This window comes from Podarcis vaucheri, assembly GCF_965113315.1.
Source record: "Podarcis vaucheri genome assembly, chromosome: 3".
Classification (NCBI taxonomy): domain Eukaryota; kingdom Metazoa; phylum Chordata; class Lepidosauria; order Squamata; family Lacertidae; genus Podarcis; species Podarcis vaucheri.
Genome location: NC_138761.1, coordinates 55,432,819 through 55,504,907, shown reverse-complemented (window position 1 = coordinate 55,504,907; position 72,089 = coordinate 55,432,819). Strand labels below are relative to the sequence as shown.

Here is a 72,089-nt window from a genome sequence, read left to right as displayed (position 1 = left end):
ATGAAAGTACAAAACAGCACCACATTTTTAAAAAGGTCCTCTGTTTACCAGAGGAAGCTGCAGTCTCTAAAAGAGATTACATTTCCATCAGAACCTGGAGGGGCTAAATCAATTCAGTTTGTTAAAAACTGATCCAATGATTAAATCAGAATTATGCCCCACCTGCTGAACCTGAACTGAACTAGAATAAACACTGGTAAGCCCCCATGTTTGTTTCTTTTAAAAATCTGGTTTACATCCCTTGAAATGAAACAGTAGCCATTAATCAATTCAAGTGAATTCCCAAGCAAGTAATAATCATCTGAGGGCTTCATCCTAGGAGCTAAGCAAAATAGTGTGGGATAAGTGCATGGATTGCCTGGTAGCTTTTCTTTTAGCAGAAAAGTTTTCCTCCACAAGAAGAACGATAGCAGAGGCAGGTGTGTGTGATTCACATTGTGGAATTCACATTGGACAACCAGTGCAGGGAGAAAAATTTAAAAACTCAACTTGCCTTCTTTTTGCAAAAGAAAATGACATAAAGAGATTTTTGTTTAGTCATCATTAGGTCCTAAATGTAAATGTGAAACCTGCTACTTGTTGATCTGTTATTGTTCAGTTCAGGTTAAAATAGAGGAAGAATGTTTAAAATTAGAAGAGTGAAGTTTGAGCCTCGCAGGGGAACAAACAGATCATTATAATAAATTTAAGGGATTTTAGGGAATTTTTAAAAACCCGCATCTATTAAAAACTGTTCATGAGTCAAGTAGCCGGGCCAAAAAATGGCTGGCTCAGGAAAAAACAGCCAAGAGCAGTCAGCATAACTAATAAAAGTAAGGAGGGACCTGCTCAAAGCAAAAAGAAATAAAAATAAATCCCTTCTCTCAGAAAGAAGGCAAAGAGACAGCTTGTGTTCCAAAAGGCCCAGAACAAGCAAATATCTGCCAGCAAAACTGGAGCTAAACAATAAGGTAAAATTAAGTGAAGAGGTGTGCTCCAACACCCCTTAGCCATTTAGAGTTTATCTTAGGCGCAAACAATTAAAACATGCTTTTAATGATTGTCTTGTACCAGCCCAGAGCCTGAATCTAGTAGTTGCAGCTGAACAACCACACACTCCTGATCTGCCAGATTCTTCCAGGCCACCCCCTGACCCACTAAATTCTGCCTCGACTCCCCCTCAGACCCACCAGGTTTGTTCTTGCTAATCCTATTGGTCCCAACACTTAGGCAACCCAGCACTGCCATTCACTTTGTGGAAGAGCCCTCCTAGCTACATTTTCATAAATCTTTATACTGGCTACAAAAGGGATGGATAATAATAATAATAATAATTTATTATTTATACCCCGCCCATCTGGCTGGGCCTCCCCAGCCACTCTGGGCGGCTTCCATAAAAACCAAAAATACAATAAAATATCACACGTTAAAAACTTCCCTGAACAGGGCTGCCTTAAGATGTCTCCTGAATGTCAGGTAGTTGTTTATCGCCTTGACATCTGCTGGAAGGGTGTTCCACAGGGCGGGCGCCACTACCGAGAAGGCCCTCTGCCTGGTTCCCTGTAGCTTTGCTTCTCGCAATGAGGGAACCGCCAGAAGGCCCTCGGCGCTGGACCTCAGCGTCCGGGCAGAATGATGGGGGTGGAGACGCTCCTTCAGGTATACTGGACCGAGGCCGTTTAGGGCTTTAAAGGTCAGCACCAACACTTTGAATTGTGCTCGGAAACGTACTGGGAGCCAATGCAGGTCTTTCAAGACCGGTGTTATATGGTCTCGGCGGCCGCTCCCAGTCACCAGTCTAGCTGCCGCATTCTGGATTAGTTGTAGTTTCCGAGTCACCTTCAAAGGTAGCCCCACGTAGAGTGCATTGCAGTAGTCCAAGCGGGAGATAACCAGAGCATGCACCACTCTCGCGAGACAGTCCGCAGGCAGATAGGGTCTCAGCCTACGTACCAGATGGAGCTGGTAAACAGCTGCCCTGGACACAGATTTGACCTGTGCCTCCATGGACAGCTGTGAGTCCAAAATGACTCCCAGGCTGCGCACCTGGTCCTTCAGGGGCACAGTTACCCCATTCAGGACCAGGGAATCCTCCACACCTGCCCGCCTTCTGTCCCCCAAGAACAGTACTTCTGTCTTGTCAGGATTCAACCTCAATCTGTTAGCCGCCATCCATCCTCCAACCGCCTCCAGACACTCACACAGGACCTTCACCGCCTTCACTGGTTCTGATTTAAAAGAGAGGTAGAGCTGGGTATCATCCGCATACTGATGAACACCCAGCCCAAACCTCCTGATGATCTCTCCCAGCGGCCGCATGTAGATGTTGAAAAGCATGGGGGAGAGGACAGAACCCTGAGGCACCCCACAAGTGAGAGCCCAGGGGTCTGAACACTCATCCCCCACCACCACTTTCTGAACACGGCCCAGGAGGAAGGAGCGGAACCACTGTATAACAGTGCCCCCAGCTCCCAGCCCCTCAAGACGGTCCAGAAGGATGCTATGGTCGATGGTATCGAACGCCGCTGAGAGATCCAGCAGAACTAGGAAACAGCTCTCACCTTTGTCCCTAGCCCGCCGGAGATCATCAACCAGTGCGACCAAGGCAGTTTCAGTCCCATGATGAGGCCTGAATCCCGACTGGAAGGGATCCAAATGGTCCGCTTCTTCCAGGCGTGCCTGGAGTTGTTCGGCAACCGCTCGCTCAATCACCTTGCCCAGGAATGGAAGATTTGAGACTGGGCGATAGTTGGCCATCGTGGCCGCATCTAGAGATGGTTTTTTAAGAAGCGGTTTAATAACCGCCTCTTTCAGCGGGTCTGGGAAGGCCCCCTCACGGAGGGAAGCATTCACCACCCCACGAAGCCCATCGCCCAGCCCTTCCCGGCTTGCTTTTATTAGCCAGGATGGGCAAGGATCCAGGAGACAGGTGGTTGGTTTCACTCGTCCAAGCAGCCTGTCCACATCCTCGGAGGCAACAGATTGGAATTGATCCCACTCAACTTGACCAGACAGAACTCTTGCACTCTCCCGCCCCGGCCCTGCTCCCACGGTGGAGTCTACTTCTTCCCGAATCTGAGCGGTTTTATCTGCAAAAAACTTTGCAAAATCATTGCAGGAGAACATGTGGCCCGTACTGGGCCCCGATGTTGCAGGTGGTTCCGCTAAATTGTGAACCACCTGAAAAAGTCTCCTGCTGCTGTTTTCTGCAGATGCAATAGAGGCGGTGAAGAAATTCTTCTTCGCCGTCGCTATCGCCACTTGGTAGGCTCGACGTTGAGCTCTAACCTGTGTCCGGTCAGATTCGGAATGAGTTCTCCGCCACCGGCGCTCTAGCCGTCTCAACGATTGTTTCATTGCCCTCAGATCCGTGGAAAACCACGGGGCTGTCCGGGCTCCATGCAATCGGAGAGGGCGCTTCGGAGCCAAACAGTCAATAGCCCTGGTTAACTCCACATTCCAGCGGGCCACCAGGGAATCAGCTGAAAGGCCATCAACATGGGATAAAGCATCCCCTACCACTCTCTGGAAACCATTTGGATCCATTAAGTGGCGGGGGCGGACCATCCGAATTGGTCCCACCTCCCTGCAGAGGGGATGGGTCGCAGAGAAGTCCAGTTGCACCAGGAAGTGATCTGACCATGGCACTTCTTTCGTTTCGCTTTTACTTAGTGTCAGATCACCAACATCCATAGAGGTAAACACCAGGTCCAAGGCATGTCCACGGCTATGGGTTGGGCCAGACTTATTCAGGGACAGCCCCATGGAGGCCATGCTTTCCACGAAGTCCCGAGCGGCCCCTTGTAAGGTCGTGTCGGCATGGATGTTAAAATCCCCTAGGACGACCAAGCTAGGTGTCTCCAGGAGAACATCCGCCACGACCTGAAGCAGCTCGGGCAGGGAATCCTTGGCGCAGCGGGGAGGTCGGTACACCAAAAGGAATCCTGTACTGCCCCTATTGCCCAACTTCCAGAACATGCACTCAGAAAACTGGGTCTTCCCAATAGGACGCCCGGTGCAAACTAATGACTTCCTAAAAATCACTGCAACCCCCCCTCCCCGCCCACATGACCTGGGTTGCTGTGCGTAAGAGAAACCTGGTGGACAAGCAGCGGCAAGAACAGGCCCATCTGCTTCATCCAACCAAGTCTCTGTTACACATGCCAGGTCAAATCCTCCATCCATGATCAAGTCATGGATGGCAGTGGTCTTCTGAATCATTGACCTGGCATTGCACAGCAGCACCTTCAGGCCATGTGGGTATCCCTTGCTGATTCTAGTATCCGTCCGGACAGGACCAGACCCGGAGGCAGGGATAGTCCTCAGACAACGACTAAACCTGCCTCCTCTGTAATGACATGGTCTGGTCTTAGCGTAACTCCTCCTCCTACCCGTGATCACTGAGATCGGTTGTCCCAGTGCATCCCCCCCTGTGGAACATGCCCCAGCCATTTTGTGGGCTGGGGCCCACTCCCCGGCAGCCCTGACCCCTCCCCCTAAAAACAAAATAACACCTTAAACAAACAAACAAAACCAATACAACAATACAAACAAAAAATATAAAAATTACAAAAACATCAAAATAAAAAATAATAATTCCCCAAGCCCAACCAAACATCAATCCCACCCCCACCCCCCACATACAAAAAATCCAGAAAAAATTTTTTATAAAACATTTTAAAAACACTCTGTGCCTCTCCGGCAATAACAACTGTCCTAGTGAGGCCTGTCAGGCCCCGCCCTGGGCCCGGATGGTAAGTGGCAGGGAGGAGCAGGGCCCTCAAGCACTCACTCAGGGAGCCTTCCTGGGCAGCAGGCCAGGAAGAAATTTGGAAGAAATTTCATGCTGTAGCAAACTGCCAGAGCCATTTCTGCCATGCCAACTTTGCTCAGACCTTGGCCACATGCCCGCCAGCATGTATGGCTGCGATGGGAACTGTTCCAGGTCCATTGCCCAAGGCCCAAAACATCTTGGAATTTGGCCAGCTTTGCAGTTTTTCAAAGCAAGAGCTGCCCTGGACCCAGCAGAGAGTTGTGGTGATTGAGGAACTTTTTGAAAAGAGAATTCTGTGTAGCCCCCATGTGGAAGAAAGCATAATTTTTTTCAGAACACCACTTAAAACTCTAGGCAGGTGCTTATGATTATAGGATTTGGTTTAAGCACTTGCCTTTGGGAAATCCTGCTCTGTTCTGAAGACAGGGGGTGGATAACAGGCATTACTTAATTTCTAAAAAGAGAAGCACCAGAGCTCAAGCATTAACCTTTCATTCCAGATACGTGGAAGCTACTTTTTAGTACTACAGTATTGCTGACGGAAATGTAAACTGGTCATTCTTTCTTCTTGCTTGAGCACATGAGCTTTTCTTTGCAATATTCAAGGTGTAATGTGAGCCAGACCCTGTCAGTTTTTATATCTTGCTGGAAGTCCAATATCACTCAAAACATTTAGGACCACCTGCCAATGGACTGTCTATCCCCCCCGCCTAAAAAAACCACTTAACCCCACCATTTTAAACATCGAACTAGAAAAAAGACAACCTGTCAATTACTTCACATGATGGACACAATGCAGGGGTGCACAGAGAAATACAGTGGTGCCCCGCAAGACGAACGCCTCGCAAGACGAAAAACCCGCTAGACGAAAGGGTTTTGCGGTTTTTGATCTGCTTCGCAAGACAAATTTCCCTATGGGCTTGCTTCGCAAGACAAAAATGTCTTGCAAGTTTGTTTCCTTTTTCTTAACACCGTTAATACAGTTGCGACTTGACTTCAAGGAGCAACTCATAGAACGCGGTGTGGTAGCCTTTTTTGAGGTTTTTGGTGATTTTTGAAGCTTTTCCAAAACTTTTCCGACACCGTGCTTCGCAAGACGAAAAATTCGCTAGACGAAAAAACTCGCGGAACGAATTAATTTCGTCTTGCGAGGCACCACTGTAAAGAGAAAAGCTGACAGTCCCCACTTTTAGATTTGTCTCCACCCACTGCCGGCTTCAGCCCCACCCACCATGGGCCCCCCAGCATATCACCCCCCAAGGGAATATGGTCTTTGGTGAAGAAAAAAGTTTCTCACCTCTGAGGTAATGTATAAAGTATCTTAACTCACTGGATTGCTGCTATATAACTTCAACAATTTTCCGTGCCACGACCACGCAAAATATGGCTAGGGAACAGCATTGCAAAATTCAGAGAAGCACAACTGTTGAAGGATGGCTGTTTTTCAGTTCATGCATTATTTTGTAAAAGACACTATTGTATAATTGCAAACCGAATCACATTTCTCCCCCAGCCTTTATCTAAAGGACAACACAAGGCAAAATTCAGCAGAGATTTCAAGCAGAAAATTCAGGTTTGGCTTCTGTCGGCATGGTGGTCAGAGTTATAAATTTCAAATGCAAATAAGAAAACTATTCAAGGAGGGGGGGGTTAGATTTGAACAACACAGCAGCTTAACCCCAGTCCTCAGATCAGTGACCAGCATTAGCTGAGACAAACATGCCTAATTTTGAACGCAGTAAGAGCAAAAGGAGTCACTTGATAATTGCAAAATGATTAGATAACAGAACTTCTGGTCTACACAGCAGACATTTGTCTTGTTTAAAATGCACAAAATATTTTTTCTCCATTCTCAGAGCTTTGGAGGAAGAAATCAATGAAAAGGGGTTTGATACTATGCAAAGGTAGGCATGCATTTGCACACTGGCTGAAGAATCCCTAAATCTGCACAAGATTAGGCTGGCAGTGGGACGAATCTTCCATCTGTCACATGCCGTTTGTTTTTCTCCAGATGTGGACTCTCCCCACACCCATCCACTGTAGTTACTGTTGTCTGTTGTGGCCAAACGTAGAAATAAACTTTGCCAAACCAATTCAGTTTGCCTGAGACCTTGAATCCTACATTCCTGCTTGCATGTCTTGCTTCTCCTCCCCTGTATTAACCTACAGATTTCCTCAGTTTGTCCAACCAGCCTTTGCAGGCTGTGTTATAGAAGAGCAGCCAGAATGTGCTTCTCTTGTTTACCAAGCCTCTGATGAGGCCAATCTGAGGCCTGGGAGGCCTTCCTTTTTGCGGATTCTAATATGGTTTTGCTTCTTGCAGCTCGGTTATAACATATAAGCAAATTTAAGGGAGTCCTGCCCTCGACTGCCAGGGATCTGTCCCACATTAGATGCTCAGATCACATTACTCCCCTTGAGAAGGGAGGACAGGGCCTGATTATGGAGAGCAGTCTTATATATTTATTTATGCCTCTTGACATTGTGTGGTCTTTCCTTGAGTATCGCTTCATCCCTTTACAGAAGTGAGCTCTTTCCGTGGGGCATAAAAACAGCTGTTTGCATGCTATATAAGGCAACAACTGACAAAGGTGCGAGGACATAGGAAGATTTGTCATTTTATTAGTCTCAGCCTTGCTTGCTAGGATCGGGCCACTATTGCATCTAGGGACACATCAAATGAGCAGAAGCGGATTTAGGGCAGCACAACCAGTTCCACTGCACCACACAACAAGCCTAGGAGGCGCTGCAGGGCATCACAACTATGGCATAGTGAATTGAGCAGAACAGAAGGCAAGAGACAGGGACGGGGTGCTGAATTTTGTTCTCACACAGGGCTCCTGGAATCTGAAAGAAAAGACCAAAGTCCACCCCTGAAAAGATCAAGGTTGAATTATTCTATTTCAACTTCCCTAGCTACCCTTTCTAAAAATATTTTGTTTTTTAAATATAATTTGACTGCCGTGAACTGGTTTAGAAGCCTTCCCTTTTCCTCAAGCCAATACGTTCCAGGCAAATGATTGTTGTGAAGATTTTAAAGCACCACTAACTTGGCCTTTTAAAGCTTACTACACAGATATGTAAGATCCTAAAAGACCAGAGGGGGTGGGGAGGCTGCTTGCAGCATTGTCAGAACAGAGCTCAAAACTTGGGGGAATCTAATTATTACTATGCAAAACAACCACCATTTTTTATGCAAACCACCACTAATTATTATGCAAAACAACCACCATTTCCTTCTAAACCCTGTGATGTGGGCAGGCAGGACCAGGTGGGAGCTTCTGCTGGTGTTCAAAATTGGGGTTCAAAATCGGGGCACTGGGTTCAAAACCAAAACCCGCAGCACTAGCAGGAATGAGGCTTGACCCTTTTCCAGCTGCCTATGGAGGACTACAATAGTCCTCATATTATCTTCCTTAGTTTAAGAGAGGGAGAAAGAATAATAGTGGCCTGTGTGTTAGGTTGGCCTGAAGATTTCCCTCTGTTCCGACCTTTCCTGCCTGCCAAGATGGAGTTGGGGGCCCAGCGATCATGGAATTCAAACGTAGTCATGCGAGGGGATATACCTGCCTGTGTAAGTGGGGCCAGAAAGAGATGGGGGGGGAAACGTGATTCAGTTCACAAGTAAAGGTGACTCTACCGGATTTGCACTTTCAGAAGCAGTGTGCAAACCGAAGCGAGGCCACCTTTCGAAATTTGCATGTCTCTGAATTTTGCAATGCCCTACGCTTTTCCTGTCAAGTGCAAAAATGCAAATGCTAGGGTAAAGCATGTGTGAAATGGATATAATGACAATAGCATACAAAAATACATTATTTTATAGGAGATGTTGCTTTGCAAGGACGTGCATATTAGACAAAATTGCACACAAATATGTCTAAGTTAGAAGAGAAATGCATGAGAAGACATTTCTAACCAGCAGAATGTGATATGGTCTCTTTCAGAAGGCTTGTGCCAAACTTCGTAGTCAAGTTAGAAGGCTGCCTTTCTGGGGAAAGATGAGGCAATATCAAACAATATCCCCTGGTGTGAGAAATGATATGTTCTAAGTGCTAGCCAGTTAAGAATTAAGCACCAGGTATCAGCTGCATCTTGTTGCCTTTGTTGCTAGACACCCATCATAAGCCTCTTTTCGCTTGTGTTTCCCTGCAAAGTGCCAATCTCAGCAAATTTATTTCCATTGCTCTGCCATATGACATAGTTACAGTAAAAGCAATAGCCATAATCTCAAGCAATAAAGCATTCAGCAACCAGCAAGGGATTGGTGCAGCTGACAGCCCACAGGAAAAAGTTATTTTCATAATTAATTCTAACGAGTTTGCTCAAGTGTTTTGTGACGGGTATTAGTGCCCTCTTCTGGGCACAATCAGAAGCGTTTAATGTCAAGCCCTGCTCATTTACACAGCTCAAAGTGTAGAGGAGCAAGATGTAAACTCTATCTATTCCTGGAGCAAGAAGCAAACTCTATCCATCCTTTGGAATTTGAAGATGAAACCTTTTGAATTTAAAGCCACAAAAGATCACAGAACTGGAAGGCAACTCTGCTCATATGGCCATTGGCTTATATTGAGGCATAGTTTGATCATCCTGGCTTGGCAAACGAGGTTAGAATTGCACAGTTCAGGGGGTGGGAGAAACAGGAACTATATAGGATGCAGGACTGTTTGGAGAAAAGCAGACTACTTAGATGGCACATTCCAGGATAAATGGATAGGCTGGTTTCAGAAAGCTCAAGTTCATTCATTTGTTGAGAAATGGAACCCCCAGATAACTCACCTATTGCTAAAATATCTGTCTGGAAGGTATTAGAGGAGCAAAGGATATAGTACTCAGCAAGTTCTGATTTAATGACTGGAACCTTAATGGATTGAAATTGGCACATGAGGCAGTTCTAGGATTTCAGATTTTGGAAGGAACTGGCTGAGCATGTGGGACAAGTTACCTTTTAGATCAACCTCATCAAGCACTCAAGAGGCAAAGCTTAAACTAGTGCATAGGAGGTATTGCACCCTCCCCTCCAGCTACAACACATCACTTGTCGTCATTGTGCAGCAGGGAGTTCTTAATACTCCTTTGGTGGAAGAACCCAGCACTCAAGGAGTTTTGGCAGGTGGTCTTTTTGGCACTGTCACTGAGATAACGCCAGAGCCGATTGGTTTAGAGCCTGCATTGGCCAAACGTTCTGTGTTTCAGGAGTGTTGTGGGGACGTCTTACATGAGGAACTTATTATCTCCCTTTTGGTACCTATCCATATGGAAACTGCCCAATTTTGGGAAGGGCAAAGAGGATTTGTCCATGTCTGTCTAGTACAATAGAATTTGGCAAATGGTTTTGGCCAAAAAGCTCATCCAGCAATGTAAAGCTAGCCTGGGAAGAAATAAAAGGAGACGTATTTATAGCTTTGTGGTACCCCTTATAGCATCTGTGAACTCAGGTTGCGATTGTTTTAAACTGTTTTTAATGATGTATTTTGCTTGGTTGTAACCTGCCCTTGGACCTTTTGGTGAAGGGTAGGCAATAAGTCTGCTGATGATGATAATGTTTTGCAAAAATGTGTGCATTTGGCAAAAGTGGACACAACACTGTGTATATTAGAAGGTTGCACTAAAATGTTGGTGAATTTTGTTGTGGAAATGTCAAGAACTGAAGAGTGGATAAATGAGAAACAGATTCACCAACCCCTAGTCCTTGCATATACCAAATAAGACAGTTGCTTTGCCTGACCATCCTGGGGTCCCTCATCACTCCTCCATGCTCATCCCCTCCATCACCCTCCCCCCACAATCTTGCTTGTTTCCCTTGCAAGAGTGGACAAGGAATCTTGCCCTCCCCACCCCTTTAGCCTATTTGTGTTGGCCTCTGCTATCCTGTCAAGATCTTTTGGAAGCTTTTCTGGAGCCTTACTTGGTACCTTTCCCCCCATGTGTTGGCTCCTGTCTGCTTTTATTCTAGGTCCATCACTCACTGACACTCTGCTAAGAATCGGCTGTGAATTGCCTTTGTGGGCTTTCCGTTCAGGACCTGTGAGATGTTGCAAAGGTGAAGTTTAGAGCTGTAATCTATAGCCGTCCAACCTAGTGACCCTCTGAAACTGCAGCAGAAGCAACGCATCATGGACCGCACTCTGCGGTGGTGATTGACTCTGTCCTGCAACCATTTACTGCAGATCAGAACATGCTACAATTGCCAGTTCCAATAAATTGCATCCAGGACTGAGAGGAACTTTGGCTAGCCCTGCCAGCTACAGTTAAAAACCCATGGAATTATTTATGGCTACTCAGCAATGAATGTTGCTGCCACGTATATCTATGATGGGAATGTTTTTCAAACCCTTTCGCTCCTAAGCATTCCAAACTTTCTCAGCTACTACGCTGGTGTGTGTGTGTGTGTGTGTGTGTGTGTGTGTGTGTGTGTGTGTGTGTAGGGGGCAGAGGGGATGTTTTCCCTTATAGCTGTCTGTGTGTGGCTCCCTTTGAAATCCTGTGCATCCATTTTTCTAGAAGCATCTTTTTTTAAAAAAACACACACACAAAGTAATCAAAAGTTCTCTGATGTAAATAAAAATGCTTAAACAATGCTCTGATGCTCATCAAATGAAACATAACACACACGTGCCTTGTAATCTTGTTCTCATGGAACTTTAAATACATTACGCTACAGGCATTTGTTTCAATTTCATGCTCCGAAACACTGTGACAAAACACTGCAGCCTCCTGGGTAAGAAGTTTTTAAAAAGGTAAAGGTACCCCCTGCCTGTACGGGCCAGTCTTGACAGACTCTAGGGTTGTGCGCTCATCTCACTCTAGAGGCCGGGAGCCAGCGCTGTCCGCAGACACTTCCGGGTCACGTGGCCAGCGTGACGAAGCTGCTCTGGCGAGCCTGCACCAGCGCAGCACACGGAAACGCCGTTTACCTTCCCGCTATAAAGCGGTACCTATTTATCTACTTGCACTTTTAAGGGTGCTTTTGAACTGCTAGGTGGGCAGGAGCTGGGACCGAAAGACGGGAGCTCACCCTGCTGCGGGGATTTGAACCGCCGACCATACGATCGGCAAGTCCTAGGCACTGTGGTTTTACCCACAGCGCCACCCGCGTCCAAGAAGTTTTATCTTCTTCCATAAACAGAATGATTCCTACCATAGAGCTTTTTTGTGAGCTGACTTCCCCATCTGCCCCATCTACTTCAGTGCTCCTTGAAGAGCTCCATCCTTGCCATACTCAAAAGGTGACATACAAAGTTTGTAAAAGTAAAGGACCCCTGGACGGTTAAGTTCAGTCAAAGGCAACTATGGGGTAGCGGTGCTCAACTCGCTTCCAGAGCAAGAAAGCTGGTGTTTGTCCACAGACAGCTTTCCAGGTCATGTGGCCAGCATGACTAAACCTCTTCTGGTGCAAAGGAACACTGTGACAGAAACCAGAGCGCATGGAAATGTCGTTTACCTTCCCACTGCAGCGGTACCTATTTATCTACTTTCACTGGTGTGCTTTCGAACTGCTAGGATGGCAGAAGCTGGGACAGAGCAAAGGGAGCTCACCCCATCGTGAGGATTTGAACTGCCAACCTTCTGAGTGGCAAGCCCAAGAGGCTCAGTGGTTTAGACCACAGCGCCACCCACATCCCATACAAAGTTTGTACCCCTGGTAGAACAGGGGTCGCAACCTGCAGCCCTGGAGCGACACGCAACCCTTAACCTAATCTTATTTGGGAGGAGGAAACAGGAAATGTGGATGGCTGAAAAAAGAGAGAAAAGAAGATGCTCCCCCCACGTGTAACTTTGGCCCCATCCAGTGGCAACATGAGACACTCAACTAGGGTTGCCAGGTCAGGAGCATCCCAGACCCTGAGATTTCAGAGCTCAAACCTGAGACCTAGGGGTGGCCCCTGGTGATGTCATGGGTGGTGGACCCTGGTGACGTCATGGGAGCAGGCCCTGATGATTTTTCCAAACATGCCTCTTCTCACCGCTGAGCCCAGGAGACAGAGGTTAATTGGCAGAGGGGAAGAGAGCAGCCCCTACCCTAAGAGTCTATGTAACAATTTGCAGCTGGCTCCTGCCAGATTGCAAACTGCACACATTGTCATCACACACACACACACACACACACACACACACACACACCTTGTACACCTGGTGAGTCAAGTGGGATAAAGTCCAGTAGCATGCAATGCTTATAACTGCATAACCTAACTGCAGAGGAAGCAAATCTCTCTGGCAGATGAGACTGCCAGTTGCTGGGAGATGAGAAGCTGTTGCTGCGGGCTTGTCAATGGCCGCTTGCTAAATTACCTGTGAGGGTGTAAGGTTGCACCCAAGTGAGCAGCCAATCAAGCTCTAGCCCAGTGGGGCCGATGGTGCTTCCCTCCAATGCACCTACCCCACTTTCAGACTGTGTATAACCCATCAATGTATGAAACTGAAGCTGCGTTAATGATTCTCGGTATGTCTTCTTTACAGCTATCACAATTGCTTGACTGGCAAAGATGGCATCTAGCAAGACAGATGGTTAAATGCAAAAGTATATAGGGATTCTTCCTATTCTTTGGCCTAGAGGAGCATTGCCAAATCTCTGAAGATTGTGCAGGAATTTATTATGGAGGCAGAATTCTAAATGCTAGCCTTTGTTTTGCAGAACCAACCCTAAAGCCCAGCCACCAATGAGTTTCCCAGATTCAAATGACTTCCCCCGGGGTGGTTTTTTACTGGAGAACAAGTAGGAGTCTCGTGACATGAACTTCTGAAATTTGCACAGATGTTACTAATGTAAAATGGATAGCTCCGTAACTCCCCCTACTCCCCTCCCCAGAGGTTTCCAGAATAGCAACAGGGGTGTGGTCGCTGACACCACACCGTCTGGAAAGCTTGCAGTAAGAGCTAAAGTATCTCTTTTCTTCTTTCTTTTGTTGCTTTCTCCAAGTAGATATAGCAGATGAGGCCAGGCTCCCTCTTCAAAAGATTAGACATTAATGCCTCCAATAAATAACCCTCGAATCCTTTCTGCATTTCTTCCCCCACCCTCCCTCTCTCTCTAGTTTCCCAATCACGGCTGTTCCAACCGGCTCCAGATGAGGACTCCTGGGGCTACCCTGACTTCCGATGGGAGACGAAAGTGTGCAGCCACAAGGGCTTCCCGATCACCTGGAAGCATTCTTGAGCATTTGCTGTGATTTGTTTGCAAGGAGATTACACAATTCCGGCCATGAAATGAGCATAAGGACATAGGAAGAGCCTGCTGGATCAGGCCAATGGCCCATCTCGTCCAGCATCCTATTCTCACAATGGCCAGTCAGATGCCTGTGGGAAACCCGCAAGCGGGACCCAAGAACCAGTGCACTTTCCCCTCCTGTGGTTTCCAGCAACTAGTATTCAGTAGCATTGCTGCCTGCAACTGCGGAGACAGAGCAGAGCCATCGTGGCTAGTAGCTGGCGATAGCCATCTCCACCATGAATTCCTCTAACCTTCTTTCAAAGCCATCTAGGTTGGTGGCACAGCTCTCCCAGCTCTCCCACACTGAAAGGAATGCATCACATATTGAGACAAATCTTCCCATTTTGACATCTAAGCTCCCACCTCGTGTGAATGCAATCTTCTTGGAGATTTTTAAACGGTGGCAACATAAGGTAGGGTGTTTCTAAGAAGAAGAAGAAGAAGAAGAAGAGTTTGGATTTGATATCCCGCCTTTCACTCCCTTTAAGGAGTCTCAAAGCGGCTAACATTCTCCTTTCCCTTCCTCCCCCACAACAAACACTCTGTGAGGTGAGTGGGGCTGACAGACTTCAGAGAAGTGTGACTGGCCCAAGGTCATCCAGCAGCTGCATGTGGAGGAGCGGGGAAGCGAACCCAGTTCCCCAGATTACGAAACTACCGCTCTCAACCACTACACCACACTGGCTCTCTAAGGGCTGAATTTGCTAAATCACTCTTTGGAAGATGGTACAGCAACAAACCTTGCTAAACCTGAGCTGCTTGTTCCTTGCAAGACCTAAGTCCATTTGCACATTTTTCTTGTTTAGTCGTTTAGTCGTATCCGACTCTTCGTGACCCCATGGACCAGAGCACGCCAGGTACTCCTGTCTTCCACTGCCTCCCGCAGTTTGGTCAAACTCATGCTGGTAGCTTCGAGAACACTGTCCAACCATCTCGTCCTCTGTTGTCCCCTTCTCCTTGTGCCCTCCATCTTTCCCAACATCAGCCCATTAAAACATTTGCACATTAAAACTCCCTAAATCTGGCCTACAAGAGACATCTGAATGTATGGACTTCAAAGCAAAGGGTTAGTCATGTAGGGATGCTGCTAAGGAATCAGGGGCAATTGGCAAGCCCCCAGCTGGCTCCAGCCCACCAGCCGATGGGCTGGTCGAACTCCAGTCCTTGGTGCAGCATGAATCTGCAACCCAGAGCTTCAGAAGCCTCAGAAGCTGGGCACGCAACTCAACAGAGTAAACACACAACAGAAGTGGCAGGGAGAGGCTGTGTAAAACATATTTACAAGCAGTTTATTCAGCATACATCAGGACAAAAGGAAAAACATGTCTTTTTCCTTTCATGTCCAAGCAAGCAGCATAAGCAATAGCTATACACACAAACGGAAGTTCCCAGCAAGCTGTGCTGGAGTGTAAATAGACATGTGACGTACAACAATTCCATACGTCTGTTAAGGTGGAACGGAACATCAATATCCTAACAAGTCCCTCTGCCCATTGCTGCCCCTGGCTATTTTCACTTCCTTCCTGCTGTTCTCAGTTCTGTCCCCCTGTTTTTTTGGCATGCACTAGGGTAGCATACTGTCAGATACACCACAGATCTGAACCTAAGCCAGCACACTAGCTACAATGCCAGCCTATAATTGCCCTTTGCCTTGAACAGAGAATGGCTGTCTGCAGTTCTAATTCCAGTTCAAGCACCCTTTTGAAATAGCAAAACCCTGCTGGGCTGCTGTTTTTTGTTTTTGTTTTTTCATTTACTTTGAAAAAGGCTTCACTTCCTCCAGTACAACTCGTCTGTCGGCTGGGATAATGTGGCCTGCCAGCACACAGACCTTCTGCTGGGTTGGTTTTAAATGAATGCTCCTGATGATTGTCAAGATATCTGCAACCCTGAACAATTCAATATGCTCCATGTTCCCTTGTGCCTTCGAGTCCAGTCAAGCCACACACTCGCCTGGCTGCAGCATGTTTCAGTGGAAAGCAAAGGAATGTTCAGCAGCAGCCCTGGGAATGTACTGTAAACTGGGCTGGGTCCATAAGAGCATAATGTGTTGTTTGTTGCCGAGATACTCTTGAACCCCTTGGAATTAGCCAGATGCACGAAGGCAGTGGTATCAATTCCAGTTAAATGTCAGCTAATAAATTAGCCAATGTGGCTCGCTTTAAAACAAGTCTGTAACCCATCCTGTAGGAGCCTCCGGCTGCTCTGGTAATATCGCTCCTTCAGTCCTCTTCAGAAAAGAACGTCCAAGAACCCTATTCCAATCTCCTCAAACGTGTTCCCTGCATATCTTGCTGCCTTTTCTGGTCTTCCAAAAGATATTCCCAAGCCTTTCCAGGCAACACGGTTTCAGCGCAAGGAGTGTGGTGCAGTTGCATGGAGGGAAAAGCAGGTAGGGCACCAGGTGAGGGCTGCTTAAATGGCCATGGGGCAGACCCTAGGGACGCCTCCCCTCTCTGTCCCAGCCTGCACCCCTATTTGCCAATCTGGGATGCAGGCTAGGATCCAGCCTCTGATAGGTGGTGTGGGTTTATGGGGCTATGAGGACACTACCCCCTCGCTGGGGCCTTGGAGGAGCCTCTGCCAGGGAAACCCTGGTTTAGGAGAATCATACGCTATATCAGTGTTTATGCTGTAAGGGCTTATCCACACTTCTGCTTGTCCCACCGCTTTCCCCCAGGGAAACCCATTGTTTACCACTGAAGTTTACCAGCAATCAGTTTTTCCACCGATTGACGTTTATTCCGATTCAACAGTAAGGAACAGGTTTTCCTAGGGAAAGCAGCGGGGCTAATGGAAAACCACTTGGACCCATGCCTTTTAGGCACAGGACAAGCAGAAGTGTGGCCGAGTCCACACAAATTGTTGCACTTAATATGGACTTAAGTCATAGCTAACTTACCTTATTGATTTCAGGGGGACCTAACTGAAACTGAATCTGAATCTAGCCCATTGTTTTTCAATACCTGAAAGTTTCATTTATTCATAATTCTGCCTCTCCCATTTTCCCCTTGGCTATTAATGATATTGGTGAAGCCTAAAGCAGCCCATCTGCTTGTTTTACAACATAGCCCCAAAGACACTGTTGGAATGTGAAACTGATGCCCAAACCACTTTTCCATCAGATTTCAATTCTTTTGGCGTCCACAAAACAAGCAGATATATTGGCTGTGATCACCTGTGTTCTTATTTTAGATCTGCTTTGTATTGCTCTGGAGTCTTAAGCTTTGCTTTTAGAATACCGTGGAATAGCTGAAGTTGTCCATACCTGGACGCAATATGAATCACTATAGGAAGCACATGAGAAATGGACTGTATCAGAGATGGCCCAGATATTAAATGAGGGACAAACACCTCACTTACCTGTGGTGATTGCCAGGCTATGAGTAAAGCAAGACTCTGGAGATTAAGATAGCCTTGCAGAAAAAGAAAAGATGCAAAAACCATTGACATGAAGTAGCTCACAGAGATATTGTAATATTGCTATAGGATTGGGAGTTAATCTGGATGCCACCTTTAGAGTCTGTTCCAAGTTGGTGTTTCTATACCTGGAACAAAAGGCTGCTCAAGTAATCAAACCAGTCTCTTTGTTAAACCAGTAGTTCTGGTGAACTCTACCAAGTACCGTATTTTTTGCTCTATAAGACTCACTTTTTCCCTCCTAAAAAGTAACGGGAAATGTGTGTGCATCTTATGGAGCAAATGCAGGCTGCGCAGCTATCCCAGAAGCCAGAACAGCAAGAGGGATAGTTGTGCAGTGAAAGCAGCAATCCCTTTTGCTGTTCTGGCTTCTTAGATTCAGAATATTTTTTTCTTGTTTTCCTCCTCCAAAAACCAGGTGCGTCTTGTGGTCTGGTGTGTCTTATAGAGCGAAAAATACGGTATATCTTTGCAGGACTAAAGTGTGCAGGTGATTGGCAGCCACAGATACTACTAGCTAGAGGTGCTTCCAGAAGGTGGGCTAATGGAAGCAGGCCTCCCACCCACTCCCATGGCTGGAGGCAATGTCATCAGTCAGTGTAAGAAAACAACGGAGCAGGAACAATTTCATCCTGAACTGGGCTGTGAAGAGAAAGATGCTTGCCTTGCTATCTGTGCTGAATTCAAAGCTATGGCTTTGGAGGCGGGAGCTAGAAACCTAATGCGGGAGCTAGAACTGATGGAGTGTTAGTGCTCTGAGCCCTTCCACCTATGGCTGAGCATGTATATATCAGTCAATAAAATCATGTATCACAAACAGACCACCACCTCCAGTGATCTTCATTCTGAGGAGACCCAACCCGAGCTGTGTGCCAGCAGCACTGAAATCTCTCACCACTTGGAGAATGAAGTACAGGTAACAATGTTTCTAAAATTCCACCTGATCCATTTAAACTTAGATGATAGTGATTAAAGGAATTCGGTGAATTCATGGAGGAGACAGCTATTCATAGCCACTGATCACGATCAGTGCTGGATTTATGTATAAGCTAAACAAGCTATAGCTTGGGGCCCCACGGGGGGGGGAGGCAAAAATTTCACTATTACAGTGGTACCTCTGGTTACAAACTTAATTCATTCCGGAGGTTCGTTCTTAAGCTGAAACCGTTCTAATAATACAGTGGTACCTCGGGTTAAGTACTTAATTCATTCCGGAGGTCTGTTCTTGACCTGAAACTGTTCTTAACCTGAAGCACCACTTTAGCTAATGGGGCCTCCTGCTGCCGCCACGTCGCCACTGCATGATTTCTGTTCTTATCCTGAAGCAAAGTTCTTAACCCAAGGTACTATTTCTGGGTTAGCTGAGTCTGTAACCTGAAGTGTATGTAGCCCGAAGTACCACTGTATACTTCTTAATTGTATTTCAGTTCAACAATTACTTTGATAAAATACATATTTTGTTATGTGCAAATGGCTTTGGATACCTATCAGGTCCATAAATTACCATATAGCATATATTCAACACAAAAAACAAGGACAATTTGTTGTTGACAAAGGACAGCTGGACATATAGAGGACCCCATTACCTACAGTAGCTTAGGGTCTCATCAAACCTAAATCTGGGCCGGATCACAATGGTTATATTGTCCCTACCAAGAGCATCAGACGCCCCAGGGTAGCAATTGCTGGGGATCAGAAGTTGAGAGTGCTGCAGTGCTGTGGATGTGAGAGAAGTCTGCTCTGAGCAGACAAATGAGATTGGATGACAAGTTTATATTGCACTGTGAAATCAAGGTAGCAAGAGTGGCTGCAGTCCTAACCCCACTTCCCTTGGAGTTGGCATCTGTCTGTCTCAAGAGACAATCAAGTGTGCTTCCGGGGATGAAGTCAAACCACTGGGGGATCACAGTGCCTGCTGTGGCTGCAGAGACCGGCAACTCAACACTGCTGCCTCCAGCATTGTTTTTGCTGTGTTAGCAGCACCAGAATGACCTCTCCATGGTGCAAACCTGGGCAGTGTATATGGAGGTCCTGGGCTGCCCAAACAACATGACCCTCCCTCTTGGCCTCCCTGTTGTGGTCCAAAGGAAAGAAGAGCAAAACATTTGGCACCAGCTTGGCTGCAAGAGTTGCTGGAAGGATGCATATAAGAGGCCATCCAACTGTCTTGGAGTAAGCCCCACTGAATTCAGTGAGATTTACATCTGACTAGACATGGTTAGATTTTAGCCAAATATGGCTTTGTGATGGGTCATTAGCCACTTCATTGACTTTGTCTTAAAGGTGTCACAAAGCTCTTTGCTGTTTTTGCTGTAAAAACGAATAGTAAATTATTAACTTTAAAAGGGAAGGTGCAGGGAAGGTAACTGATTTGGAAATATCCATTGATAACTGAGTTATGCATGCCTGTTGTATGCTATGTAAAAAAAATACATCTTAAAATGTATATTTCCACATCAGCAGATGCCAAAATGGAACACAAACTCATTCAAAATAAACCAATTGCAACAGAACAAAAAATATTAGACGGAAGTGTGAATGAATATCAGGGCAGAGTGAGGTGCACACCCTTACATTGCACTCATCTCCTGCTTGTGGGCTTCCCATAAGCATCTGGTTGGCCACAAATGGAACAAAATGTTAGACTAGATGGGTCTTTGGTATGATCCAGAAAGGCTCTTCTTATGTTCTCAAGTTCTCATGTACAAGGGTCTTGTATTTCTTATAATGGAAATCCGCTTCCAAAACTAACAATTCTGTTTCCAAGTGACACATGTCCCAGACTGACCTTTCAGAATAAACAGCAGATCAGACAGTGAACTTCCCAGTGCTTTTCCAGTTATTAATGTAAGTCTCTTTATGTCATGCTACATAGCCAAAAAGAGCAAGGAGTTAAAGAGCAAGGGAGCCTGTCTTCAGTTGGAAGCCAGAAATTACTTCACATTCTTGGGAGTCAACTCATCACCAGATGCACATAAGAGTCAATCCATGTGTAAAAACAAGCACACACACACACAAATTCCAGATTAATGAGCATACATACAGTTAAAACAGCCAGTCAACCCAAGGGTTCCTGCAGGGCCTAGCCAGCTACTCCATGCTTAGCAAAGCCATCTTACCTGTTCACCAAAAATTGAATTTATGTCATTCCAACTCAACATTGTCTCCAATATATTCCACCCCTTAACATGCACCCAAACCACAGTAATTTTGTAACATATTACAGAGTAAAAAAAAAAAGAATCAGCAGTTTTGAAAGATGATTGCATGACAGTGGTGCATATAAATAATGTACCCAATTAGGTGTTCCTTGCAACCAATATCAAATTTAATAAAAGGTGCTTACCACTTGTACACATGTCTGGTGTTAGAGGAAAAAAAGAGTATACCTAGCTAGGGTACAGATTTCTGGCATATCAGAGATGCTTATAGGTTGGGAAGAATATTTTTGTTGACACTGATCATGAATAGTAGCTAAATATGAACATGCTTTCCATAAATGAGCGTCACATTTAAATCAGGTCTCATACTTCCTTCAGTACCAATGAAGAATAAAGGAGGAGCAGTATGGTCTGCATTCAGTAAAAAGAGACATAACAAATCATGACTGTACAGTGGGAATCCCCACTGTATAATATTACTGATGCTTTAAAAGTGCAGCTAATTATACCAGAGGGAAGTTACCCCTATAATGGTGAAATCCCCCTTATGATGTTCCCAGATTGTGCTCTTTCTTCTAGAGTGGTTGCAATTTCAGCTTGGTCTCAGGGGAACTAGGATATGTTTTATTTTACTTTTTTTTTAAAGCTACAATTCCTTATCTGGTGATACCAAACATTCAAGTAATGCAACCAGTTTAATCAAATAAATTCATCATACAGCAAAAATAATAATGACACAATTCCTTATTTGGAGATGCCAAATGATCCAGTGATGTAAACATTTTTGTCCAACTAATTCTTTCCTAAATATGCCCCCCCCCCCGCCGCTTATTAGTCCTCCCCTGCAAGGACCCCAGCTTCAGTGTCCCTGTTATCCTGGCAAACACTTGGGAAACAGGCATGTAAAGAGCAAACATAGGGTGCATTCCTCCCTCTCCTTCCTGTAGGTCCAATCATGACCAACTCTGGGGTTGCGGCGCTCATCTCGCTTTATTGGCCAAGGGAGCTGGCGTACAGCTTCCAGGTCATGTGGCCAGCACGACTAAGCCGCTTCTGGTGAACCAGAGCAGCGCACGGAAACGCCGTTTACCTTTCCGCCAGAGCAGTACCTATTTATCTACTTGCACTTTGACATGCTTTCAAACTGCTAGGTTGGCAGGAGCAGGGACCGAACAACGGGAGCTCACCCCGTCACGGGGATTTGAACCGTCGACCTTCTGATCGGCAAGTCCTAGGCTCTGTGGTTTAACCCACAGTGCCAACCATGTCCCTGTAGACTTAATAGGCTGAGCCTAATTTCCACCATGTCATATGACATCATGCTGGGACAGGGAAAACTGTGGCTCTAAAGGAACAATGGCTGTTTGGGAATCAGCGCCAAATAGAAAAGGGTCAATTCCTTTTATATTTGGCCCCAAATACTAGGATTGGTTCCAGCGATTGAAGCTCCCAAGCAGGGCTTGCCATCAGTGCTGGATTTAAGAGTGATAGAAGCAAAGACACTGATTACAGTGGCAGCAATGTGATTCTCCCAGAGTGAGAGCAATAGGGCAGATGGCAGGGAGGCCAGAAATGGTGGAGTCAGATCCAATAATAGATGGAGCCAACCAGTGCTTTTTTCTAAAAAAATAATAATGTTTAGGGGTACTCTCATTTTGACTCAAGAAAATTACCGGGAAAGGAAATGAAGCTGCCATCGGAGGTGGTAACAACGAAACTGACCAATCACCATGCTGGATTCCAACTCCTACTTCACACATTAAACGCTCGCTTCTGCCTGAGACTCAGGAAACACCGTGACAGGAAATGAGGCCGCCATTGGGGGTAGCAGCGGAACTGACAATTCACCGTGTATTCAATGGAACTTACAATTCACCGTGCTAGAGAAGAAGCTTTTTTATAATAAAAAAATTGTTTCTTCTCCCATTAGATTCACAAAATGTTTAGGGGTATGTGTACCCCTGCACACACACCGAAAAAAAAAGCACCGTAGCCAACTATTTCTAGTTTTGTCCCCATTAGTCTATTTCCCCAAGAGCAAAACTTAAGCAAAGGATGATGATTCTGATAGCAGGAGCCACCTGCTGGGCTGGTTGCAATTTAAATGGCAGGTATGTGGGGCAGACACAGAATGGTAGGGCAATGCCCTGTTTGCCCTAACAGACTAACTTCCAATGCTCTGGGGGCATGTCCTAGAGTGTACACCCTCCATTCATGCAGTTCATTGCTGGACCTTTCTCTTGCCCATTTGGATCCTACTGGAAGGGTGCAGCCAAGTAGCAACAGGATTGCTGATTTTTCAGTTGACCTCTGTAACACGCCCTGGGCCTTGAACTACAGTTGGGCATTGGGAAACCAGCAGGTGATTGTGTTTCTATCACATCTACAGTGTTATATAAGGAAATAATAATAATAATATCTCTGTTAGCAGAAGAAGATTTGGAATGCAGACCAAGGAAGAAGATGCCAAGAAAATGTCCAGTGGTGGAGAAATCTCCTAGATATGTTCTTCATAATCATTTAAGCAACTAACTACAATTTCTGGTCAGTTGTCAAATATTTGTGGAAAGTTCACCACCTCTATGGCTAATGCTTCCAAGTTCCTTGGCAGAAACAAGCCATCTGACCATTCTCTCCCTCCCAGGAAATTCAGAGATTGACACAGATGGCAAAGAATACAAAAAGAAAAGAAAAGAAAAAAAGTGCAAGTTAGTAAGAGTTGGACACTTTCCTTTAGAAATTAAAGTTCACGAAAGAAATTGGATGATAGATATCTTATGGTCTACAAACCATGTAAAATGGAGTCTTCATGCTTCAGCTGGTTTGATCTTAATAAAGGCAATAGGAATGATGATCCTACTTGAATGCAGTTTATACCATCTTAAATGATCTGTGGTTTGTCACTTGAAATATTAAAATGGTGCCACCTATTCCCATCTATGAGTTGTGGATATGTTATTGTATACCCATTAGGTTGAGCTGAGAATGCAAGACAAACCTTTTAAAAGAAAGTGATAGTGCTCACTCTGAAATTCCTTTATTAGTGGGTGTGCTGTTATCTTTCCAAGCATATTGCTCCACATACCCCAATCTCCAAGCAGTGAAAGGTTATGTGATTCGAGTGCATATACTGGTTTCCTTTGAATGGGGTCACTAGGGGCTTACAGGGACTGTGGTTTAAGGAGGGGTGTGGGTGGGTGGGTGGGTTGAGCATAAAATGGGGGTTGACATCTTTAACTCCAAAAGCTGAAACTCTTCATATTATTTCCAGGGGGAACCCCCAACACCATAACATTGGATTCTCACATAGAGAACTTAAGTACTGTACTCCTTATGCACTCAGATTTTTCACAATGACCACACAACACTGTCATCCTCAAAATGCTAGCCTATACTTTTTTCAAAATTTAATCCATACTTTTCCGTAATGTGTATAATCCAATAAATAAAAATAAGCTAGTATATATCTGCAGTCACCATTAGTGTGCAAGCTTGGTAGCAGGATTTTTTATTTTTAATTCTTAGTGAGCAGTTTGTCATTTTGGTGAGTAGTTTCTATTGCCACACCCATCCTTCCATTGGCTCCTCACCTGAGCACAAGATTCCAATTTTATTCCCAGAGCCCCCCACAAAAAAACCCTACCTATTTCCACATGGAAGACACACTGTATATACCAAACAAAAGACACCTGTTGACTGCATGCTGAAGGAACATCTGAATTCTCAGGATGTCAAAACCTGGCACAAATTTTGATGCTTGTCTGGGGACACCTGGACATGCACAGAAAGTGTCATTGTCATGTTGCAAGGACCCATTGTTCAAGATTTCTAGCTATGTCCAAACCTCAAATATGGATTGGCTATGCAACTGATTCTCTCTCTCTCTCTCTCTCTCTCTCTCTCTCTCTCTCCAGCCCTTTTAAGAAAGTCTATGGAGGTTTCCATCTGCCATAATACATGGATGAGAAGAACACAAAGTCTCTGCCTGTTCTTTGCTCTAACAATGTAAACATCTGCAACTTGATCCAAAATCAGAATTAGAGAATGGAAAGTAGATTTCTTCTTCAAGAGAAACACCTCATTGCTCTCACTGTTTGATGAGAGAGCTCTTCAAAAAGGATGGGGCTTCATCAAGACACAAAAGATGACTTAATCTAAAACAGAACAGATGCACTCTCTCTTTTGCATTTAGCGTAAATACGGTATAATGATTTATGTCTTTATCCTGGCAAAAAAACCTGCCTGTGTGTAGGCAGGAAGGAGAGCACTATGATGTATTCACAGGATGTATATAGATAACAGAAGGCCCAAGATCTCGAGTTTTTCATGTATTTATTTGTTGTACATGGCTCCCTGTGTCTCCTGTGTTTTTGTTTTGTTAGGTTTTTTAAATCATTTTTTTAACGTGAATTTCAGCCAACAGCACAAAGCTCAACTTTTTATTCAGGGTAGTTCATTAGGACCGAGCAAATATTTTGCCACACTTGAGATTTTCCACCACTGCCTGTCATTTTTTCACAGGACAGTCTGGGGAAATATTGGTTTTGTGTACGGCGGGGGTGGGGAGCCTTGAGCTCTTGGGTCAAAGAAAATCCTCCAGTCCTTTCTATCCACTCCTCAGGACCAGTGGACGTTGGTCCATTAGGGCAAGCCTACCTCAGTCCACCCATTACAGTACTACCTGCCAGCTTCCTCCTCCTTAGTCTCACTGTTGGTTTATAGATCTCACAAGGGGCAAAATGAGAATGCATTGGCTCTGTTTGCCATTGGCTCTGACTCCCCCTACTGGTGGGCTCTCAGCCCTCCACCCCACCAGTGTCTGGGACCACCCTCTGCTGGCCACACCCCTCCCCAGCCCTGCTCTGAGCCTTCCACAAGTGCTGTTGCCTGGTTGAAATGTGTCACTGAACTGTGATGGCGCATCTTGCTTGCCGGGAGTAAGATATTTGGTGGGGGTGTAAAAACCTCTGGATTTTTCGTGGCTGGGATATGTCTTGCTCTTAACAGTGACAACAACCGTAAACCACCCTCCACCCTAAGGTCCCAGGGCGGTTTACAACAATCAAAAATGTATTTATTTAAACCTTTTCTCCAAGTCCATAGTTCTCCTCCCCATTTTACCCTCACTGCAACCCTGTTAGATAGTGATTGACTGACCCAAGGAGATTCATGGCTGAATGGGAATTTGAACCCTGGTCTCCCAGGTTCTAGTCCGACCCTCCACAACCACTACATCACACTGGCTCTCTTTGCTTAATAATCTAGCATTATTAATAAATGTTACATTTAAAACAAATTGCCACAAAAATAGGGTGGGTTCTAAAAATGCACAGCTCAGGTGCCCAAGACTCTTAGATTTGCGCATAAAGAGGTATGCGCAAAGGTAAGAGTCACATTCATCGTCCTGCCCACTTGGGCCTTTGATCACAACCACCACTGGCATGCGCCCACAAAAGCTTCCCCATGATGAAGTGTGCCATTCCTTGAAAATTCATGGGAATTCTGTACAGTACTCAGTTCTCATTGACAAGTGCCAAAAGTCATATGCTTTGTGCTGGGGGAGGCCCTGCGGTGCCCAAATAGCTGCTCTCTTCCACTGTCTGTCCCTGTAGCATTGTGGGAAGAGCCTGGTGGAGCCAGTCTTTCAGCAGAGCAGAAAGTGCCATTATTTCACTCTCTTCGGTAGCATGTTGAAATAACTGCTGTCGTGTAATATTGTGTTAAATGTTATATCGCACTCCTCCCACCCTGAAAAGAGATCTGTACTATTCAAGAGCGGAGTGAGCAGAATATGAGATAACAATAACAGAGATGACAAAAGCTTCTTTTAAAATTCAACCAGAATTTATAACATGTTTATTAAAAGAGATGCAAGCATCACCAAGGTGAAATCACAGCATCAGTATGATGGCGCAAAAACACACAAAGGCATTCCGCCCCCCCCATGGCAGCAGACTATCAACCAAACAGCAGAAGAAATGTATTTTACAGCAGGTACGGGGAACACCACTGCAACAGCACATGCTCCTGAATTAAATTACATGTCCATGCTCCATTTTGTATTTTGTAAGAGGTTAGAACAGCCATTAGGCCTATCCCAGGGGGACATGCACTGCAGACTTCAAACACAGAAAAAAAAGTCTGCGTACAGTTATAGAAGCTGCAACATAAATAAAGCACAGCTAGACATATTGGCAAAAAGCAGGCTTTGGGTCAGTATGCCTTGGGAAAATGGCATTTCAGACCCACCAGTAGAATTTTATTTGTATTTATTGTGTACATTTTTTAAAAGTTGCTTTTCTTATGAGAAAACATATTTAAAACGACTGACAAAACTAGCCAACAGTGCCTAATGAAAAGGATATTCAAGTCTAGCATGCCGTAAGCAACCTTACATGTGCTTGGTGCAAACTATATACCCCACCATATTGCTACATTGGTATCCATATCAATTTAAATTAGAACCACACTTATAATTTAAACTGAATAAAAGTTTTGACTTGGTAAGTGTTGCGGTTTTTAACAAACTGGTTTGTCAAGGGTGCTGAGGGTTGCTGGGAGACTCCTGTTCCCCTCACAGAAGGACAGTTCCCACAGTAGTTCAATAATCAATCTGTCATGTATCTGCATGGAGGAGGACCAAGAGCCCTGCCATTACACCAAACTCAGGGCCGGGCTCCATCAGGGCTCAGGGGGGATCTGCAAGGAAGGACTGTCTGCTCCCAGAGTGAGCTCAGGCTCTGACGTCAAGGCTGAACAGATCCCAAGCCTTAGGGAATGGCAGTGCCTTATACACTGAGTGGAAACCTATCCCATCCGGAGAAATGCCCAACTTCAGGCAGAAGAAAGGACTGACTAAATGTACAAGGAAAATAAAGAAAAAGGAGGTGAAGTGCAAAGATTTGAACAGAAGGTGCTAAGTGGTGACCTTCAACGTAGCTTCACCTGTGACTCATATCTAACTTCCCAATATGGTCCAGCAGAAGTATTAAATAGACAAATCCTGTCTCCTTGCTTCTCCCCAATGAATAACAGGAATGAGGCGTTCCTCATTATTTAATTTCTCTTCCAGTTTCTGTGAAAGCACCAGATTTCTAAGAGCCGTGGCAAAAAGTATTGGGGCAAAGTAAAATAGAATCTTCTATGTATAAATGTGTAAAAGAAAGAAATGTTGAAGGAGGGTGTTAATGTGCATTTAGGGAAGTTTTTAATGCATGATGTTTTATCGTGTTTTTAATATTCTATTGGGAGCCGCCCAGAGTGGCTGGGGAAACCCAGCCAGATGGGCAGGGTATTAATATATTTATTATTATTATTATTATTATTATTATTATTATTATGCATGAAATGCGAATCTGCAGTCAGCAGAAGACATATGGGAGGAGTTTTCTTAATCATTATTTTGAATAAAAGACAAAGCCTTTGGGGACTGAGGCTGGAGAGATGCAAAGATCTAACACTCTGATTAGAGTTCCCGACCTTTTTTGAGCCCCACAGAAACTCCTGTGGGCCACAAAACACATAGAAGAAAAACTGTTGATGCTCAGAAGTCCCACCTCATTAAAAAACAAAAAGAAAAGTTGGTGGTCTCCTAACCAAACAGCTGCGCACACCCAAAAACCATGAACTTGCATCTTATCATATGATCTGTGGTGTCGTCAGGGCAAGGCTTGAGGGCAGACCCCCCCCCCCGAATGAGCAGAAGGACCCTCAAATAAATTGCTTACTGCAATTTGAAGTAAATGAAAGAATATACATTTATCAACCAGAGAGCACCACCCCTAAGATTATTTTTATTTTTATTATCATTTTAATGACTTCAAAAGCTTGAGGAGGGGAATAAACATCCCCACAGCATAATAGTCTGCAACTTATTATCTCTGGGAAACAAGCAATATACTGTATCTATAGAGTGTGTTGCTAAAATACAAAATGTCTCTAAACATCTTGCAGAGAAAAACCCATGGTGAATACAAATAGGCTACAAAAGGAAATCAATCCCAGAAAATATATAAAGCATCCCTCAAGTTATTAGAGGTGGGGTTCTTTTTAAAAGTTTATTAAACATTCAGAACACTTCAGGAGTGGGGTTAGCTGATTTGTTTGAGTGGTAACAGCCACTGGAAGACAGCACAGAATACACACCTTCCCAGTGATTGGGGGGGGGGAGTGGTACTAAACAAGCTAATGATGTTCATGGTACTCATCCTGAACTAGATAATACAACAAAGCAGCTCCCTGTGTTCCTATGCAATCCTGTTTGCATGTTGAAGGAGAAGACATGTGCACCACCATTACTGCATGAATATGACGTTGCTTGAAATGTGTGAACAGGCCTAGACAGATTTCTTCTCCTTTTCTTTTCTTTTATGTGTATTTATGCCAGAAAAGGAGCTGAAACTGCAAAAATTTCAGATTTTTTCCCCTTTACCTCAAAAGAGAGGGAGTGGTATGGTACATAAAACTTTAACCATTTTAGAAAGAAACAAAGTTTAGCTACAGCTAATGATGGCCAGGAGGTATGTGCTTGAGAACAAACCAGACTAGGTGAAAGAGAGAAGTTTTTAGCTTTGTTTATAGAATTAGTAACTTACTTGGCAACTTTTTGCCACACTGTGTGGGATTCACTGTACTTGCTAACAGGCAATATAATTAAATCTCAGAGCTTTCAGAAGAGGGAAATGGGAAGTTCATTAAAGGTTGGTTTTTTTAATGTAAGAAATAGGTTTTTTTTAATGTCTGAAGAGGCCCCCACAGACTTGCTTTTTCTCTCCTTCCCCAAATTTACATGTCTTCTTTAGAGTTCATTGTACAGTACTCAGTTGGAGTATTTTCACAGGCCTTGGATTAAGCCTTATGTGAGCAGGTTCTTGTTGCTATGCCAACGCTGTATGTAGTTTGTTATTAATATTATATTTGCATCCAAATGGATATGACTATAGCAGCCACATGTCTGCTACAGTAGCTATCTATACTATTTTTATCAGCATAAATCTGCAAGCTGGAATTAATGTATATTACTCATTGCTCAAGTGAATTGGCCATCTCATGATTACTAAAAGACCACTGAAACCCCTGTTATAATGATAGGTAGTATATGTTTGTGTGCTTAGAGGGGTAGCCTCAGGGATTTCTGGCCAGGGAGATGCAGTGGACATCAGATTAGCTCTGCTGCATAATGAGTCCTTCTGGATCAGGACAAGGCCTATATCTAGTTTAGTATTGTGTTTCTCAAAGTGGCTATCCAGATGCCTATGAGAAGCCAACAAAAGTTTTCAGACGACCTGAGTTTCCTATTATGAGAGTGGGAGAAAAACTTCATTCTATTTACTTTCTGAATGTCACACATAATTCTAGAAACCTCCATTATGTCCCCTCTTACTCAACTTTTTTGTCTAATTTAAGATGCCCCTAATGTAATCTTTCCACATAGCTGAAGCCATGTTGATTCTCCTTCAGCAAGTCTTGTTCTTCTCTATACTTCATAATTTCCCCATCAGTAACTCTTTCCACCAATTTACCCAGAACAGACATTAAGCTAACCATTTGTGATTTCCTAAATACTTTATAAACATAGGTGTTAACATCAACTGCTTCCCAGTCTTCAGATATAGAGGCCAATCTTAAAAATAAGTTACATGTTCTGTTAGAAGACAGCAATTCCACATGGGAATTCTTTAAAAACTCTTGGGTGGATCCTATCCAGACCTTCTCAGTTTTTAATCTGTCAAAAATATCTAGAACTTCATCTCATGGCGCCACTATATGCCTCTGTTCTTCCTGAGAAAGTTAGTTCAGGTACAAGTATTTGCCCTAAGTAAAGGTAAAGGGACCCCTGACCATTAGGCCCAGTCGTGGCCGACTCTGGGGTTGTGGCGCTCATCTCGCTTTATTGGCTGAGGGAGCCAGCGTACAGTTTCCGGGTCATGTGGCCAGCATGACTAAGCCGCTTCTGGCGAACCAGAGCAGCGCATGGAAATGCTGTTCACCTTCCCACCGGAGCGGTACCTATTTATCTACTTGCACTTTGACGTGCTTTCGAACTGCTAGGTTGGCAGGAGCAGGGACCGAGGAACGAGAGCTCACCCCGTCGCAGGGATTTGAACCGCCGACCTTCTGATTGGCAAGTCCTAGGCTCTGTGGTTTAACCCACAGCGCCACCCGCGTCCCAAGTATTTGCCCTACGTAGTGAAAAAAAATGTATTCAGCTTTTCTGCAAGCTGTTTATCATCCTTTAGCACACATTTAACTCCCCTGTCATCTAACATCCTCTCTAACTGGCTTCCTCCCTTGGTGGTCTTAGTTATATGCTTTTCATATATATATATATATTTGCATCCCTGCTTTCTTTCTTTTTGGCACAAAAGTCTGTTCCTTTTTGTTTTCCACATTTGGGCAACAACCTCCAGCTGGGCGGGGGGGGGGACACTAGCCTGGATAGGCAGCGGTGGTCTCAAACCTCTGTTTGAGATCCTAGAGGGCCTCTGTCAGTCAGAACAGACAATACTGGGCTTAATAGACAGTCAGACCCAGTATGAAGTGATTTCCTTTCCCTGCATTTTTACAGGGTACCCAACTACATGAAGAGAGCCTACAGTCATACATGTGGTAAGGCTGTAGGGTCTGTTCAGAGGTTCTGATAAATGCATGGATAGAGCAAGGCTAGCAGGCATGATCCTGCTCCCCCACCATCCATATGTTCACATCTTTGAATATGTCACATGAAAAGTATTGAACTTTATGGAAATGGGAGGCGGAAGATGCTATGCATTGGACATTGCAGTCAGGGGTGGGGAACCTGTGGCCTTCCAGAGCTTATCTGTCTCAAGACAAATGTTTAAAAATGTAGTATAAACACCAACAATTGGAAAACACTGGCCTGCGAGTGCTCCAATTGGAGAACAGCCTTCACCAAAGGCATCATGGGCTTTGAAGACACTTGAACTCAGGATGCAAGGGAGAAACATGCAAAGAGGAAGGCATGCTTGGCAAATCCACACTGTGACCAACTCCCGCCCAGAAACCAATGACCCCACTGTGGAAGGACATGTGGATCCATAATTGGCCTCCACAGGCATTTACTGACTCATTGTTAAAACCGTGTTTATGGAAGACAATCTTACTCAGCTAGGAGTGATCGCCAAAGATGAAGAGAGATAGAAGCTCAATAATTTCTGGGTGCCATGGGTCTCCCATCCCCACTGTAGGTACATATGTAATTTTTTTGTCATTAGAATTTCTTTTCTTGCCTCCCCCCCCCAGGAGGAAATACCGTACATGTTGTATTTCCCACTCCCCCAAACCAATACTTGTTTGAGCTCTGTTGATGGAAGACACTGTTTTGCATTCTAATTGGGACAGTGGAATGTACATAGACAACTTTCAGTTTAACTACCAGCTGGTAATGGGATCGGCTGCTTCATGAACTTTTGGCTCAACGCAACCTACAGCTGCCTTTGGAAAAATTACATCATGCATTTGGATGAGGGAAGGACTGCGCACCATCTGCAAGCCAGGGAAATGGACTTTTGCTGCTGGGATGGAGAACAGCCTTTGAAGCCTTGCCTCTAATGCCTTTGACAAATTCCTATTGGCAAATGCACACCTGAGGCCATAGCAAAGTTGTCATGGCCAAGTAAGGGTCTTGGAGATGTGGCAAATGTGTTTAATCATCTTAAAGTTACGATTAAAAAGACATACAAAATGAAGGGTGCTGATAAGTATTTTTCAAAATTTCAGATCATTAAAATGTGATAAAAAGCCATCGAGATCATTGTGGGGTTCCAAGACACTCCTTGTGGTTTGGCAATTAATTCAGCTGAGCATTCTTGGCTATGGAATTTAGATCTCGGCAATGTGCTAAAAAGCTATCTCCAATAAGAGAGAATTGTTTTTTAAAAGCCATTTTTGACAGCCCGGAGAACCAAACTAAATGTGACTATAATTGCGTGATTGCAATTAACCTATTTAGATTTGAAATGTTAATAACAGCTGTGGCCCCGGCCCAATCATTTATATTTATATTTATATTTTTGCTGTTGGGCACAATCATTATTGGGACCATGCAACATAAGGAAAGGGATTAACCCTGTCTTCCAATGAAGTCCTGATTAATGTCATCTCTGAAAGCTATTGTTTGGCAGGTAGGTAGGTAGCTAGGTAGGTAGGTAGGTAGGATGTTTGCTTGGGCAATAATTGAAGCTCTCTTACTCAGGCAAATAACAGCAGGTTGGGGAGATGGTTTTAATCAGGACCACAGCACAAGGGAAAGGGTTAAACTACAGTCCCAGTCTTCATCTCTGACCCCTACAATTGCTTTTTAAATTGAAGAAGTAGAAAGGTCAATCACAACTGTGCAATTAATGTCAGATCTACTTTGGCTCTGAATCAAGCCTAAAATGGGCAAACCCATTTGACCTGCATTAAAGGAGGATATTGATGTAATAGCCACATCACTTAATTCCATGACCTTCATTGTAACCTACTGCAGTTTGGTTTCAATTTTTTTAATGCAGCTGTACATGATACATCTGTTAATATTTAAGCATTTTAAAATAATAGAGAGTGCTTGAACAAGTAGAGCGTGCAGTATACTGGATACAACACAGTCTTTGGGTTTTCGTAAATCGGAGTGGCTAAGCTGAGGCCCTCTCAATGTTCCTGTGGACCCCCATGTATTCAGATATTTATTTACTGAAGAAATATTGGAGAATAAAGATGCTTGTAGGCTTTCAGGTAAGATGGTATACATTTGGATCTGATGTGATCATACGTGCATATATGTTTGCTAACAACTCAACCCAATGCATTTTTGCAGAGAAATGATTTCATTTACCTCAGTGGGCCTTTTTTTCTCCAAATAGGGATGCAAAAGGTTGTGGCCTAGCTAATGAATGTCCTTATTTTTCGGAATGAGCAAAATATTAAACACTGCGCTTACAATCCTACCATATTTAGTATGCTTTTCCATCAAAATCATCTGCTTTTATTTCCCCAGCTCTGCAACTTGGAGAGAACCATGGTCCTCCCTGGGACAAAGTGTTTTAACATGCAGATGAAGGCACATCATGCCAAATCTGCTGTGTCCTGTTATAAACAATTATCTTGAAGCTCAATAGCTGCCATAAGGATGCACGCAGCCAAGCAGCTTAGTTACCAGGAGTGTCTGTGTATGTGTTTACAAACTGTGTAAACCCCTTTGCAAGGAACCACTTATTGCAATGACTGTATAGTGCTGAAGATTTACACTAGAAAAGCTCCTTGTCTATTTGGTAAAAATGGCTCTTTTTCACTAGCAGCTGTTTCTAACCATCCTTCTGCAAGCTTTTGACCCTAACGTCCTTACATAACTTCCCCATCTCACCAAGGTCCAGCATATTTTCTGGAATGCACAGACTCCTTTCAAGTCAAAACTCTACATTCCCTATAGGGGGAAAAACTTCTCATTGTTTCAGTTGCAGATTTCTGGCCACGGGAAAGAGATCTCAGGACCTCAAAGCTGTGCTCAAGGTTTGATTTATATGTTTACTTAATGACAGAAAGTTACTGTTGCTTTGGGGATAACTCATGAACAAGGCCATTACTGTAGTCGACGAAACAGAAAGTGCAATAAAAAGCATTGTGTTTAAGGTGATAGGTTTTGTGTTCTCCATGTAGCTCCATTGTTGAGCATCTGCTTTACATGCAAAAGAGCCCATGTTCAACCCCTGACATACTGCAGTAGGCCTGGGAAAGAAGTGTTAAGTATAGTTGCTTGATTGTACATTGAAATGGAAAATGACTCTGTGTACTGTTAAAGGGTCCCGTTGCTCAGTCCCAGCTCCTACCAACCTAGCAGTTCGAAAGCACGTCAAAGTGCAAGTAGATAAATAGGTACTGCTCCAGCGGGAAGATAAATGGCGTTTCCATGCACTGCTCTGGTCTTCCAGAAACGGCTTAGACATGCTGGCCACACAACATGGAAAAACCATCTGTGGACAAACGTCGGCTCCTTTGGCTAGTAAAGCGAGATTAGCGCCGTAACCCCAGAGTCGTTCACGATTGGACTTAACTGTCAGGGGTCCTTTACCTTTACTGTTAAAGGGAACATTGGGGAAATTTCATTGAAGTTAAGCTGGAGCCTAACAGTTGATAATTAGCTAGTAATGTATCTCTGATGGCCCTTAGATCACATGAGTAAGGTATTCAGTTCCAAATCTCCATTTTGAGGGAGTTGCCTTTGTTCTCAAACCACCATAGAAGAAAGGTGTGCAAATGAGTCTCTCCTGGAGAAAACAGCCTCAAGCTGGAAGGCAGGCGAATGGAGTCTGTGTGTGGAGAGAAAGACCTTTGATTTCTGGTATGTTTGAAGTAATCTGATATTTCTAAGAAGAGGAACCTGTGTTTGGACAAGCGCGTTGTTTTATACAACTATTTGGTTGCATCATTATTTGTTTTTGTGTCTGTTTGAAGAAAGTTCTGTTGGTAAAGCTTTGAAAACATATTTTGGGTCTAGATAATTTTTATTCCAAGAGGAATCAGTTTTTATTCATCTTACTGCTTCAAGCTGTGCAATATTAATATCTGCAATAGGAAGAGCATCTGAAACCCTGCAGAACCACTACCAGTCAATGTAGTAGTAGAAACTGAAATTGGCAGATTCACTCATCCCTACCTACTTTACAGGGTGGTTTTGACAATAATTTGGGTAGTGGAAGAATCTTGCACACTGCCTTGCACTCCTTGGAGAAATGGTATGATATAAATGTAATAATAAATTATTTAGTCTTGCCTTTCTAGTTTTTTCTACTTTAAATAGTATCTGGAGGGGCATTAAAAGACACATACAATGCCCATTCTTCCTCTGGAAATGGCCACCCCATGAAGGCTCCTTGGCCTGTGAGAATCCAAAGTTATGGCTTTGGCATCTCCCCTATAAATTTGATGAAGATCCTTTGGAGTGTCAATGCTGTGAAATGTCCATCTTATGCAGCATAAGATGGAAAATAAATGTGTAAAACATAATATAGGTAAATAAAACATGTATCACAGAAATGCCAAAAATCTCTCACGATCTTCATTCCATGTAAACCAACACGCCCTTGAAAGATTGGAGCATGTGTAACACTAGCCTTCCCCAACTTGGTGTCTTCCAGATGTTCTGAATTGCAACTCTCATCAGCTCTGATCATTGGCCATGTTGGTGGGGTCTGGTGGAGAACATCAGGTTGAGAAAAGCTGAAACAGGCAATACTGAGCTAGACTGACAAATAGTCTGACTTGGTGTGGAGCAGCTTCCCATGTTGAAATACTCAGGTGTTTACTAAAAAAAAAAACCACCTTGGACTATTCTTTGGACTACCCATCATGCAAAACTACAAGAAGCTGATGGCTATCTTTATCATGAGCATGAGCGAAAGACAAAGTATTGCCACATGGAAGATGTAACATTTGATGCAGATGGCCCCAATTGTTCAATCACTGCATTTACACAACAGCTGCCAGGAAGCAGTGGCTCAGAAATGTGCATGAGCTGCCGCCAAGCATCATTACATTCTCCACACAGCTGTGTGTCTGGGGGCCACTCCACATGGAGATATTAAAAAAAATGCTTGAACCAGTTCGTAATGTCTCACATTTGAATCTCTAGACTGACTTCACAGAAAGGTATCGCATGGAGATAACACATTCGTCAAGTGATGGGCCTGTATCATAGTCGTGAGATTTGGAAAAGCACGCCTAATCCATTGTGCCAAAAGTACACAGCATGTACAACAGGGGCTGCCAATCATTTTTGACCGGGGGCACATTTTGAATGTAGAGAGAATTCTGAGGATGCCAGTCAGAAGGAGGTATGTCACACCACAAAATTATAGGGGGTGCAAACATCATCTTCATCAGTTTATGTGCATGCTGCTTTTCCATGTTCAACGTGGCTTACAACATGAAAAGATTTGCATCATTACAAAAGTAGTCATAAACAATTAATAAAACACATAGATCATAATAAAATCAAAAAAGAAAGACACAAAAAATGATAGCAACAAAAGCAGCAGAAGCCCCAACGAAAACCCCTAAACAATACCCCAGTCCAAGAGTGTGTACAACAGCAACAGCTTATAGTCAGTCAGGGCCCTGTACTCCCACACCAGGTGGGAAAAGGCCTGCAAGGCAGGGAGCAGGTCTTCCAGAACTCACAGCCAGGATTGTGAAGTTTCCCCCAGAATTGTATTTCTATAGGAGAAAAGGCTTAACCTGTTGAATTTCTGACTAGAAAATAAGACAGAAGCAGGAGAAGTGCAGCTCTTTAAGACCCCAGAGATTCCTTTTGCCTGGTGTCTAAACAGCTCACTTACCAAACACAACTCTGACTTCACTCATTGGCTTAAGACACAGATGGGTGGGAGCAGCCCGTCAAGCTAATTTCACAGAAATCTCTTAGAAGGGCCCCTGCATATTTTATTTCATAACTTTCCTTCAAGGACCTGTGACTATAGCTATGAATCCCATTTCTCCCTTTCTTCATTCTACATCTAACTTAGATTGTGAAATGTAGGAGAGAGAACTGTAAGATGTGAAATGTAAGAGAGAATTGTACAATTTGTACAATTCCTGTTACCTGACCTGAGGTATCCAAGGAACAGGGGAGGTTAGAAAGTACAGTGGTACCTCAGGTTAAGTACTTAATTTGTTCCGGAGGTCTGTTCTTAACCTGAAACTGTTCTTAACCTGAAGCACCACTTTAGCTAATGCTGCTGCTGCCACGCCGCCGGAGCCCAATTTCTGTTCTTATCCTGAAGCAAAGTTCTTAACCTGAAGCACTATTTCTGGGTTAGCAGAGTCTGTAACATGAAGCGTATGTAACCTGAAGTGTATGTAACCTGAGGTACCACTGTACATAAATAAATACAGTGCCAGGAACAATGTCTTTGAAATGAATGTTGTGAGCTTTTTAAAGTGCAGAATCCATGTGACTTTTGCTGATGCAACGGCTTCTTGTCTTGATGAGAGTGAGGCAGTTCCCCAGCATGCTCATTAAGTCAAGAATGCCCCTTTCCTCAACTTGTTCACCTGAGAAGAGCAGCCTAGCATTCCTCCTGATAAACGGCTTTTCTTTATGTCATCTGTTCTTCCCATGAAGTATGGAATGTCAGTGCGTCTGGAAGGAAATGCTCTTTATGGCCAGACGTATGCAGAGCAGATGGGCTCATCTGCTGGAGGTGGGATAGGATGGAGAGACAGAGGCCACGTATAGAATACAGTTAAGTCGCCCACTCAAATGGACATTCTTCCTCTATAATGTCCTTCACAAGCTCTGCTTTGAGGGGAAGACTTTCAGACACAATTCTCTCTGGCTTTATTCGTCCAATGCATTTCATGATCCAGGGCTTGGCAACAACCCTGGGAACACTGGATTGGAGCCCCTGGGTCCTTCCCAGCCAGCCAGCCAGGTTCCTCCACTGTTTTCACTGGAGGAGCTCCAGAAAGTGGTCAGACTGTCACAGATTTTTTCCCTTGCTCTACCAGTGAGCTGCGGCCCTTCTGCATCTGCTTTGCAGGCAGAAGATTCCAGGTTCAATCCCTGACATATCCAGGAAGGAGCCCCCATCTGAAATCCAGACGAGCCACTGTCAGTCCATTTAGACAATACACTGATTGGCTGAGCTCACTGCCACTCTTGCTCTGGGTCCAGGATTGCTTAAATGAAAACAGTGGGAAGCTAGAGGTCCAGCTGCTGATGTAGCCATTTGCTTGCTTATTTGCTGCTGCTGCTGCTGCTGCTGCTGGCTTGTTGCGGCACCGCTGGGGTAACTTTAGGATCATTTGAAGGAGGCAGTGTAGGACCCTCTGAGCTGAACAAGATGTCAGATCTAGGCCTGCTAGACTGTCTCTAGTGACACTCCTGACACAGATTCCTTCTACTTTCCTTCTACAACCCATGGCACATCTTCACCAGTTTTATTTGCTAGGCAGGGCCTTAGGTCCTTTGCATTGGGCCTCAGATCTCTGTCCTTCTCTCTGCTTTTCTGTAAATTATTTTTTAAACGTAGTTAGCTCACAGGGCAGTCGAGCGCACTGCAAAGGTGCTAGCGAGACCCCAGTCACCTAGTGCTTGAATTTGTGGAGCAAAGCTATTTGTGCCCGGTAGCTCAGAGTAAGCGTAACAGCAAGAAGCAAATATTTTCCCTCTGAAAGTTGACCATAATTTGCATCTAAGCATTCAAATTAGCATATTGTAGAATTGTAGAGTTGGAAGGGATCCCAAGGATCATTTAGTACACGCCTCTGTTCAGGGACATATCACAGGAGTAATAGGTGGGGGGAGACATACTCTCAGAAGCAGCACTGAGGAGACTCCTGGGCTCAGTTGCTTCTCAAGATACAGTGATACCTCAGATTAAGAACTTTCGTTCTGGAGGTCCATTCTTAACCTGAAACTGTTCTTAACCTGAGGTACCACTTTAGCTAATGGGGCCTCCCGCTGCCGCTGTGCCGCTGTTCTCATCCTGAAGCAAAGTTCTTAACCTGAGGTACTATTTCTGGGTTAGCGGAGTCTGTAACCTGAAGCATATGTAACCTGAAGCGTCTGTAACCCGAGGTACCACTGTATCTGCACAAACCATGAGAGATCCTGTGGCTATTTGTTTATATCCATGACTCCCGCTAATTGATTTGCGAACCTCAATTAGCAATTTATGGCCGCCCGGCACACTTCTGCTGCGGCTTTCCGTCACGACTCAGCAGAGCTTCGCACAGCGGTGTAGAACTGTCACGTAGCTTGTCTCAGTTCTCAGACAAACACACAGAGTCCAGGTTTGTCTATGTACAGCTTTTATTCCAACATTTCTTAGGAATTTCCAGGACTATTTGCAGCCATGACAAAACTGCATCCTTTCCCCACAAAATACCGAGTGGGACTGACAAACTCCTCCCAAGCTCCTCCCAAGCTTCCAAAACTGACGTCAGAATGGTGTGGCATCCTGGGAAGAACTTAACCTGTTAAGTTCCAAACCCAACACCCCCCTTTGCCGCACATTCTGACAAGACCTTTTTGAGTTCAACACCTTACCCTTTGCCTTGTGCTTCTTCCCAGCATCTTTCCCAGGCACCTGTTGAACCCTTTCAACACTCCCAGAATCACACTGTGCGAATCTCGCCCACGCACATGTTGCCTGGTATCTTTCAGGTGGAATGCCCTTTGTTGTGCGACTAGACCTTCTGGGCATAAACTCAGATGTTACCTCTGACTCACTGCCACCAGGAAATGTGTCCTCAGCATCACGGGATTCCCCCTCTGACTTAAAACGTTTTCGAATCCTCTCCATTACACTCACAGGGGAACTGGGCTCGCTTTTGGCCTCCTTTTTTACAACTTGTGGAGAAACTACCGATACCTCCTCCTGTTCCTGACTTTGGTCAGTTACCTGATCGTCATCATCAGACTCAGCTTCTTCTTCCTCCCCCTCATAATCTTCCTGTTCTGAGAGACACTCTGAAAGAACATCACGCTTGACAGCAGCTTGTGTCTTTTTATCCTGCTCATAGAACTCAGCGTGTTTACTGATCAGTAACTTACTCTGATCACCTGATGGAAATGCAAATCTCCATGCACTTGCTGTTGGCTCATACCCACAGAAGATCATTTTTCGGAACTTGGATCCATCTGGCCCCTGCAAAGCAGCAGGTACCGGCACAGACGCACGTGACCCGAACATACGCAAAAAATGAATCTGGGGTTTCCTGCCATGCAACAACCCAAACGGTGTGTCCCCTACCATGGAATTGTAGGTGCGATTCCAGGTGAAGCTTACATACTTGATTGCCTCCAGCCAAAACCTTGGAGGTAACCCAGAGTCTTCCAGCAACACCTGTGCAGTTTTAACCAGAGCCTGACACTTGAGCTCTGACACTCCCCTCTCATTGGGTGAAGTCACTGTGTGACGTATCCCTTTCTTGTGAAAGTACTTCTGCAAAGCAGAACCTGTAAACTCAGCTCCTCTGTCACTTGTGACAGCTTGCACTTTGGTGGAAAACCTTTGTTCCACCTCCTCAATCCACCCTTTGATCAGCTGTGCTGCATCATCCTTGGATTTGAGACCATGTATCCAGGAATTCTGAGTAAAATCCTCCTGCATCGAGAGCAGAAACCTTGACCCTCCTAGACTTGGTTCCTTCACAGGACGCCACAAATCTATGTGAACCAGTTCAAAAGGCCTTGTTGTTATCCTTTCAACCTTTGGATAACTGCACCCTTTTACCTTTGCCAGTTTGCAAGTTTCACAACTTACAGCATGTCCACATTCTGAGATCTTACAACCGTTGGAAACTTCTGGCAGCACCTGTAGTTCTTCAAGAGAACTATGAGCTGTACGTGTATGCCAAGCATGTACGCATGAATCATGATTGGGAATTGTAGCACGCAGTGCTTGTGCTTTCTCAACCTTCCCACCACCCTCCAGAGACGTTTTAAGAATGAAGAGATCATTCTGCCCCTTTTTAACCTTGGCAAGCATCCTCCCTCCTTTGGAGATTGTGCACACATCACCCTGAAAACAAACCGTAAATCCCTTTTTCAGTAAATAAGGCACAGATAAAAGACAGTGTTGCATCCCAGGAACAGTACAACACTCCAACGTTTCCTGTAAAACACAAAAATGCAAATTTACAGCATTAGTCATTTGTCTTTTCTGTCCATTTGCAAACAGTACAGTTTTCCCGGCAGGAATTGCCGTGCAGTTCCACCTCTCAACAGCAGGTGTCTCTGGAATCAAATTGCGATTAGCTGCAGAGTCAATAACAAAACTTAGCTTTTGGCTTGTCCCACGGCTGTCTTCAGCCAACGCCAGACTAGCCGTGATTTGATAAGTCTCCTGACGTTGTTTTCCTCGTCCTTCTCTTGCGTTCCCACGCTGACCTCCCCTTCCAGACTGGTTTCCATGGAAACCCGACTGATTCCCATAGAAGGTGTCCTTGAAGCCTTCCTGTGCAGCTGCTCTCTGTGGGCAGTCTCGGCGTACGTGGTCAGCTGACTTGCAAATGTAGCAACGACGAACTTCAGTGGAAAAACACTGCCTGGGGCTCCTCCCAGCTGGCCTCCTTCTCCTTCTTCTGGAAAAGCACTCCTTGCCAGATCCGCCCCCCCTGAACTGCCGCTCCATTCCAGCAGGTTCAGTGGAAAACTTTTCAAACTTGCCTTTGGAACTTTCCGCCCCCCCGACTTGCTCACTAGCACTCCTTGAGGCTAAATCATCAGGAACAGGGGCTCCAGCCATCTCTAGGCTTTCAGCTTCCATCTGCCCTAGGCCTCCTGCTGAGCCTTCACACAGACGTTTCAGCACACTCCAGGCCTCACACGCAGATTCAACGCCATCCAGGTGATGTTGCAAATTAGCATGAACACCTGCTCTCAACATGCAGACCTCAGCTCTCATAGCTTTCTCCCTCTGCATTTTCTCCTCCAGAGAAACAGACTTCAGCTTTCCTGCATCTCTGTCCACCAGTTGCACTGGTTCCCTCTGGGAAATGTCCCAAACCTCCGTGGCTATAAACCACGCTCTCACCCATCTTGCCCAGGTATTCCACGCTTGGGCGGTGAGTTCCTCAAGCTGTTCAAACGGAGCTTGAATCACCTCCTGGCCATCTGCCATGTTCTCCTGTTCTCCCCAGGGGCCCCAAGCTGTACTCACAAGCTCTTCTGGCTCCTGTCCGTGGAGAAACGATTTCCGCTGTTCTCAGCTCTGCTACACAGCATTCAGCAACAGCGTCTTTCAGCTTGCTTGCTTGCTTGCTTCCGTGCTCCTCTGCTAGACACCGCAGATTTCTCAGCTCCCGGCAGCTCTTCCGTGACAGTTTTACGATAGGTTATTTAGGTTACCCATAACCTGTGGCTATTTGTTTATATCCGTGACTCCCGCTAATTGATTTGCGAACCTCAATTAGCAATTTATGGCCGCCCGGCACACTTCTGCTGCGGCTTTCCGTCACGACTCAGCAGAGCTTCGCACAGCGGTGTAGAACTGTCACGTAGCTTGTCTCAGTTCTCAGACAAACACACAGAGTCCAGGTTTGTCTATGTACAGCTTTTATTCCAACATTTCTTAGGAATTTCCAGGACTATTTGCAGCCATGACAAAACTGCATCCTTTCCCCACAAAATACCGAGTGGGACTGACAAACTCCTCCCAAGCTCCTCCCAAGCTTCCAAAACTGACGTCAGAATGGTGTGGCATCCTGGGAAGAACTTAACCTGTTAAGTTCCAAACCCAACAGATCCTACATAGCTGAGGACGAAAATAGACCTACATGTATAGCATACATAAATGTTGCCCTAAAGGAATGGAAATGAGGAATATTATTAGATGATTGTGTATTAATAATATGTACATTCATCTTTTGGCTGGATTCTTTTGGCTGTCCTGAAAGGAAATGCCTCTTGGGGTCTCAGCAAGGAAAATGGCTAAATATTTTGCTTGATGATTTCATCACAGGAGTCTTCTTTAGGAAACGCCACTTCCTGCTGAACAGAGGATATATTGTTCTCAAGAGACCTTTAATATGGGACCCAGCTCAGTCTCATAATGTCAGACAAAGAAGAAGCTGTGGTAAGTCTCTGATATTTCTTTTATTATTTCTTTTATTTATATCCTGCCTTTTGGCTCATGGAGACCGGAACAGGTTGGAAATATCTCAAGAAACATAGATTCAGATTTTCTGCAAATATACTAAAATAAATGACTTAATCTCCCTTGAATATTACAATTGTCATGGGGTTTTTCAAGAAGACACATGGGGAAAATGTTATATTAGCCTTTTTGTGCCACTTTGACAGCATTTTAACACTTGATGATACTGATGCAAGCCACTGTGATACATTTTATGATCAACAATAAACAAATAATTATAAAGAAAATAAAATGAATAGTTGGTGAATCTTCTCCAAAACAGTGGAAATTGTAGTTTGGAAAGATGCCAACTTTCTGTCAGAAATCCTTCAGAAGTAAGAACCACTGAGTTCAATGTGGCTTACTCCCAAGTAGCTGACTATAGGACTCTTGTCCTCACAGTCCCTTAACCCAGTTTAAGTCTAGATATGCCCATAGTAGAGGCGAAAATAAACCTGCCAACTCTGCTGTCTAGAATATGTAGTTGACTTATCTATTTTAAGGCTCATATTCTTCTGTATACTTTTAAATCTGGTCACTTGGCAGCCATATTTGTCTCTCATTGTAGTCTGCTTCATGCAATGTGCTACTATGTTTATTTTTCATTGAGTTTCTCCAAACCATTCTTCCCGAGGCTGGAGACCTCCAGATACTGCTGTCTACAAATACCTTCACACTTGAATATTGGCCAAGATGGCTGGAGCTGATGGGAGTTGTAGTCCAAAGAAGAGGCCATATTGGGAAAGGCTGCTCTAAACAAATCACAGTAATCCTTGTAAGAGCAGACTTGCTAGCTCAAAGCAAATTATTCAACCATATTGCTCCTTTTTCCAAGCCAAATAAAAAGCATTGAAAATCCTGAGCTGTTAGAATGAAGGTGATTTGTCTACTTGCATCTGTGGTAATGCCAGTAAAAAGCCCATTGTGGAGTTCTAGTAAACCCTTTCACCCCCATTTGTTACTGAGCATACAATGCAGGCAAAATATGATAGTTTCATTGCTAGGTAGTACTGTATTTGCAAATCCTCATCTCTTCTAATTAAAACCAAGCTTTGCTAAACATGAGCTGCTTAATTTCTCAGATCACTTGGCAAGAACCTAGCTTCTTTACAAGCAGCATAAGGGAGAAGTGTTTGCATTCAAATTTGAAATCTGAGAATGACAATTAATTGTATTCAACCTTAGAGTGTGGTGATAAGCTTTTAAATATGGAACTGTTTTAAACTTTAGCATACATTTGGAATATAATCAAAACAAATCTAAAATAGGAACATAGCTTTCCTGGTTTCTTGATATTGTTTTCATAGTAGTAGCAAGGACACCCCTTCAAAAAAGGGGGAATCTGTGGCTCAACCAACACTGCATCACTGCAGTAAGATCTTGTATCCTTTCCAGCCAGTTTTCCTTCCACCCACTAAGCTTGCACCTCACAGGGGTGGGTGGCACTGTGATAGCAGAACTTTCGGGACTGAATTCTCCTTCGTTTATCCATTCGATTTTGAAAGATATTTAGTACCATCCTATGCTACTGTTAAGTTTTAGGTGTGGTTATGTGACTATCTGCTGCTGAATCATTTTTATTATTTTTATATTTTGCGGTTAACTTTATTTTTCATTTATTTCAACCACTTATATACTGCTTAATTACAATTACATCCAGCTCAACAAATACACATTTGTTGTATTTGTACAATAACTAATTTAATGCTGTGTCATTGCTCATACACTACCCTGGGATCCTATGGAATGAAAGGCAGTCTAAAAAATTAATTCATCTTCTTTTCTTAGAAAGTGATATTCAGATTTGTTCTCTACATCTTCTTCTTCCTCCTCCTCCTCTTCCTCCTCTTCCTCTTCCTCCTCCTCTTCCTCTTCTTCTCTCTCTTGGCTGTGTACACTTTGTACTTTTAAATCACATTCAAAACACATTATTTGCTTCAAAGAATTCTGGACAATATAGTTTGTTCAGGGTTGCTGGGAACTATAACTATGTGAAGAGTGAACTACAGTGCCTGTAATTCTTTGAGGGAAAGAATACATTTAGAATGTGCTTCATGGCTGCACACAGCTCAGATAGATCTCTGGTGGGTGAGAGAAAGAGAAAGAGAAAGAGGGGGAGAGAGAGAGAGAGAGAGAGAGAGAGAGAGAGAGAGAGAGAGAACAGTCTTTGCTTAAAGTTAAAGTTTATATATAGAAATTCAGTGGCAGCTATCTTAATTTCTTTTTCAGAAAAAATACATTGCTCTTTTTAAGCCATTTTTCCATTAACCTTGCCTGATATATATAGATATATACTCAGTGGCCAACTCACCCATTTCAAAATGACTATAACATTTCCTCCTTTAAAAGTTAGGAAAACCTGACACGCACTATCACTTCTTTGAGAACACATTCTTCTCACCTTCACTCATGTGTTCTAAGCAACAGACAGTAAAATCATTACTTTTAAGACATATGGGAATGGGACAAAAGTCATCCTTTCCTTATGCCTTAGTACTCTTATGAATGCCTGGGGCCTTCAAAAGGAATGAAATGTACAATAGACCCCCACAACTATATTTATGGTGCAATCTTACATGTGTTTAGTCAGAAATAATTCTGTATTCAATGAGGCTTAGTTCAACCCCCTGCAATGCAGGAATTGTAACTATAGCATCCATGACAGATGGCCATCCAACCTCTGCTTAAAAATCTCCAATGAAAGAGAATGCCAACAATACTGAGCTAGATGAACCAATGGTTGTTCCTCTGCTGAAGAAAAATCTTCTTATCCACTCACTACACCCACTTGCTATTTTAAGAGTCTTGCTGGCAGAAAAAGGTATTGGCAGAGGGACGGAGTAGGGGTGCAGTGATTGCAGCTTCTCACAGAGTGCCTGGCGTTTAAAGGGATAGCCAGGATAGCTCTGTGAGGACTAACAGCCCTACTTTTGCCTTTGCTTTCATGAGAAGCTCTATGTGTGGGGGAGGGGCTGGTTGGTGGTTGGGAGGGGGGAAATGACTTCTGTGAGCCATGTTCAACGAATAAAAATTCAGTGAAGCTTAGGAGTCCTCATAGAGAGACAGAAGAGCAATATTAGCTTTTCAAGTTACAGTCAGATCAGTTGTTTTGTATTCAGCCCCCATCCAAGTATAGTGAGGGGACGACATAATATGGATACAGCAGAAGAAAATTAATTGTATAATAAATCCTCTTGGTGCTAATGGCTCTGGTGTTTTTGGTGTTCTGAAGTGTGATGTTACTAATCAAGAGAGTAGTGTAACAAGAAGGATAATGTTGACATTACTCATAACAATATTCTAGGGTAGTGACATCAGAAGCCTATAATTCCTTTATTGGCTTTATCAATGTTTTCAACTGGGGGAAAACACACCGAATGGATCACACGCTCACCACATCTGTTGAATGCTGATTGTTTGCCCTGCTATTATGCTTATTACTCAAAATTTATTGCATTTTCTCTGATCTTGAGTCCTGTGGAACAGATGCTACATTAACTTTTTATTTTGGGCAGAAACTTCTACATGCCTCATTCTTTTAAAAGAACATTTATTGGGTGGATATTATAGACATTAAAGTGTTTGCAGAGAACTCTTCAGTGAGCTCTTCTCAATTAAGTGTCGCCGATGAAATCACGTTCCAATGGTTGCGTCTCACCAGAGAGATGAAGTTAAATATTGTTGTTGTTTAGTCGTGTCCGACTCTTCGTGACCAGAGCACGCCAGGCACTCCTATCTTCCACTGCCTCCTGCAGTTTGGTCAGACTCATGTTTGTAGCTTCGAGAACACTGTCCAACCATCTCGTCCTCTGTCGTCCCCTTCTCCTTGTGCATCAGGGTCTTTTCCAGGGAGTGTTCTCTTCTCATGAGGTGGCCGAAGTATTGGAGCCTCAGCTTCACAATCTGTCCTTCCAGTGAGCACTCAGGGCTGATTTCCTTAAGAATGGATACGTTTGATCTTCTTGCAGTCCATGGGACTCTCAAGAGTCTCCTCTAGCACCATAATTCAAAAGCATCAATTCTTCAGCGATCAGCCTTCTTTATGGTCCAGCTCTCACTTCCATGCATCATTAAATATAGTAAATATAGTAAAGTTAAATATAGTAAGATCCAGAAAATGGTTATACAGATTATAATTGGCAAGCCACAGTGATGATCAATGGTGCAAACAGAAAAGACAAAGGAAGAGACAAGAAAGGGGCTGGAAATTATTACCGGTATTACCATATTAGAGGTGTATGAACAGAGGAAGCTGCTTTATATTAGGACATGAGTCCCAGCTCTGTTTTGGTATTATGTATGATGACTGACATGGCATGTCCAGGATTTCAGACTGAAGCCACTATCAGCTCTACCTAGAAGTGCTGCGGATTGAACCTGGAATCATATGTATGCAAAGCCGATGCTCTTCCACTGACTTTCCCCCCAGTAATACTAGGCAGAGCTATCATCAGCTGTTAGCATGATGGGCTTCTGCCAAAGCCCATGATTCAAACAAGGCAGAGGCGCCAGCTTGCAAGGGTGATTGGGGGGGAGGCCAATGTCACATGCGTGACATCACACACAAGTGGATGACCTGACAACTGGTGCGTGATATTGAGACATCAGGAGGAATCAGGGGCAGAGCTGAAAACAGCAGCTGTGCAGCTTCAATGACCAGTGGCTCCTCCTCTGCCTCCTGGCACCACCACCAGTGGGAGGCTGCTTCAACCCTCCTTTCCCTCCATGGCAGGAAGAGGAGGAGAAGGAGCAGGCCACTGGAGCCATGCCTCACTGGGCTCTGTGCTTTGGGGCATTGGGGGGCCCGGCCTCTACCCCCAAAATATTGAGGGGGCAGAAAAGGGATCGGCTCCCAGGAGCTGATACAAGGACTCTGCATGGATGAGGCTACTGCAATTCAATCGAGAGAAAGTAGACATAATTGTGAACTATGACAGATAGGCCTGGTGATATGCAAGAGGTGGAGAGACCTATTTGCCGTGTCGGGCTGCAGATGGTCACAGAGTTGGAAATGTTTATCTAATCTATCTATCATCTAACTAACTAACTAACTAACTAACTACCGATAACTAACTATCATCTCATCTATCTATCTATCTATCTATCTATCTATCTAGTTGCAGGGTACACCAGGAACATGAAACATACTGGGCCTTTATTCAAATTCAAACAGTGATTCCTATTCACACGCCTTTAAACCTCCAGGCTCAAACCTTCTAAGAATGTCAGTAATAACCATCATTGAACTCTTCCTGTCTCCACTGCTACAAATGTCAGTGGGCTGATTTTAGCACTGCTAAAAGTGAACATAAGAATGCTAACCTATTTCAGGGAGATGTAAATGTTACCGAGATATTATAGGTGGAGCTCTAAAAATGCTAATTAAAATGGTTATTTTCTCTTAAAAGTGCTTCAGTACTATTACATTTCTTTTCACGCAGAGGGATTTATAAGGCCAAGCTTTGCACCGAGTAGCAGAAATGATTCACGCTAGCCTGGCTGCTTCCTGTCTTCATCGCACATCAACTCTGTCTCTGGTAGCTTTTTCAACACAAGCAAATTACTTGTATTGTTAGGAAGAGAAAGGAGCAGATGATGAGTTTATGGTACGTGAACAGAGTGTGCATTAGCATTTGGAGCACTGCTACAGCGACACATTGAACAAATCATACAGTCATCAGAGAGCAGGACAGGATCCTGTGGAAGAAACTGGCTCATTTGATTAGAGCATGTGATTTTATCATCATTTCTTATCATTGCCAGAGCCATATAGGCAGTTCAACTACATAGAAGAGCTGAAGAAAAAAATTAAAAACAACAGCAATTCTGTTTCTTTTCCAGACCCCGTAGGGGAAAATGCAGAAGAGATGTCCCTTAAAGATATTTGACCAAAAAGCATTTTATTTTAATTTGGAGACCGAAGAGAAACCACAGAGCAGCTAATGGATGAAAAACTCACAGAAATAGATATCTTTGGCTACAACATGAACTGGCCTGGCTAATGTTAAAACTTTTAACTACCTATATGGCTCTGGCAACACTAAGCAATGATTATAAAATCACACACTCTAACCGATGAGCCAGTTTCTTCCACAGATTCCTCTCCTGCCTCTCAGGATTGATTACTGTCTGATTTGTCCAGTGTTGTTGGAGGTATTTTGCTTTCTCCTGACACATCAAGCCTTCACCTAAACCAAATTTCAAGGTCTGTGATCCAGAGTTTTAGGAAAATGTGAGTCATGATCACATACACTATAGGAGCTTCCAGAAGGACTGTTTATTCACACTATGTTCGAATGAAACTTGTGCTGATGTCACCTGTCTAAGAAGTATTCATCCTCATATGTTTCCACAGAGGTTATAGATAACATTGCCAGCTCTCCCACACTTTCCAGCACAATTTTTGGGACTTTTTGGGACCCAAATTTTCTATGAATAAACAGTCTATCTAAAAGTATTCTGTGTGTCATTCAGCTTGATAAGAGCATAAGAAAACCCCTGCTGGACCAAACCTCCAGCTTAAGTGCTTATAGGACAGGCAGCAGGGCATATTTACTGTCACCACTGAAAACCATTGCCTTTCAGATTATATGAATGCGCTGAATATGGTTTGGTCTGTGCTGGCTGTTTCAGACATGCCAGCTCCCACTTAACACTGCCTCAAGTGAGTGGTGAACATGTATATATGAATTCACCTTCTGTCAGGGGCAATAAGAATAGGGAGCATTATGCTGGTGGGTTTCTAGGCCTGGATTTAACTAACTCAGTGCACTAGCAGAAGGTAGTACAAGTGCTCCTGCTAGTACATGTCTTCCCCCCTTTCCTTCCCCTGCGCTCCCTGCTCCTCTCCCAGATCTGAATCCCTTTGGACTCGTGTGTGGGTAAACAACAAAAATAAATGGCAGGGTGCTTGGATTCAAAATGCAGGGCTTGCACAAAGAGAGCCTGAGTAGCAGAGTTTTAAACTCACAAAAGTCGAGCAGCAGTATAGCATGAGGAATATAGGTTGTTAAACCATTTTTATCTCATTCAGCTGCACACAGCAGCTTACCTCATTCTATCTCTCTTGCCATGAGCAGACCACACACTGTTAAGTAAGTTTAAAATGCTTTACTTACAGTTTCAAGGTCTCGGACATACATTGTTCCATGCAGCAGTAAGGATAATACAGGCAAAATAGTACTGGGTAGAAAATACAGCAAAGTAGCTTCAAGCACAGACACATCCTTCTCGTGGCTTACAAGAGAGAAGGGGGTAGAAAGGCATCACTTCCTCTCTGGAGGAGAGTGGGCATGACCTAACTGAGCCTATCTAGCAACACAGCTCTGTGGTCCTTAAGCCCTTCATGCACCAGCTAACAGTCATGCATAGTTATGTTTGACTGCAGTCTCTCAAAAGAACAACCCTTAGAACAGTGTGCAGGGTGAGGAAAGGGGGAATCATTCCATCTGGCAAGCTGAAATGTTTGCACTGATAGAATGATCAGAAGAGCACAATGTTGAATTCCTCCCTTCAACTTTTATTCCCATGCTTTCTCCTGATGAAAGTCACAAATACACACATCAATGTTACTATTTGGGGAGTGGGGAGAGATGTATTGGTGACAACAGCAGTACCACACAAATCATAGCTTGGGGAAGGATTTTTGTCCAGAACATGATCCCAAACTTGATTCTCCCTTGTATGGCTTCTATTCATCACCATAATCCATGACCAAATACAAGGTCAACATAACATGTCCCTTGACTGGAAACTCCTGGCTCTCTGTTTCATGGCTGAGTGGCAGTACATCACTGGCCCATGTGGGATCCAGAGTTTACCATAGGTTGGAGCCTGAGAAGAAGCCATGTGGAAGGTGCTTCCCACACCACTGCCCCTCATGCATGTATCAGCCCCAGCATGCCGCCAAACAGGAAAGAGAGATAGCGAGATTGTGCTGGGCATTTCAGTGTTTTTTGGAACAAGATAAGAGACTTTTCAGAGCCAAGCCCTGTTTGCTATTTCAGCTAACCATAATTGAGGGCAAGTCTGCCAGAGATACAAAAAAAAAGGGGGGTGGAGGTGGGGAAGAGACCCTTTTTAGTTCAAAGTTCTGAATCCCGTTTCAAGTGTTATCATTGAGTCATGTTCACACAGTTCCTGTAAGCCACCATCAAGCTTTCTTGGTGGGAGATGACAGAAAGATAGCCCTTTGTACTTTCCCTTTGAATAGCCTACTGATCTCTTTGTCAGTGGCTTGATTTTAGTGCTACAATGACCTCATATTTCTCATACTTTGAACTCTTGTTTTAAAGCTTAGCAATGCAAGTATGGTCATAGATCTCATGAGCATTGGATGGAGTGTTTTATTGCTAATTGTTTGGATCTTGGCTTTTTTCACTTATATTGCTTTAAGGAAAGAAGGGGTCTGCCTGAAGCAACGTTGAATACAGGCAACACCACTGCCATTTACACACATGCAATATGTGCGCAACTGGGCTTACGTGTATCACACTGAACCCAGAACTGAATTTAAAAATGGCCCTAAAAGAGCGCAAAAAGGTCAGAAAAGGCACCAAAACAGTGCCTAGCAATCCCATGAGCCTTTGCAATTGCAATCCCAAGAGCCCTTGCACTGACCATTGCTGTGGTGAGTTGGAGTTTATGGAAGGTGGTTGGGAGAACGTGATTGTGGTGGAGTTTGGCAGAGTGCCTCACTCTACTTAATAATAGGGCCAGCCCTGTGTCAGGGAATGTTATTTCCAACTGTCTTAAGTTTGGTGGAGTCTGAGGGCTTATCCACACTTCCTCTTGTCTGGTTCCTTTCCCCTGGGGAAAACCGCTCTTTAGCGCTCAATTGAAGCAAACAGCAATTTGGGTTGTCTGCGGATTGCCATTTGTTCCAATTTATCACTAAAGAGCAGGTTTTCCCTGAGAAAGGAGAGGGCAAGAGGGAAACTGCTCTGACTCATTCTTTCTAAGCATGGAACAAGTGGAAGTGTGGATGAACCTTCAGACAAATATGGCTTAATTTGTTATCTTTCAGAAATAGGATTTTTGAAAAGAAACAAGTTCTTATGTATATCTTCTCTATCCCTTTCTCTCTCCCCCCCCCGTCCCGTTGTCAAGAAGAAAACATGCTTCAAAGAATAATCCAGCACCGTATTTTGTGCTTAAATGAGAAAATAACCCTGCAATCCTAAACACACTTACTACGAAGTAAGTTGCATGGAACACAGGGCTTACTTCTGAGGAAACCTGCATAGGATTGCACTGTACAATCTTAACTTTTTGCAAAGCAGCTGTTAAGAGGAAGCAAAGGTTTCACTTTTTCTGGGCAAGTACGTTCTGCCAGATGTGTTGACAGTTTCTATTTACTGAAAAGATTAATTAATGTATTGGGAAGCAGGGCGGAAAAGAAAACTAGTAAAACATACTGGAGATGGGAAGAGTCAGGGGAAAGAATTGTATAAAGAAAAACTCCTTAGAAATCCACCCAGATTTCAATCATAACTACCCAAACCACAGGGCAGAATCAGACCTGGCAACCCAGTTCTGACTTGTGCTCCACATGTGGGTAGTAACCACAAAGACAGTCTCTTCAAAAGGACATGGCAGCTTCAGGGATGCATGTCATTATCTGAAGCATGCCTCAATGTACAGATTGCCATTTAGTTTTATTTTTGCAAAGGTCTTGCACATGGCAGGCTTTCTACCTGCAGCTGAGCACTTCTGGTTCAGAAGATTCACATGCACAGCAGGTCTGGGACATGCAGAATACAGGAGTGGTGGCAGCAGGTGTGACCCCAGCCTCCCCTGCCACTTGTCCATGCATTCATCAGCTTTCCAAAATGAGCAACACTGTCCTTTCTTCATGCAGCCTGCAATGGCTAACCAAAAGAAGCACCAGTTTACACTGATCCTGTGTAAAAGAATTGCATACTGAAATTTTACTTCCAAATGCCCCTTAGTATTAGAGGCATGACTAACCTCCTCAACCCTTTCAGGAAATACGGCTAATTTTGTTATGAGCATGTTAAGATTTGCAATTTGAATTTGGCTGATCTCCTCTGGACTTAGTAAACAGAGAAAATCTCACGAGGGCTGGATCTCTTGACCCTCTGCAGCTCACAGCCAGCCAGATGTGTGCTGCAGAGTCAGCTCTAAGGGCTTATGCCGGGGGCCAGCAAACCTTTTCAGCAGGGGGCCAGTCCACTGTCCCTCAGACCCTGTGGGGGGCTGGACTATATTTTTGGGGGGGGATGGATGAATGAATCACTATGCCCCACAAATAACCCAGAGATGCATTTTAAATAAAAGGACACATTCTACTCATGTAAAAACACACTGATTCCTGGACCATCTGTGGGCCAGATTGAGAAGGCGATTGGGCCAGATCTGGCCCCCAGGCCTTAGTTTGCCTACCCATGGCTTATGCACTTAACTGCTGGTCTCATTGTGCACTGATATTGCTATCAGTGACTGGGACGCTTCAGCCTGATCTGTTTGCAGGGAGATTAGATGATGTTGGCTACTTAATGAGCATTCATTCCTATTTGTTTACAGGGAGGTTAGACGATGTTGCATCAGAGCGAGTGTTATTCTACGCTTTCCAGTGCATTTTCCAGTCACTTTCCTAATGGCAAAAAGTCCTATTGTTTAGGGTAGCAGATTTATGGCACAAGACCTCCCTATCAAACAACTTGACTTTGCTGGTGCATAGTAGAATCCCACTCGAAAATAGCAACAGTTAGGAAGTCTCCTCAGATAGAAATGGGTGTCTTGTATATGGTTGCAGGGAGGGAAGCAGCTCTGTGAAATACCTAAGTAAGGGAACATGCACAGAGTGATGAGGGTTTTTGGGGTGGTTTTTTTTTAAAGTGTGATTGCCAAAGAAGAAAGAAGAAAGTTTCTTTTGCTTAAAGAATCTCTAAGGATTGCAGAAGCAAAGTGACTGCTTTTGAGTGCTTAAAAAAAACACAATAGGGGATGAGTGTTGCTGTCCTGTAACACACACAGAAGTTCTTGTCCTATTATTTTAAGCAGGGAACATGAGCAAGCTTTCCCCTCTATTCTGCTTGCAGCTACTTCCCAACATTTTCTGGATCTTTTGAAATTATAGCTGCGGATCTTTCATAACTGTGTGCTCCCCATCTCTGGCACTTGACCACACGTCACCCCTCTATTTAAACGCTGAACCTGGCAAACATGAGCACAGCTGTATCCCACCATAAGGCTACTCACCTCCTTCTAATATGCAGATATGAGATTTTGAGCTACTAGTACTTGATTTGGTCTAGCAAGAAGAGAGCGGCGAAAGAGAAATCTGGTTTGTTAAATCATCTGTAAAGGTCCTAGGTCATTTGGCTGCTGTTTTCTTTGAGAGCACATATTGTCAAGATGTTTGTTTACCATTGCCAGATGTTCCCCAATTTTTTAAAGAAAACATCTGTATTGAGATTTTTTTTTTCCCATGTTCACTGAACAATGTTACTGTTTTTGCATTCCAAGAATATCCCCACCCTATCTTCTGCAGACCCCTTCTCTTCCAGCGGCTTGGCCTGTGCCAGGACTTTCTCCCTATAAAGACATTCCTATTCCCAGGGGAAACTGGGGCAAAGATCTTCAACAGATCAGACGCTCATCAAATTGCCATTCTTGTGGCTCTTTGGGGGAAGGTATGATAGTCAATTTCCCCTATGCACAGGGGTTTCCAAAACAGGTGGTTTACAAGTTAAAATTACCAGAAAGTAATTGTTGGGGAAAGGTGCCCTGGTAGGCTGTAGGTCTTCTCCCTTGGAAGTTTTCGTGAAAAGGCTGGAAAGATGTCATTTCTGAAAGCTGGAGGAATAGAGGGTCTTCTCTCCTTAAGTCAGAATTCCAGACTGGATTATTACCTTTCATCTTTCTACATTCCTGCCAGTCTCTCAGTTTCATGTGCTTATTTTTTGGCACATGAATTTGGAATCCCAAGAGAACCCCTTAAAAATTGTGCGGTACAACAAAGCTCAGATGAACAGCAGCTATTTGGATGGGTGCATGTGGGATTTTCTTAGGATTATGCTGATCTGGAGATAAATAAAGAAATGCTCAGTGATTTAGGGGAGTCAGCAGATATTCAGAAGATGAGGGCGGGGAGAGATGCCACCATTTTTCAACTACCTCTCCCTAGTAAGTAGCTGAGACTCTGACACATCAGTGCAATGGATATGTTAGCCACAGTTTGACACAAAGTTAAACATGGTGAAGCTCACTGAAACTAATAAGATTTAGCACTCTAGCTTGCGGTCCTAGCTTGTATATTTTGACACTGAGCTGGTGACACTTACATTGGAAATGTGGTGCCAATTTCATCTCTCCTGGCATTCTCAACATTATGTGGTCATTTTTGTTGATGTCACTTTTTCCCTGATTGTGGAAGTTGAATGTTTGCAGCAGAGGGCAGAGTAGAGTCCCCAAATCTTCTTCAACCAGAAATCTCTTGCCTTGCTTTCTTTGCACTACAGTGGAACTAAAAATGGAAACCCAGTTCAATTTTAGACTGCTGGTGGCAATGAGGACTGTCATGGTGTCAGTCTCCAGTCAATTTCTCTCTCTCTGGCCCTTATCTTCTGCCCACCACAGCTCTATGAGTTTCTCTGTCTCCCATCTGCCTATGCTAGGTTTTTTTGCTGTTTTCCAGGACCCAGCCAAAGACCCTTATCTGGTTATGAATGTTCCTGATACTGCTCCCGAATACAGGATGCTGTTTTGACCATTTGAATGAAACAGCCATATTTTTATGAACTCTTGTTTGGTTTTTAAAGAGATGAAACCCAGTTTATGTGCCACAACAGCTTCATTCAGCACTGATCCATGAAGCTGAAGAAGTATTAGTGGGATCTTTGGGAATAAAGACAGCAAGTAATCTGTCTATTAAGGGGGTTTAGATTTAGAATCTCTTAGTATTACAGGCTGGAGCAAGACGCCACTCTTGGATTTTTCATTCTGAATCCTTTCCATTTCTGTCTAGTGTTACTCCAGAATAAGCAGCGTGTTGGTTGGTCTGCAGATAACGTGAGCAGAAGCTTTAGCAGCTTTACTTTTATGCTGAAAGATGTTTCTGTATTAAAATCCCTTTTTGCTCATGGTTGGCTGTGGCAGTTAGAACTCTGCAAAGCACCGTGCCTGCATTAGGGATCCCATTTCAGTTTCTCGGTGTCTCATTTTTCCAATCTTAAATTCAGTTTTCCACATTTCTACAACAGTTTGTGATTTGTTTATTTTTAATGCCTCGTGAAAATACATCAGCAAATTCCTCCTAATATGCACATGTTTGTATGCAATTTCTCCTAATAGACACATTTTCACAAAGCAATTTTCCTGAATTCAATGCATTTTTAATACATGCGTTTTCATTGATATATTGCTGCAGTATATGCAATTTTGTATGCATTCATTGGCTGGAGAATTTCATTGCAAAATCTGGAAAACTGCAAATTTTGAAGGCTAGCATTGTGTTGTTTTGGAAAGTAAAAATTAGTCAGGTTCATTTTTAAATGCAAACTGATTCAAATTCCCCGCACCCTATCTGTAATAATGGAGCAGAGAGATTTTTCATTTGATAGACTGTCAAAGGCAAATCCTATCTTTGAGGGCTTTCTAATCCAAGTCTGGTTTCAAGATAAAGAACCATAAATAGCCTGAGCCTGTTCTAAAATTCAAGGCATTGGCCTGATCTTAGAGTAGTGTGTGTGTGTGTGTGTGTGTGTGTGTGTGTGTTGCTTTTTTTCAGGCATGACCTGGAAGTTGGTGGAGTCAGCAGAAGGTTCCCCAATACTGTTTCTGCCCAGAATATATGGCTGCAGTGACACTTTCAAATCATCTTCCAGATTAGTGTTTTAAGGCCGTGATTTTGGATATTTAATCACCATCATCTCATAGTACACAGAGGACATGAACGAACATGTTTGGTAGGGTTGCCATAGCTGGAATACTGCAGTTGGCAGCAGTGTCCGGGCAGAAATTTGTGAAATGTCCGGGGAAAACCGGGCATATGGCAACCCATGTTGGCAGTGCTGCTTTGGCCAATTTTCCATAAAAATAACTCAAAAACAGCATTTTTTTGCGATTTTGGCAAAAAAAACCTCATAGACAGAAAAGAGACAGTGCTAGGCAAATCAAACATTTCACGAGACATTCACTTTTACGGTGGGGAGTCATTTTATTGACTCCGGCTTTCAGAAACCCCCACCAATTACCTGTGGTGGAACCTGGACGACTTAATAGCAGACCAGCTCTACATCCCTTTTACAAGCTTAACACCACGGGCTTAAAATGTGAGGGAGAAGCTCAGAGCAACACACCCAAAAGGCAACTGGCGTTAGACAGGGCTGGAAAGAGCCAGGCTGCTGCCAAAGAAATATACTTCATATGCCCAGAAGGCTTGTTTGTGGTAAGGGAGAGATGAGTTCACATTAAAAGGAAAATGCTGGATTAACATAGGGAAGTGGTTTTGTACATGGCTCAGTTCGTGAGTTTGCATGCACTTTTTAAAAAAGAGGCATAAATGATATTTAAAAGAAAACATGAATCCCAGCACTGTCAATAATAATAATAATAATAATAATAATAATAATAATAATAATAATAATAATATCTTTATTGTCAATGTACAACCTGCGTACAATGAAAATGACTGAAATTAATATGCTAAGTCCTATAGAAATTACAACAGGCTGGGGACAGATACAAGAGTATATGTGAGATAGGGAGATTGTAAAGAGTTGTTGACTAACAGGTACTTTTGTAATGTATATAGAGCTAAGTGCTACATAATCACTCAGTGCGTAAGCTGGAGAGTCCCTGGTTTGTATTTTACTTCGGCCACAAACCCAATAGATGGTCTTAGGCAAATGTCTACACTTTGCTGTAATGTGCTCTATGTGGGGCTCTTTTGAAAGACACCTCAGGAACTTCAGCTGGTTTAAAATCTGACCTCCAGGGTGACCGCATAACACCTTCATTTTACCAGTTACACTGTTTACTTTCACATTTCTGAGCAAAATTTAAAGTGCTGGTTTCAGCCTTTCCACCTAACCTCAAACCTTTAACCTAAAGGGCTTGGGCCCAAGTAGTTTTGTACCCATATCAACCTGCCCACAAATAAGATCTTTAATGGAGACTATGCTCATTTTGCCTGTAGGCTAGTGAGCTTGGTAGGCACAAAGAAGAAGACATTTTTAGCGGTGGCATCATGACTCTGGAATTTGTTGTCTGTCAACCTCAAGAAGATCGCCACACTCCAGTCCTTTGGAAAGGCTTTGAAGTCATGTTTCAGGCAAATTATGTATGGTGTGTGTGTACTGCACTATGAAATGGATGAATTGGGAAACTGAGTTTTATATTCTACGCTGGAAGGTTGTTTTTATAACTGGCTTTTAGTTCTGGAGTAATTGTAGAAATGACTTTGAATTTATATTTTGTATTGCTGATGTTTTCTGGAAACGCAATACTCAAAAAGTTTGCCTAGGAATATTTTAATTAACCAAATACAGTGGTACCTCAGGTTACATATGCTTCAGGTTACATACGTTTCAGGTTACAGACTCCGCTAACCCAGAAATATTACCTCGGGTTAAGTACTTTGCTTCAGGATGAGAACACAAATTGTGCTCTGGCAGCGCGGCGGCAGCGGGAGGCCCCATTAGCTAAAGTGGTGCTTCAAGTTAAGAACAGTTTCAGGTTAAGTACGGACCTCCAGAACGAGTTAAGTACTTAACCTGAGGTACCACTGTAAGGGACATTGCACTTTAAGCAATAGCCACACCTTTGCTACTCACTCCCCTTTAATGCATGAGCAACACATGTCGGTGCCTTCACATCTGAAGTTTAAATTTCCAAGCTTCTCTCATGCTATTTATATTAACCATGTGGCAGAGAACACAGAGGAGATGTATTTGCAATGCAGAAGGGGCATTATATTTGCATTATTGAACTGATTGAAGCAAGAGCCGCTCTTAAGCTTCACACGTGAAAACACTCTTTCTGAGCTCCTACTTCTCCAAATCTGGCAGGGCATCAAGTCAGATTTAGTTAGCACTGGAAGATCCAACCTAGCGGCTTTCACACAAAGATCAAAGTGACAATGCATACTGTTTCAAGATATGGCTTGTCTAGTTCTTTTCTTATGAACAGATAGAGATGATTTAAAGGCACTTATTTAAAGGTAGTGCCCCGCATGCTCACTTAATGTGAGACAATTTGGAACAGACTTAGTCTGGATAAGGAAGCTTATTGAAATGTAACAGCATTGGGAAGAATTGTGAGCAGACAAAATGGAAACCATGGAATTTAGGGCTAGAAAGTTGTCGTCCTAAGGATTAAGCAAGATGTGATATAGTCCATGCCATTAACAATTGTGTGAATATTTAAAAATAAATAAATAGCAGGAGGGCTCCAGCCCACTGCAGATCTGGGTAAGGCTCATGAGGGTGGGAAATTGAATTTAATCTTTTGCTCCTGCCGTGGTCCCAATCTAGACTGATACAACACACATTTTACCTGTTTACTAAACCATTCCATACAATTGCTAGCTGCATGAATTAGGCTGTGTCCAGTTTGGCCTTCAATCAACTGCATTACTCTGTGAAAAAAGGAAAGTTATTATGCAGTTATTTAGTTAGAGGCTGTTAAAGAATACTGTGGTACCTTGGGTTACATATGCTTCAGGTTACAGCCTCCGCTAACCCAGAAATAGTACCTCGGGTTAAGAACTTTGCTTCAGGATGAGAACAGAAATCGTGCTCTGGCGGTGCGGCGGCAGCGGGAGGCCCCATTAGCTAAAGTGGTGCTTCAGGTTAAAAACAGTTTCAGATTAAAAACGGACCTCCGGAACAAATTAAGTACTTACCCGAGGTACCACTGTACTTCAAAGGAGCATCAGTAAGGATGGATGGATCACTCTCTTGCCAGACCACATCAGTTTCAAATGTGCTCAGTCATAAGTCTATTCTGTTCCATTTCTGAATCAATCTGATTTTTTTAAAAATAAAAAACTCCAGGATTTTATATATTTTTCAAAAATTGCAATTTTTGTATATATTTTACCCTAGGACATAGAATCATAGAATTGGGAAATTTGGGAGGGAACCTGAGGGTCATCTAGTCCATCCCTGTACAGTGCAGGAATCCTGCACATAGCCATCCCCAGTAGGCTCAAACCACCAACCTTCTGGTTAACAGCCAGACACATTGACCCATTGCACCACAGGTCTGGGGGATGAAAACTGTTTATATGCATTTTATCCTGAAATATGCATTTCTGCATGTACAATATTTTAATCTAAAATGTGCATTTGTTAGTGTATTTTGGTATCTTTGTGAGCCAAGAGGTGAATTTCAAAGTTCAGAGAAATATAAAAAGTGAATACTGAGCTCCAACCCACATGGTAGGACACGAGTTTCCTTTAAAAAGTGGAACAAATTGAATCCTTGTATCAATGTGCTTTTTTCTTCTTCTTGCCTGAGGCTACAACACTAAACAAATCCACAAGGGATTAAGTACTGCTACACTCAGACATACTTTTGAATAAACATACATTGGATTATTCTGCATAGCATAGTGCAACGTATATGGCATACTGTCAGTTATTTTGTTATATCATCAAACTCCCAGGCAAAGCCCACAAAATTCAGTAAGAATATTATATTAGAATGAAGACAGATTTCCTCATGAGAATGAATGGAAAGTGACACCCACTGTGTTCACTGTCTGGTTAGTGTGTTCAGTTTATTTCCACAGCTTGAAATCTTTCCTCTTGGCTAAAGCTGGAGACCACGTAAAAAGTTTATCACCGGCCATAACTACAGAAAAGTGCTGGAATTAAAATTTCAGGGGAAAGAGGGAAAGTTACGGACAGGGTGACAAGCTGAAACCCAGCTCAGCACACTGAACACTGTTATAGAATTGCATACCAGTGACTGGGGGGGAAACAAAAACCACAATAACTTGCAAGCTTTGTGTGAGGAGAGGTAAAGAATCTTTGAAACACATCTATGTCATATGATGGGACTTTATATCTTATGTCTCAGTTACTAATAGTCAAGGTTCCTTACCTGCACTTAAGAAATAAATTTGAACTTCACGATTCAAGTATGATTATAAAAAGGTTATATAAGATTAATACTTATCCATTTTATGTATTGTATTGCTTTTGTAGCTTCCTGTTTGTCAGATGCTGGTTGATCTATGTATTTACCTGAAAAAGAAGCAGAAAGAAATGGGACCCTGAGGATCATCTAGTCCAACTCCCTGCAAAGCAGGAATATGCAGCTGTCCCATGCAGGACTTGAACATGCAACCTTGGCGTTATCAGCACCACGCTCTAGCCAACTGAACAATCCTAGCACTAAGGTTTTGTTCTTGATCTTGCCTCCTCCCTCTCCTTAGTGCTACATCAATAATGTCTTTAGGAGTGTTCAATCTAGTCCCTACATAGGTATGTACACAGCATGGCTTCAGCCTTGTATACCTGAAGGAGCGCCTCCACCCTCATCGTTCTGCCCGGACAGCGAGATGCAGCACTGAAGGCCTTCTGGCAGTTCCCTCACTGCAAGAAGTGAAGCTACAGGAAACCAGGCAGAGGGCCTTCTCGGTAGTGGCGCCCGCCCTGTGGAATGCCCTCCCATTAGATGTCAAGGAGATTAGTAATTATATATCTTTTAGGAGACATCTGAAGGCAGCCCTGTATTGGGAAGCTATACCTATCTGACTGGCTGGGGCAACCAGTCAGATGGGTAGGGTACAAATATTATTATTATTATTATTATTATTATTATTATTAGCTTAAAACTCAGTTAGGTCATTCTTTTTCTCAATTTGGACCAAAGTTTGTTGGGGGGAAACACATCAAACACAGTTTTTTCATTGGAAACGACGAAGTAGATATGAACTGTGGCTAACATCATGTGCACACCACTTTCCATGTAGGAAGTGTGTGGAGATCCATTTGCTCAGCAAGCACTGGAAAGGGTAGAAAGAACGTATTTGCTGCCAGCACCCCTCCCTTGCCATTTAGCCTTCTGGCCATGCGCATGGTGGCCACAAAGTCAACACGCAAGTGACATGACCAGCAGGCATGTGCCCACAACCCCATGGCATGCTCACTGAAAGCATGAGGGGGCTCACTGGAACACCACAGCAATGCCAGAGATCACTGACACTCCTAAGTGGCTGTGAGGGTGTAAGAGAGTACTCTGTGGACTGAAAGTATGGCATAAATTAGGGGTGGGGAACCTGTGACCCTCCTGGGGCTGGAGGACTGCCGGCAGCAAAGGCTGGTGAGCATTAGGACTGGTTCTACGAGAGCAACACTGAGACTAAGCTGACAGCCAGTGCCACTTCCTGGACCTTCCTTGGAGGTTTTTAAGCAGAAGTTGGATGGCCTTGGATGGTCTTGGATGCTTCAGCTGAGATTCCTGCATTGCAGGGGCTGGACCAGATGACCCTTGCAGTTCCTTCAAACTCTACTCTTCTATGATTGTATAAGTCAATATGCAAGTGGCAGGACCAGCATGTGTAAGTAAGAAGGTAGGGAGGTGGGAGCTGACTGAGTTTGGGGGGGGGTTCACCCTCATGGTCCAGGCTCCCCTGACTACCGTTCCCATTTTCCCTGACCGCTGGCCATGCTGGCTGGGGATGATGGAAGCTATTGGACAGGACAGGCACCTCCAGGGTAAAGGAATATGAAAACAGCTTTTGTCTTGCATTTCTGGAAAGTTTGAGAAGAGAGAGAAGCGGAATACCCTTCAGACTGGAGAATGAGTCAAGCATTTCACTGCTTCAGGCAAGTCATTCGGAGATGCTAAAGGGGAAAGTGACAAGGATATTTCAAAATACCTTCCATTGTTTCATGATGCCATTAAGTGGCAGCCTGAGACTAAACAATGTGGGAAAGAGGTTTAACCTTCATTGTCAAATAAACAAAGAGATTTATCCTTCAGTGGATGTTTCCATGTCCTCATTGGCCAGTGAATCGCTCTCTTTTTTTGAACAGAGGGGCTGATGTGAGGCAAAAAAAAGCTACTGGACAAATGGATGTAGACAAAGAAATTGAAAAAGAATGCTCTGAAGGGCTTCTCCCAATCTTTTCTTTCTTTCTTTTTTTTAATTGACTCTGACCGTTCCACAACACAAAGCATCTGTTTCTAGCTATATATCTACTTGTGGAAAATGTTCTGAAAACTGCTAACTCCACCCCCCACCCCCCCACCCGCTCCAATGTACAAGTGTTGATCACAAGGCACTGCGGCAGGGCAGTTGCTTTTATCTGTACTCATTGGCACTTGATTTAGAAGCAGAGGCCAGGCACAGTTTCAAGCTGTATTTAATTTCAAATTTATGGTTACAGCAATGTGGTTTATACAGCAGAAGAGCTGACCCCACTTGGTCTGTTGGACAGGAACGCTTCGCCTTCCTCTGTGTTCTCAGCTTATTTCCTTTCCTGAATTCCCTTGTTGGATGTAGGGCTTTTGTTCCTCAGGGGCAGGTGGTGCCACCTGTGGCCAGACCCACGGAGTCTGGTTCTACGGCCCCTTTCTCCCCTCAGTATGCACCTCCTCACTGCAGACTTTTCTCTGGCTACACAACACCACAGGAGTAACCAATGTAATGCTACCCAGATGTTGTTGAACTGCAGTTCCCATCAGCCTCAGCCAATGTTGTTCCGCTGGCAGGGGCTGATGGGAGTTGCAGTGTAGGTGAAAGCAAATTTATTTGTTGATTGGTTGGTTTATCGCATTTCTAGCCCACTTTGTTCTCTAAGGAGCTTGAGCATACATGGTTTCCCACCTGCTCCTCATTTAATCCCCACAACAACCCTGGGAGAACAGGGTTCAAATCCCCACTCGGACATGAAACTCACCTTGAGCCGGTCAGCGCCTCTCAGGCTCCTTCCACCCTGGCTTCTTCTCAGTATTTAGGGTTTATTACCCTAATTAAACAGGCAGATATGTAGCATATTTCCATGTGTGGCTTGTGGTCAGAGCAGTGGGAGGTTCTCTCTCAACACATAGTACTAGCTATACCTTCCTTGGCAGGATATATACAGTAGTTTGTTGTTAGGCTTGTGGGAAATGTCAGAGAAGATGGATGTGAGTTCAACTGAAATGTCACTCTGCACATGGCCACATGCTTAATTAGGATACTAAACCCTAAACACTGTGGAAGCCCCCTGAATCAGTTCAGGGCCCAGATTCTGGTTGGATCAGTTCTTCAAATCCTTGGTTCAGGTCCCAAATAGATATGTATATTTACCTCCATGGTGCTAACAGGGTGAGGGGAAAGCTGAGAGATAGTGGTTTGCTAAAGCTACCTTAATTTCTGCAGAGGCAATTGCCCTACGCTAGGTCTTGACAAAGTAAGGGCTCTGTTGTGCCACAAATTCTGACTGTAAAAGACTCGAGCTTTTCTTTAATGCCTTAGGGATTTTTTTTTCCATAAAGCATAAACAAAACTTGCAAAGCACATGGATATGCACCTAGACCAGCAGTGACAAAATGTGTTTTCGGTTGTTTCCATCGGTCCGTCTTGTTTTCCATGATTACAATTCAGCCTCTCACACAATTCAAGGGCTGCATTGTTTTTTGTTTGACCTCGCATGACAGTTTTTAAAAACATACATAAACACACATATGAGAAAGTCTTTTGGCCACGAGGCTCCCATTCTCTGTGTTTAAATCAAAATCGTATGGAAAGCATATTTATTACAGAGAACTAGAACCTCTCAAGGAAAAAGAAATACTTATAGCAGATGTTTCCCCTTAAAAGAGAATGGATTAGAAAAGCCAGGAAGAGCTCATCTTGGCCCACATTAATCTACGAATGGACGACAATCCCTGTAGTGTTCACTGCATGAATCTAGATGTCCTCCCCATGCTTTGTACCACACCTTCTATAGTTTTTCTTTTAAAAAGTTTGCTAATGTTCCTAGCCCTCTTGACTCACGTTAAAGGGTAAGCTTAAATACTTACTCATTAAACAGAAGAATGGGGAGGTTAAAGGTCTTTAGAGATAATTTTCTAAAGCAAAATTATGCCAAGTCACAGTGTTAGAATCAAAAGAGGTAGCTGCTAAGAAATTAACGTGGACTAAGATGCAGAGAATTTAGCCACTATGCCAAACAGATAGAATAGCAGAATTCTGTGGTGACTGAGTGAACAGGATTAACTGTAATTCTTTCTAATACTGAACTCAAGTTGTGAGTTTAGAAGCTAAACAGGGTCACCCGCAAACTGGAGTGAGGCATCAGTATGTTTACAGAAGAAGAAGAAAAATCTAAAGAGGCAACAAACAGGCCAAGGAGAACTTAAGAAGAGCCTGCCAATGGTCTATCTAGCCCAGCATCCTGATCTCACAGCAGCCAACCAGATGCCTGTGGGAAGGTGGCAAGCAGCACCTGAGTTCAACAGTTCTCCCTGGTGAGTGGTATTCAGAGGCACAGTGCCTCTGGCAGTGGAGGTAGGACATAGTCATCATGGTCAGCAGTTATCAATAACTTCTCCATGAATTTTTGTCTAATCCTCTTTGAAAGCCATCCCAAGCTGGTGGCCATCCTTACATCTTGTGGGAGCTAATTCTATCATTTAACTTTGTCCTATGTGAAGAAGCACTTCATTTTGTCTGCCCCAAATCTTCCAACATTCAGCATCATTGGGTGTCTCAAAGTTCCAGTATTGTGACGGGAAATTATTCCTATCCACTTTCTACACACCATACACAATCTTATTCTCCTCTGTCAGGTCCCCACTTACTCATTCCTTCTCTCTCCTTCCCGTTCCTTAACCTGTTGCTGATTCATAATTCTTAATACTTGACGACTCAGCTTAGGCTCTTGGATGCGGTACTCTGTCAAAAGTTCTGCATCAGCAAGACTTGATCTTCGATATGATAACTTTATTGTTAATAATGTTTTCCATCAGTTTTCCCAGATGTTAAGCTAAGTGGCCTATGATTCTCCAAATACCCTCTGGATCCCATTTTTGAAATGGTTATTATTGGCCACTTCCCAGCCGTTGGGTAGGTACACTGATCTTATGGTCAAGTTACATACTTTTATTAGAAGATAAGCAATTGCATATACAGTGGTACCTCTAGTTATGAACTTAATTCGTTCCGTAGGTCTGTTCTTAACCTGAAACTGCTCTAAACTAGAGGTGTGCTTTCGCTAATAGGGCCTCTTGCTGCCACTGCGCCACCAGCGCATGATTTCCATTCTCATCCTGGGGCAAAGTTCTCAACGAGGTAACTCTTCCAGGCTAGTGGAGTTTGTAACCTGAAGTGTTTGTAACCTGAGGCATTTGTAACTCGAGGAACCACTGTATATGTAATTTAAAAATGCTCAGGTGGATGGCCACCCAGACCCAGTCAATAAGGCCTAGAACTTCATTTATTCTCACCACTATTTGCCTCACTTCCTCAGACTGCCTTCTCAAGAAAAGCAGGTACAGGCACAGGGGTCCTGCCTACACCTTTCAAAGTGAAGCCAGATGCACTTCTCTTGAAAGGTACCAAGCTGGAGAAGGGCACCCTAGAATGTTCCTAAAGGCATCAGCGGTTCAAAATGGAGACATAACCCTTGGGTTTAACAAGCAAAGAAAAATTTGCAGTTATTCCATTGCCTACTTTGTCAAGGATGTGATCAGTTGCCTGGTCCAAAATGACACATTTTGGCCAACTCCAGGAATTAAAACAGGCTTGAACATTTATAGGTAGGCTGCAGCTAGAAGCGGTGTGTGTGTGTGTGTGTGTGTGTGTGTGTTGAATGTATTTGGCATTGCTTGCTGTCTTTCCAGTCTGCCACGCTAGTAAGACCTCCACTCCAAGTTGGCTCGTGGAGGTTGCTAGAAAGTTGGAGTATTTTCAGACTGTTACTATGCCTTTACCTTAACAAAGACAAAATAAGTCACCGGTCGGGACAAGAGGCAGGGGCAGGGGGGTAGCCCTGTGCAGTAAACACATTTTTTTTTTCTCTAGAGACCCCAAGGTTTTTTTGAAAAGTGCCCACTTCCATAAATTCCTAAAAAGTTGCCCAGTCAACCTAATCTAGGCCAGAACTAATTTGCAGAAACTTCCATATATATCCCTAAATCCCTCAGATTTGCACTGAAACTTCAAAACAGTAACATATGCTTTGGTCTTGAATAAATATTTCAAATACACCATGATATTGTTGTTGGAAAGCCACCTCAATCTATAAATGGAGGGCCCTCTTTAGATATGTGGCACTCACAACAGTGTCCCACTGGGGGCAGGCAGAAAAATATTTACAAGAAATATATAGGGGGAAATGCACATTTTGTATCAAATACTGCTTAGCAGGCCCTTATTTACATTATTTCTCTTCTAAAAATAATAACAATAAACTGTTGGTCCATCCTAGAAGACTTCTGTGTTCAGTGTCACCTTTCCTTAATTTGTCTTACCTTAGTGGCTTTAATAGATTTATAACCTAAACCTGATCACCACTGCATTTCATCCTTTTATGTTTGTGTCTCTGTGTGTGTTTTTATCCCAGAGAAAGAAGAAATGAAGTTAGTTTGACATGAGTTGCTTTGTGGATTACACAAATTGCCTGGGGTCGTTGCCATTCCTGGAAGTGAGATTATCTCTGGTTTCTCACAAAGTCATCTCTCCAAACATACTGCATGAGATAAAACTGAACACAGCCAGGGATTTTATTTTTATTTTTTTTATAAAAAACCTTCCATTTGCAGACCAAAATTTAGCAGCTCTGTTCAACTAATCCTCATAAAAGCTTAGGAGAACGTAGGAAAAAAGAAAACCCTTTAAACTCTGATAGTCCAAAAAAGAAGCAAGGAACAACTTGGCACCAACTCCAGGGGGCCCTGGGGGCTCCAGGCACCCACACAAAAATTGTTGTGGGTGCTCAGCACCCACTCCGCGGGTCCTTGGACATGACTTCCGGGTCCCATCTGAGGCCTTGGAAACGCTTGGAAGTGGTGTCCTAGGCCTCACAGAGCCCCCAATGCCACATCTGGTTCCTTCCATGATGTCATGACATCAGTGCTGCTGCGCACCCATGATCTGGGGTCCAAGTCGTCTCCCCTGATGGTAAGAGGTACAACTGCTCTAAAGCATTGCTGGTGCTAAGGAGGATGTGAGAAGCTCCCTGCTTGATCAGACCAGTGACCAATCCTGTTTTCACAGTGGCCAACCCAACTCTTTGGTTGGGAAGCCTGAAAGTAGGACATAACAAGTTGGTGTGGGCAACTCCTCTTTCTTGAGTTTGGAACAGGAAATAAGGGTGAATTTTGAGCAGGCCTCCTAGACAGGCTAAAGAGGTCCAGTTGCTTGAAAATGGGCAACATGACAGCTCCAGGTGAAGAGTGCAGCACTCATTAAAGTTATTTTGCCAGATGTAAAGCTGGATTGTGCAGAGCAGATGTGTTTTGCTTTGCAAGAAATGAAGGGTTTTTCTCCTTCCAAGATACACACTCCATTCTGTCCTGTATAACACAAGCCTTTCTACCCTGTATGTATCTACAAACATAACCTCTTGCTATGGAAGGCAGATGAAGAGGATGCAATTAAATCCTCAGTGAGTTTAGAGGCAGATGGACACTTGTACCTTGCTGTGGCTTCACTGCACTTTTGTTGAAGTTAAACCATAGCCCGAAGCAACCCCAATTCCTATTTCATTCATTAATTAAGGATGTAAGCTATGCTCAGCAAGACAGACAGATTGTAGCCTCATATCATTGGTCCTCCCCGCACCCCTGGTTCCCAGTCGTCAATTAGTCCTTTAAAAATCTGTATTTATGCATTTTCTTGATAGTCTGGATATTAAAAAAAAATCTATTAATCATAGAATAGTTGGAAGGGACCGTGTGGGGCTTGAACTCAAGACCTTGAGATTGAGAGTTGCATGCTCTGCCAACTGAGCTATGGTTTTTATTATGTTTCCCCCCCACAATAATTCTCACCAGAAATGTTTTGAGATGTTCTCACCTGCCGTCATGATTACAGGATGCTAGACTAGATGGACCTTTGGCCTGATCCAGTGGGGCTCTTACTAGGTTCTTACATTTTATCGTTTCACCGGTCCTGCCCTTTGCAGCCTCTTCTTTGCTGCTTTTGTCTGTGTGTCCCCTAATGGCCAAATGTATATTTCAATAGTCACTGAAACAAATGTTTTTGCACTAAGCCCCACCAATCCTACCATGTCGTGCTTCTTTCTTTCACTACTTTTAATATTTACGCACAGGCCGCAGCTCAGTGGTAGAGCACATAAAGATACAGGGAGACTCCAGGTTCAGCCCCCTGGTATCTCTGGTTAAAATGATTTGATAGCAGATATGAAAGGTCTCTGCCGCAGACCCCAGAGTGCCACTGTCATTCAGAGAAATAGACAATGCTGGGCTCAGTGAACAAATAGTCTAGCCTGCTTAAATACAGCTATCTTTGAGCCCCCTTTTAAAAAAAAATCTGATTGCTGCTTGTGCAGTTGTGCACAATATTTGTTTTCTTTGGGTTTTGCATGGGCCTGTCCATTTTTCAAACTCTTTAACCCAGAGATGCTTTTGCAGTTCCTTGTTTCTCCTTTTTTGTTCAGATTTTGCATAACTTTGCAAATTTGGCAGGGTATCGAAGCAGTGCACGACAGTGTGGGCATTTAGCATCAATTAAAATAAACAAGTAAGACAGAAGCACCAGCTGGAGGAAGTTAGTATATATTCTGAACCTAAGTACATGTTCAAAAATATTTGAACCCATTTACATGTTCATTACAAAACAACAACATGTGGACCATATAGCTCTCTCTCACAATTGTGTGTGAAGGGAATGGTGCGCTTTCTGATGCACACAGAAAACTAGCAGATCAGGGAAAAGGCAACACTAGAGCCCTTATATCTAACATGATAATTTGTGCTGGATGTTTTGCTTTTATTCTTATAGTATTGAAAAGGTCGTTCATACTGTTCTCACAAGGTGGAATGCACTCAAATTTTGATTTATTTTAAAAATGACAATGAACACTGTGGTATAGAAGTTTCCCTGAAAAATGGTGTCTTGTTTTCCTTGTTTAGTCGTTAGAGCATGAGACTCTTAATCTCAGGGTTGCGAGTTTGAGCTCCATGTTGGGCAAAAGATTCCTGAATGGAAGAGGATTTGCACTAGATGACCATTGTGGTCCTTTCCAACTCTACAGTTCTATGATTCTATATGTACAATCTGATAAATTGCTTCCAGTTTCCAGCATCACACTTTGCCTGGACTTTTTGGATACAAAATATATGCTCTGCTATTGAGCTATAGCCCCTTCCCAATACTCACTGCACTATTATAAAGGTTTTTTTTTATCTACTATCCATTTCCCCTATTTATCCACCACAGATTGTAAAAGCATTTGGAGAAAGTCTACCATGATGTCCTTTACAGCATTCCACAAAGTGTGAGCATGAAGCAAAATGGTCTTATTTATTCAGTGAGTTACGTGGGCTTCATAGTGCAGCAAAATTCCTAATAATTTAAACTGCACTAGAAGATGAAGTGGATAACGATCTCCCTCTACTGGCAAGAGTCCATGCATTTGGTCATGTTGTCTGTGCACACAACTTTTGCTAGGCACATTATTTCCTGAGGCAAAGCAGTTTTCAAATCAGGATCTGTGACTGCCAAGATAATAAAAAACACATTGTCTCAAATGTTAAGTTGTTAAGCACAAGCGCGGGATGGGGAGGAGATTAAAAAAGAAAAACTTGATTCAAAGATTATGTATTTGTCGGCTTCCTTTTACATACTAGAGTCCCTCAAAATAATTTGTTTACAATCTGGACAAATCTGAAGTATCTTTCGCTGTTTCACTGAATAAAACCTTATTGGTAAAAGGGGTGGCCATAATAAAGCCCTATTTGAAACAATAATTTTATTCGGAGAAAAGAAGCAATTAAATTGGTTGCAGGAAGTAAGGAAAGGGGATTCTGTTGTTGGTTCAAACCAAAGGAATGAGCAGACACAGGCGATGTGGATTTCTGCTTCGTGCCTTTTCTTGCGCAGCCCTTTGCTCTGCTCCACTGAGTCTGTATCACAACAGTTCCAGCATAATGGTTCCAGTTTCCAGTATCACCACCAATGCCAGCAGGAGCCATCAGCATCATGTGCTCTGCAAAGGTTTTCTTGGAGCTGAGGTAGCCAACTTGGGACTTTTGAGAGCCCACCTCATGGAACTGGAGCATGGAGCATGGGGCCGCCCCTCTAGCACATCAGTATTGCAAGAAAGGAGCATCTCTTTCAGATAGCACTGCCCAATTGCCAAGCACAGCATATTGTCACACATACAGCACACACTTCTCCTTGTGTAGCAGCAGCAGCAATTGAAGTAGCATGGTAGTTTCAAATTGCTCAATTTCCCCTACAACTTGCGCTATGTGATTTCATATTGTGTGAGAAGGTTCCTTACCCTGAGCCAAGGTATCAACCAAAACAAACTCAAGGAAGTAGTCCTTATGGCTTTGAAATTAAGTAAGAAATATTTCTCAAAAGGAACTGAGAATGAACCAATGTAAATACTGCCTACCGAATTTAAATCTGAATAAAGGCCATATACATTTCTCTCTCTCCATAACTTCAGAATATTCAGAAAGATGCAAGTTTCCACTGTTCCTTGTTATATTGTCAAATCCCTTTATTCCGTGCATTTATTTCACACCTTTCTTCTGTCGTTGGAACTCAAGGCATGGGCTTTGCAAGACAGTGTCCCGTCCAGGCAGTGTTCAGACCCAGACTTCCTTGGCATCAGCAAGGCAGCTGCATCATGTACCCTCATGCATGCGGCAAACAGCTTGTAGAACCTATTTACTAAACTTCCCGTAATAAAGCAGGTGATGGTGTGTCAAATGGTCCAAAAAGAAAGCTAAAAGAAAACAGT

At 43.6% G+C, this 72,089-nt stretch overlaps 1 long non-coding RNA gene across 1 annotated transcript; it reads right to left on the bottom strand.

The window, feature by feature from the left end:
• Positions 1–48,054: 48,054 nt before the first annotated feature.
• Positions 48,055–59,907, bottom strand: LOC309528135. Its single transcript, XR_014217557.1, has 3 exons — positions 59,704–59,907; positions 55,491–55,661; positions 48,055–48,072 (listed from the first exon to the last, which is right to left on the bottom strand). It is a non-coding gene; the product is annotated as an uncharacterized lncRNA (long non-coding RNA).
• Between the last annotated feature and the right edge of the window lie 12,182 nt (positions 59,908–72,089).